Consider the following 72,089-nt stretch of genomic DNA (forward strand, 5'->3'; position numbering starts at 1 on the left):
TTATCAAATTTCCTTTCCTGTTATATGCAAAGAAAAGTTCTAAACTTATGCATTTTATATATTGTTCCATTTTTCTATTTTTTAGCACCTTAAGCTTGCTATTATAGAGTGCCAATAGCCTATATTACAAAATATTTGAATTTCGAGCTTGATTTCCTCATTATTGCATATTCTAAGAACCCAAAGGGATTTTGAGCTCTTTTTCTTCATTTTTGCCCATTAAAAAATCGTCCATAACAACAATCGAATTGAGGGTTTCAATATACAAAAGAATTATAACTCAATTAACACACACACACACACACACATATATATATATTAGTCACTAACCCATGCTATGCACAGGAACTTACCTATTTGTGAGGTAGACTAAAATAATTTTATAAAATCTTAAATTGATAGAGAAACTACACCATTGCATGATTTGCACTTGTATAACTTCAATTTGTGTTACAAATTGATGAAGAAGCCATTACTTGAACGTGCAATGACTTACAAAAAAGATATTAAAACTTCTAAAATACCAAAAAATATTAAAAAAATTCAGATGATTCATTTCTTAAAAATTATAGAAAAAATATATATGACTAAATAATAGAAAAATATAAGAGAAAGATGAGTTACATTCAAAAGAATAATCCATGGCTATAACTATTGAAATGAATCAAAAGATTCAGAGCTTACAAATTATAGATAATATATATATATATATATAAATGTGTGTGTGTGAGAGAGAGAGAGAGACTACACAACAGAAAAATATAAGAGAAAGATGTGTTACTATCAAAAGAATAATCCAGATGTTAAAACTTTTGAATGACTAAAAAATATTAAAGAATCATAAAAATTACTTTCTATACATTTTTGAAACAAAACAAAATGTATATGAATACACAATAGAGAAATATAAAAGAAAAATTGATTACTTTCAAAAGAATAATACATGGTATAGTCATTGAAATCTGCTAAATATGTTCAAATATTGCAAAAACTAACACAAATTTAGATGTTAAAACTTCCAAAATGCCAAAAAAATATGTAATTAAATAATAAGTTATTGAAACAATTCAAAAAATATATGGCTATTCAAAAGGGCAATATAAGAAAAAGAAAAAAGTACACGAACCTATAAAGCAATAAGTTTTAAATTTTAACAGGTCTAAACTTTAAACGATGAAAAAAAAAAATCATATATGTAGTCACAAGCATAGGGTTTGGTAGTTCATATACGAAAATCACTTTTTTTAAAAATACATGAAAAACCATAAAATAATTTGTATTTTTTATTTTTAACAAAGTAGAGAAGAAGAAAATAACAGAAGAAGAACTCATACATCTACTCGATTTAAAAAAAAAAATTGGGGTTTGCACTATCAGAGCTATTTATAAAATTATTAGAGCTATTTAAATTTGCAAAGAAATTCCCAGAATCTAGTGTCAAGGCATAAACCCACCATAAATGAATCATAAGAAAATCATACCTATTTCTTAGTTTTCCCTAAACTTTCAAATACCCTTAAAATACCTAATGGAACCCAATAAAAAATTATTATCTAAAACTTCCTTTCGAATTTGGAATTTATCTATAAATCAAAGGCTCACAAATCAGTGCCTACACAAAAACCTTTAAAAAAAAAAAAAATCCAAATTTACAAAGAGAAGGAAACCACATTAAAATTGCAATAATATAACAACAAAAACCACTATAAAAAATTGAATAGGGAAATTTTAGGTCAACACTCACTTGGATGTTTGGAAATTGGAGAGGGACCTTCCGATTGATACAGGATGGTTTGTTCTTGAAGAGGTATTGTGAGGCAACGTAGAGAGAAGAAGGCTTTTAGAAGAGAGTGTGAGAGAGAAATGGAGAGAGGAGCATATATAGAGAAAAAGATATATGTAATTTGGAGATAAATTATTAATGTTAAAGTTTGAGTTTAAGTTGGACTCATTAGAGAGATAGAGTTTCACTCCTTATTAAGTTTGGACTTTGACTGTTGATGTCAAAGATTAGTCATCCTCAGGTTGAAGTTGATATTGTCCTGAAGTTGATATTGTTAATTAAAAAAAGTTAGATAATTTTGTTCTAAAAAAATGATAATGATGTGGCAAGCTCTAGAGAGGTCAATAAAAAGTCAAAAACTTCGGTTTTATGTATATATATAACCCAGGAACCTCTAAAACAATAGAAATGCTCCTAAAATATCCAATAAAACCAAAAATACCCTCAAAATAACAAAAATTATTAAAATATCCATAAACATACACAATTACCAAAATTATGTGTTCATGCTAGTTTGACTAGTTAAGTCTTTTGTTAAGAGTCTTGTAATTCAATTGGTTATCATCTTTTGGAATTTCTAATGGAAACATTCACGTTTCAAATCTTACTTTTTCCAGCTGCAGCTAGCAAATTATAAAAAATAAAATAAAAAGATCTTAACAACGTCTTTTATTGTTGTATCAAAGGATTGGAGACATTATAATAGGGATAATTGGGTTAAGGACTTCCTCACAAACATTGACAAGACCACTACCATGATGACATAGTTATGGGCCTGAAAGGATGGATTGACTCTATCAAAACAACTGGGCTTTGTAAACTTAATGCGGAAATGGATGCTAAATAAGGAGTAGATCTTCTCATCGAATAATGCAGTATTGATCATGAGTCATAAATCATGATCCTCAGAGCATTCACATCAGTATGTGTATTTTACACATCCATTTTTACACTAAAAATCTACTTTTTCTATTTACACATTCACTTTTACAAAACACCCACATCAATTCATCTATTTTACAAGATATTTCAATAAAATATACATTATACTCTATTTTTTTTTATTATTTCTCTCTACCTATCTCTCTTAAATATGCGCTCTCTCTCTCTCCCTACCCATTTTCTGATTTCTCACTCTTTCACACACTCTCTCTCTCTACAACCATCTCTCTGGCCTTCCTCTTCCAAATCACAAAACCCATCCGCCACAGCTTCGATCCACCAAACGCCACAGCTTCGCATCCGCATTCGATCCACAGCTCCGCATTCGATCCACAGCTCCACTCCGATCCACCAAATGCCATATCTCCGATCTACACTCCACTTCAATCCACCAAATGCCACATCTCCGATCTACGCTCCGCTCCGATCCACCAAACGCCACAGCTCCTAGCTGATCTATGCCACCAAACGCCGCAGCTCCGAACCACCGCTTCGATCCACCACCAAATCTCAGCCGATCTCCGATCCACCACGCTGAAACCGATCTCCGATCTACGCTCCGATCCAATCTCCTAGCTGATCTACGCCACCAAACGCCGCAGTTCTGAACCACCACTCCGATCCACCACCAAATCTCAGCCGATCTTCAATCTCCGTGTTTGTGTATCTTTGTGTTTTTTTTTTTTTTTTTTAAGCAAGTGTATCTTTGTTGATTTGTTTATGTGGACGTGTTTGTGTGTGGATGTGATTGTGTGCATCTTAGGAAAAAGAAGAAGATGAGAAGTTAGTTTATTGAGTTTGTTGAGTTAGAGAAGAGAGAAAAAAAAAAAACGAGCGAACGGAAATTAGTAAAATAATCTTTACACGAGCTACAGTAACCATGTATATTTACACGGTTATTGTAGCTCATGTAAAGAAATACACATTTTTATACAATTTTAGAAGAACTGATGGAGAGCATTTTTGAGCAAAAATGTGTAAAAACTGTGTTTTACATAATTTTACATGATTTTAAAGGCACTGATGCGAATGCTCTCACCCTTGTAGTACTGTAACGTACGACTACAAGATTGTCAAAAAAAAAAAAAAAAATGTACGAATCAAATTACTTTTAGTACAGTTTGAGGCTTACCAACTTGATCATGAATATCGTGAAGGGAACCTTAGCATAGATCTGTTGGGCTAGGGAAGGGTATAGTTGTATGATTGATTTTGTGTTTTATTTAGAATAGTGATGAATGCTAATTATTAGCAAATGTTTGGGGTGTTAACATCTTATCCTAGACTTATTTATACCTAATTTTTGTTTAATCCCATTCATAAAAAAAAAAAAAAAAAAATTAATTGGAGTTACTTGATATCGTAAATTTAATGTATATTAGGATAGTGTTAAAGGAATATATAATAAAACCAATGCATGCTTCCATTTGCAGCAAAGAGAAGAAGGAAATTAAGAAGAGCAGTCTCCAAATCTCTCTTTCAACAGTGGAGGTAATGATGCCAAAAATAATCAGTTGTGTTACTTATCCAAATCCAAAGCTTTGGAGGGTCTTCTAAGATCTGCAAGAAAAACAAAATTGATCAAAATGACCATCGGGGTGTGACCATTAGGGTGTGCCCTATTCCTCCGATGGTCTCGTAAGTGATTTGACTTTTGAGAATAGGAAGAGTATTTTTCTGTTGATATAGGTGACCATTATTAGAAATTGATTGTAGTGTCTTTATTGGGCTAATAATACTAGGTGCTTTCATAACCTTCATTACTGGAGGATAATGGTTAGTTGACCATTTTCCGGCTACCACACATTTAGAGCATGTATTGATTGTCGTCATTCATCATCTATTCAAAATGGACGACTGTTACTTACATATCCATCTTGCTAGCGGTACAAGGTTGTCTATTAAGGTGGATGACCTTATCAAAATTTCTGTACCCATCAGGAGGAATTTCTTCTAATCTATTAACTACATGGCAACTCAAGTGAATATCTATGTGTACTTTTAACTATATGTGTGAATGATCTTATAAATTGTCACATAATCTAATATGGATGCCTCCTCCAAACAAGAGGATTCATTTTTCCTTTCTTCTTTCTATTGAGAGTTGTGTTAAGTTCTCCCAAAAATTGTACTTGTATGATACTTGAATATATTTGACACTAATAAAAAGTGTTCTTTTGGTAGAGTTTTGTACTTATATGATACTTATGTATGAAGGGTTCATGCCATATAATGAACAATAACATAATGTAGTCTCCTTTACAAGGAGTTTCAAATCTCCCTCACCCCATTTATAGTAATATTTTGAATTATATAAAAGAACAACTGAGCTTTTGTATCTTAAAGAAAACAAGTTAAGAGAGAAGAGTTGGTGCACTTATTTGGTGGTGGATTCTTGGTGGAGATAAAGAAAAAATTAATTGAAATTTAAGTACTTCTAAAAAAATAATTATGTTAATAAAATGTTATCACGTAGTGAGCACACAAAAGCAAAAGTTAGGGACTTTTATTAATTAGTTTCAAAGGGATGAGTTTGAATGTGATCCGGTTCCAGTGTCTTTTACTCCTTTTGCAATTTTCTCTTAATAATAATTATTTTATATATAAAATTGGTAAAGAATTAAAAATTAATTTTAGACTTTTTTAATTGCATGAGGTTACCGTACAGCTAGTTATATAAAGGCTGTCAATCTCGTGGGTCTTGTTTGATTTCGTATTTTATTTCCCCTCTTTCTCTCAACCAAAATTCAAAGTCCTAAAGCATGTCTTGCCTACTAATATTTACAGGGGGACACGCCAAAAGTCTAACACGCACCTTCTTTTTATTTATTTATTTTAGAAACAAACAAACACACACGCACACCTAAATAGTATTGTAAATTTTATTACTGAGAGTCAAAGTTATTATAATTAAATCTATGTTTTTATAAATTTGAGAGAGGGAGGTTATTTTCTTTTGATAATTTTTTATTTTTATAATTGTTATGTACAAATAGAAAGTTCATATATGTAGAAATATATTAACTTTAGAATTTATTACTCTTACTAAGCAATAAATATTACATTTATTTTAGAGGGGAATAATTATTCCTTATTTTAGAGAATAATTTTTTTTAATTGAATTTTTTTAGAGAATAACTATTTATAACTTATAGAATAAGTTTTTTTTTTATAAGAAAATTTTTGATTATTTTTTGTAATAAAAAAAACCAAACTATAGAATAATTTTTTTTTTTAAAAAAGAACTACAAAATAACTAAATCACAAGTCTTCTAAAAAAAAATAATATAAGAATAACTATTATATTACAATGTCTTATATTATTTAGTATTATAGTCTACTAAACATGCTCTAAAAAATACTTATGAAGTTTGGGAATGTTTGATATATGTAATAGATCCGATAGTGGAATGTTTATTAATGTGTAATAGCTATGCATATGCATAATCTTTTACAAACTTTCCATATATAACAACTATGAATATTCCTATCAAAAAATAAAAAAAATGCTATGAATATGAATAATTATTCTATACAACATATTGTATTCTCATTTAAAAAAAAAAAAATACTATCCCTATTATAGTCTCCATTCAGTGTATCAAAAGTTTACTTTCTTTTCAGGTTTTATTTATTGTTCACCTTATCTGTATTTAGCCAAAAAAACATAAATAAATAACACCGGTTTTTGGTTAGCAACAAAAATAACAAGCTTTAATCTCAAAATTTTGAGGTAGATTATAAATCTAAACAAATTAATTAGTATCCGCCACATATCTTTTGGTCAGCACACAACTATATTGACAATACGTTATTATATAGTTACGCCAATGGAGTCCCAACCGCGAATTCGCTAGACATTCCGTCATTATTGACCACTGACCATTCCGTTTTACGTAAACGCAAGCAAAACACGCACGCACCAACTGAGTTGAGTTCTGGTCTGGCTGTCTATATTCTCGGAACTTTTTGAATTAAAAACCAAACTCCCAAAATAGCGTAAAGCTTAGCATATATAAATATAAATATAAATATATATATATATATATCTATAGCAGATATCTAGCTGGTGCAAATCATTTCCTTATTAGTTCTGCTTCCGTATTTGTTTCTCACTAATATTCTTTCTCTCCAAGTTTTCTTGGAGAAGGGTTCCTTTTTTCTTGGTTGGTTTCTTCTCTTATTTCTCCTACTACTTTTCATGGCATCCGCCACCGCCAACAGATGGTTAAGGCCTGAGGTACTTTAAAGTTTTTGTGAAAAAACAGAGTGTTTTGTTGTTAATATTTGATGTTGGTTTTGGTTTTTGTTAAAGAAAACTCACATGGTTTATCATCATGTTGTTATGCATGTTTATTGGTATATGGTAATATAAATCTTTGGATCTGTAAGTATGTTACTCTTTGTTCAGAGATCTGGGCTGATTGGTTATTGGTCCACTTCTTTGATGCATGTTTAACAAGAAAAATTAAAGGACTTTTTTTTTTTGATTTTCTTATTGGGGTGACTAGAAAACAAGGCTTTTGTTTAACTAATGATCTTAATTTATTTATTTTATTGAGGCTTTGAAGCTGCTGAAATTGACAATTGTATTTGTACAAGGCTAGTAAATATTGATGGAAGCTACTACTGTTTTTGACTAAACTTTGTTATGAAGCATGTTTGGGCCAAGATGAATTCTCTGATTAATTTGATTTGTTTGATTGGGGTTAATGCTAATACATTGTCATGAAAAACATAATATTTTGTCACCAAAAAATGATTGTTATATAATTAATCATAATATATTTATAGCTTGATTCTTTTACACAAACCTTATTTGGTTGGTAACACAAATAAATAGAATGACAGGACTGAGGGGATAACTAATTGGTTAATTCAAATCGTAACCAGGGCAGTAGAAAAAATCACAAACAAATGAAATTGATTAAACCAAAAAAGGTTCGATTTTCAAGTATATAATCAAGTGGGCAGAGCCTTTTGTGTCTTATATTGCAGAAATCATATGATTAAGGTACATATATTTTGGTTAATTGGAGGGATTAAATTAGAAAAAATGATACAGATCCTTTCATGATGGATGTGTTGTCATTAATTTACTCATTCATCTTTTATTTTTTGGGTCCTTTGATGTGGTTTAGGCAACATAAGGCTTCAACTTGATTGTTAACCTGTCCTTTTTGAAGAAACACAAAAGACATTGATATAATGCCAAAGCATTTTGTTAATGGAAGAATGTGTTACTATGATATAAAGTTGAAGGATTTACTGCTTGTCTTGGCTAATAATTTTAGTCTTGTATGTGCATTCAAAATAGAGGACATACGTGATTATGTCATCTCTCTCTCTTTTTGGTTTTGTTTTTCATGTTCTGTTTTTCCTCACCTTTTTGTGATGAAATTTTGAATCATACTATTCAACACCACAACATGGTATGGCATGCCATTTATTATACAGTATAGTATAGAAAATAAGCAACAACATCACTGATTTGCTAGACTCAGACATACATATGTATCCAATGTGCACAATCATCCAGACTTTGAAAGCAATATGCTATCAACCTCACAGTTTTACCTATTGTAATCTTTGTGTGATATGAGATAATTCAGCGAGAAATTTTATTCTATCTTTCTATTAGTCTTGGGATATATACTGTGTTTGATACAAATTCCTAGCTTCCTAGAACCTAGTCCTAGGTTTCAGTTCAGGGAGTATAAGTCTTATAGTAAGTTAATTAGGCCATTTTTCTGTCTAAACTTCTTATGCTATAAGATTGCCCATTGAACATTTTGCTGAGTTTTTTCACTACCAGTCAAGCCCAGGCTTTTCAGTATAAGCTTCTCTCATTTTTTTTTCCCAATTTTATAGGTGTACCCGCTTTTTGCAACAGTTGGTGTTGCTGTTGGCATTTGTGCCATGCAGCTTGTAAGGAACATCTGCACCAACCCTGAAGTGAGGTAACTCTATTTTATGCTATCCTTGATTCCAAATCTGTTATGATGTTTTCTGGTATTTACACTTAAAAAGTGAACTGCCAATCTGAGTACGAGTCCTGTGAATTTTTGGTAATTGATTGGAAACCCTCACTTCAGCATCTTATAGTGTTATAATTATTCAAGTCTTCTATTTCTGTCCATGTGAATCAATCATTTTATAAGATCTATGCTGATATTAAAACCAAAAATAAGCTTCTGTCTTAATACACAAGTCCTTGTGAATTGCTTGTATCTGATTAGAGGCCCCCCGTAGAACTGTCTTTTATGGTTTTTTTTTTTTTTTGATAATTTAGTTGTCACAACAAGTGGGGAAGGGATTGAACCCTAGTTCTCCTTATAAAGGAGATCAAGCAATGACACTGAGTTACAAGACTTTTGTCAAGTGTCTTATAGTTCTTTGCATCTGCTATTCATCTTGGAAGATAAATTGCACTGCACAAAAAAAATTTCCACAGGAAAGAAAAAAAGAAAAAAGTGTCCACAATAGATTAACATATCCAAATTTGATTATGCTATCAGGGTTACCAAAGAGAACAGAGCTGCAGGAGTGCTTGACAACTTTGAAGAGGGTGAGAAATATTCACAACATGCTGTCAGGAAGTTTGTACGCAATAGATCCCCTCAGGTCATGCCATCCATCAACAAGTTCTTCTCGGATCCAAATATTCCAAACTGAATCAAATGTTGTGATTTGAAGATTGCTAGATATTTGAATTTTGAAAATGGAGGTTGTCTGCTTAAATGATTAATTTGGAGAAAAAGAGATATTATTTATTTTTTTAGAAGAGGCATGAGATAATTGTGTTATACTGGATTCCATCATGTTGATGCATAAGCTCAACCCTTCAGTAATAAAGTCAATATTTACAAATTGGACATCATCTTTCTTGTTCTCCCCCACCCCCCTTTTTCTCTCTGTGTTGCATGTGTTGTGCGGATTAAAAAGAGAGAGAAAAAGAAGAAGATCAAAACAGAAGAAGAGAATTTACAACACGACTCAGACTTAGTTATTTTTGTTCTCTAATAGCAGGCAAAAGTTTGTGAATCTTTTGCAGTCGCTTAATAGTTTTTATGATTGAATAGTTTGTGCATAAAGCATTTTTTATATATTTCGAATCAGTACTTACTGTGCAAAACCATGTTTTATTGTCATTGACAAATAAATATATTTTTTCCAGAATTGGCAGAGATTAAACTTTTGCAATTAAAAAAAAAAAAAGTGAAAATCACATAATTTTTAACAACTACAATTTGACCAGATGAATTTCCAAATATACAAAGAATTTTAAGTTTAACCCTGAACTAAATTTTGCGGTATCAATGCAAAGAGAACTCCAACTGATTCATTAGGATTTGAAATTTGAAAACACACACAGGAGAAAAATTTCTAGCTGAGAACCCCTTTAGGTATTTCTAACCTGTTACTACCTCACCTATGGCTAAGCATTATAGATTGCTCCTAACTTGAGTTTGAGATTATTAACTTGCTGAATTTAATGCCTCAATTCTATAAATCCTTTAGTTCAGAGTTAAGATTGGTCAACATGTCTTCACTAAAAAAAAAAATAGAGGTTAACATGTCACAACTCAAGAGCTTCCATTTCTTACAAACTTAGCACAGTGACTTTTGGATGATTTCCTCAAGAATCTAAGCACCAAATTTGAGAAGGGAGAATCCTTGAGTGACTGAACTGGGGAGTCCTACTTTACAGAACTCCAAAAAAATCAAAAAGTGGACATTAATCTTTTCACTGCATTTTTGATTCAGTTTCTCTATCCACCTACAATAATCTCGCATTTGAAATTCATATATTTGATAATTCTTTACGAGAGCCTAACATATTTGATTTTCCTTACTTTCCTTTGGCTATGGTTGTTTCAATGCTTTACCTACCAGTTCTACTAAGAAACACAATGACCTAGTACAACCTTTACCGCAAGAGGTAATTACAAGTTCATAGGTGATGATTGTGCATTCACCAATGCTGGAATTTTGAGACAGTGGATTTACTAACTCAAAGACATTGGTATTATGGTGCATCACATAGGTATATGTGCAGCTCTTATGGTTTTAATTTACAAAAATTCTCTATCCATTAACAACATGTTTTTTTTTAAACAATAGTGAAATCATTGGTGTCATCAATATGGATTCTGAAAGAATTGGAGACTTGTGCTGATAAATCCATGGAGTTTTGTTGCTTCCTGGCCCTGATCATCTTTCACAGCAAAATCAAGCCTCTCTCAAGTGATATAGATCCTTTGCGTGGCATGTCCTCCTTCTCTTCATTGCCATGCTTGCAATCTCCATGCGGTATCAAGCAAGGACAAATTTATATATTTATATGCTTTTTAACTGCTTCTGTATGATTATGCCTATGTATTTAGCATCACACTATACTCAATGAATAAAATTTTATATGTATTATCTCACTATAATGATAATTCACAAACATCTATGCTTCATGCATCATTTTCTTTTATATGTAGTTGGTGCTTATTTCAACTTTTCTGCAGGCCTATTGCATTACTGCTGCCAGAGAACTAGCTCAAATGGTTGGAGTTCGTAAGACTCATATCACTAGCGCAGCCACTGTTTCAATCAGGAAGAACACTCTTTGACAAATAATTTGAGTATATGCATCAATAGCAGTAAAAGGGTTGTCCTGGAAATATTCATTGTCCTTTGTTCTAAGCACCCTCTCTAACTACACTCAAATCTCTACTTAGCTAAATCTTGATATCCTGATTCAAAGCACAGTCTTCCCTTACGTCCTCATAAAAGTCCTTGTTCATCTCCTTTCCAAACCATAATTTAAGGTCAATGGCAACAAAAAAAATGTATATGTATTTTTTAATTTCGAGAATTATTAGAGATTGCATATCATTTACATAGCTTCTACAATGTGAAAATGTGCAGATCACGGAATTTTTAACAATAATAATTTGCTCAGATAAGTTTCCAAATATGCAAAGCATTCTGATTTCAATCATGAACTAGTTTTTCGGTATCAATGCAAAAGCTCTACCTACAATTACTTAAGGAAAAAAAAAAAAAGGAAAAAAAGAAGAAGAAACACATATGGGAAAAATCTCTATCTGAGATTGCCTCAAAATAGAGTTTGAGATTGTCAAGTTGGCTGATTTAATTGCCTGAATGCTATGGATCCTTTGGTTAAGAATTAAGATTGGCTAACATACCACAGGCAGGAACTTCCATATCTTATATCCTTAACACAGTGACATTGTATCGATAGCATAGCACCTCACTTATCTACTACCAGAATTGTGTTGCTGCACTGAGTATAGTGCAATTACAGGGTTCATGCTTTGTGTTCATAACTTCAGCCCTGCTTTTCACCAATATGTAAGGATCTAGGATGCTGATACCTTGACTTTCTTTCATGTTAGAACTTAGAACTTAGGAGGTTGATTGATAACTTCAGCCCCTCTTTTCGCCAATATGTCAGGATCTTGATGCTGATACGTTGATTTTTTTTTCATGTCAGAACTTAGAAAGTTGAATAAAAAATTTTCCGTTGATAGCTTTGAAAACAATGATTTTCTCTTTTTTGAGGCATTCACAAAAGGCTTGGATCAACAATTATTTAAAGCTTTTGAGCATGGATTTTGAGAATTTTCTCTTTGGGATTGGACTCTCTTAAGATCACAGCGTTGACACATTCATACGTTTGTAGTGGGAGAGTTGTAATATCCTTTTCCCCATCTCTCAACTGAAACAGTGGTAATTTACCAACAATTTTCTTGCTCTAGCACACATTGCCATGCCACATTACAAAGGCAGTATCTGGTAGTCCATAGATTTTTGCCATACCAATTAATTTCTTGTAAACAAGAAAAAATTAGCTTCTCCAATCCAAATGGTAGTACACCAAATTTCATGAGAGAGAAAAAGTTCATTGCAGTTATAGGTTTTGTCAAATTTGCAATTGCATTAACTGTAACTCTCTGGTTAAAATATTAAATTACTTGATGGTGTTGCCAAAGCATACACAGTATCATTCTCTGGAAACAATGCTGTTAGAAACTATATCAATGGTCTCATCGATGATCTACAATTTCTTCAGAATAATGGTTTTGCTTTCATGAATCCCAACGTGTCAATTCACTGTATGACTTTCAAGGGGGCTGCTATTATTTGTTTGCATCATAATCTTGTCCTTCGTTCAAGAAATATCCCAATGGCAGTTACTCTTGGATGATCTCCTCAAGAATTCAGCCACCAACTTTGAGAATGAAGAGGACTTATCCTTGAGCAACTGAGCTGGGGAGTCATACTCTACAATATTGCCTGTAATAAGCAAAATATCAGCACTAACAAGATCAAATCATTCACGGTTGAATCTAATATTAAGTAGTTCTATAGTGCTAATTTATGTTTTTTCGGATTTTAATTCATCTCTGAATATTTTGTACTTAGTGAAATTAAATAGATAGTGGTACTAGCTTCTGCTCTTGTTAGCAATATGCTTATGTTTCAAACAAGGTCAATTTGCGCGTGTGTAATTCTCATCTACTTGTATGCTTGATATCAATAGAGTAACAAACTAAATATTACGTCTTTATCGCCCAGGAAGTAAGTTCTATGAATTTTTAATATGGAGTGTACTTTAAAATTTCTTGGATTTCCTAGATTTACCTTCATCAAGAACTAGAACCAATTCATTGTCAATAACAGTGGGTATACGATGAGCTACAGTAATGACAGTGCATCCCTTTGTCTCTTCTCTTATTGTTTCTTGAATTAGATTATCTGTTGCAGTATCTATAGAAGCAGTAGCCTCATCCAACACTAGAATTGTTTTCTTCTTGAGTAGAACCCTGGCCAGGCAAACAAGCTGCCTCTGTCCAACACTCCAATTTTCTCCATCTTCTGCAACTGCATCATTGCCCACATTCCAAAATGAAAATCCAAGCAATAAAAGAAAAATGAGTTTGTGAAAGAGTGGGAAAAGGAAACAATAAGTTTACTAAAACTTATTTACTAATTTCTATACCTGGTGCACCAAGAAGCCTTTGATCCTGTTTCACTACCTCTGCAAGACGACACTTTCTGATAACCTGACATATCAAGTTTACTAAGTTAGTGAAGGAAACCAAAAAAAAAAAAAAAAAAAAAAAACTTAGCTGACATAAATTTTTAAGGAAATGTAAAAGACCACAAGTGTCAAACCCAAAATCTTGGAAAAACTGAAGTGGGCTTATGCTCAAGCGGGCACGTGTTGATGAGGGTAGGAGTGTGAAGAGTAAAAGCCATTCAACTGTAAAAGAAAAGTTTTCCTAAAAAAAAAATATTGTAAAAGAAAAGTGTGCATTTCTTGTAATAGGCATGGCACGTAATGCCTGAAAACTATTATTATTATTATTGTTATTATTATTACTGTAATGCCTGAAAACTCATACTAAGAATGTTATTTTAAATATGAATCATGTTTATCTAAAAAAAAAAAAAAATTGAATCATGTTAATAGTACTTTTAGGGCAATTGTTAATAATCTATTTTAGGAAAATTTTGACACCACTTTCATGTGAAATTATTTTTTTTCTTTTCTCATAAAAATTTCTAAAAAAATTTCATAAATCAATGTTCTTAGAACATTCGTTAACTTTTTCCTTTAAATACTGGGTAGATGTAAAAATTTAACAAAAACATGATCATAACCAACCCTATAGGAAATTCCACCATTAGAATAAAAAATGTTTTTATTCTCAAAAAAAAAAAAAAAATGTTTGCAGTTGAAACGTATCAATTTTAATTGCAAGAATATGGCTTGTCATGCCCAGAGTACATTACACAAGATTAATCTAGATCAAACTTCACTTATAACACATCCTCTAAACAGAAAGCAACCCTATGAACATACTTATAAATAGCTATTGGACACGAGCCAATGTTCACTTCGCGATATTAGTCTTGATTACTGTGGAATTATTTACCAATCAACCAAATGATATAAAAAAAATATAAAAGATAAAAATTTGCTTAATTAGTATGCAAATATTTCTACACATACGCTGAATAAAAATTTGTGCATAAAATCTGCAAATATATTATTTGGTAAAAGAAAAAAAAAAATTGTAAAAGTATTTCATGGTTTCCTTTTCTAACCGGCAAGATATGAGAGAGCTTAATAGTTAATACGTATAACTTATCAAAAAAAAAAAATGTAATACATATAAAATTTTGCAAGGTCAATTAGAATGAAGGATTCATGAAGCTAAATTATGAATAAAATTATAAAAACCTTCAATTTAATCGGTATGAAATATATGTTATTAGTCAAGAATTCCTTGCCTTGATCATGAGTATAGCAGCAGGCATGAAACACGAAGGTAGAGAGATCAAGACTGTCAAAAGTTGGAAGATAGAAGATGCTATAGTGAACAGTGTGAGTCAAGCCTTACCATTAATTCCAAAGTCTCCGTCACCAACGTTCACGTGGAAGTCCTTCTTGTGGTCAGGTATATGGATGAGCCTTTGCAATCTCCACAATGTGTATGAGGATTTTAAATGTGTCGCATTAGATAAGTGGTAAGGACATACATTTTATGATGAAAAATACAAGCTATAATTGTAAAGATTAACAGATATACCATACCGAATTACATGATTTTTTTACAGCTTATTTTAGTACACAACATTTTCTTTTCATATAAGTTCTTCAAGCAATTTGATACTAAACTTAGCAATAAGCACTTCATGATTGAGTTTCAATATCTCCAACCATATAATTTTCGTGGTTCTTCAACTGCCATAGTGAAACTGCATGTAAGGGCTTGGCTATTGGTTTCTTACAAGAAAGAAATTCTTGGGACACCCAATTCATTGTTGGCCTAGACTAAATATGAATAAACATTTGTATTATAATTGGACAAAAGTTATACGAAATAACAAAGCTGAATATCACCCACTAATTTTTTTTTCTCCAAACCAAAAAAAAAAAAAAAAAAGAAAAAAGAAACACCTACTAATCAAAACGCCAAAAGTAAAAAAATATTCAAATTAACATCAAAATAATAACAACAATTTTTGAACAATAAAAATATGTAAATCAATCATTCTTCTCAATTATCATTTAATCTTGAATCCTATATACGAAGAGAAATTTATAAAACGAAAAGAAGTATTAAAACAAATAAAGTAATAAGGTTAGAAATTAATAGAAAAATTAATATGTGTGTGGTCAAGAGAGAGAGAGAGAGAGAGAGAGAGAGAGATAGGTACCTCTAGTATTGAAGAGCAAAAATAAAAAATGTAATGGTGAAAAGTATAAGAGGGACAAAGAGAACATATTTATATCTAAAAATATGAAATAAGGGAAAAAATAAAAAGTAGTCCTTTTTGTACGCAAGAAACATTAGTGTTTTTTTTTTTTTTTTTTTTTTGAGAAGGACGTAACATTATTGTTATTTCATTTATTATGTGCATTTATGGACCTAGGGGCCTTAGGTTATCATTTCTGCAATATCTGAACTTACTAATTTTTTGGATTTTTTTTATGTTACTAGCGTGTTTAAATGGTTTAATACACGTGAAAGATCTTGTATATTGTCATGTAATGTGATAAGGGTGATTCCTGCAAACAAGAGAAGTCATTTTTCATTTTTTCTTCCCACTGAGAGTTGTGTGTTAAGTTCACCAATAACTTGTACTAATACGATACTCGAATATATTTCACGCTAACAAAAAGTTTTCTTTGGTGGAGTTTTGGGCTAAATCACTACTTATGTGTGGTTGGTTTGTGCCATATAATGAACAATAATTGAGTTTTTGATAAAACATTTGTAGCTCAGTGGCATAATGTAGTCTCCTTTATGAGAAGAATTAAGCTTCGAATCTCCCTCACCTCATTTATAGTAACAATTGAATTATAAAAAAGAACAATTGAGCTTTTTTTTTTTTTGAGGGAGTAGAACAATTGAGCTTTTGTATTTTAGAGAAGACAAGTTATATATATATATATATAAAAGATAGAAATTTTACTCTAACCTAATCTAAGTGTATATGTGTATGATACTCCTTCCTGAAACCTTGACCTTTGCCCTCACACCTCACAAGCACCTATACTTATGGAGTGATCATTGCACTAAGGGTATGCGGTGGTTAAAGAAGACAAGTTAAAAGAGAAGAATTGGTGCACTTATTTGGTGGTGGTTTCTTGGTGGACAGTTGACAAGGAACAAAAAGAAAAAATTAATTGAAATTTAAAATAAAATTTTAATTAATTTAAAAACTAATAATTATGTTAATATTATGTTATCGCGTGTCTAGTGAGCACACAAAAGTAAAAGTTAGGGACTTTTATTAGTTTCAAAGGGATGAGTTTGAATTTGATCCAGTTATAGTGTATTCTTCACAATTTTCTAGCAATAATTATTTTATACTCTTATAAATTTGGCAAATAATTAAAAATTAATTGAGACTTTTTAATTTCATTGGTTAAATGGGTGATCAACACACCAAAACTTACACCAAGTTAAGCTATGTTCTAAGTTTAATAACTATGCTATACAAATACTTTGTTTAGAAAAAACAAAAAAGCTCTTTAAAAAAAAAAAAAAAAAACTTTGTTTAGCCCAATCACGAGGCTGCAAAAATAAAGTAAATTTCTCTTTTGTCTCTCTCTCTTTCTTATATATAATACATCTATAACTATAAGTAATTCCACTAAATACTCTGGAGGAGACTTTAAACTCTCATTCTATTCATAAAGGATATTAAGTAATTCCACTAAATACTAAAATAACCTTTTGACTTATATTTTCGCGGTTAGTTTGAATTATGTTTTCTATCTCACACACACATACACACATAAATTAATTGTTACAACTTATAACTGGGGGAGGAGACTTCAAACTCTGTTCGTAAAGGAGATTGAGTAATTCCATTAAACTATAAACCTTTTGACTTATATTCTCACTGTTAGTTTGAATTATATTTTCTTATATTATGTTTGCCCTTTGCATGGTATAAATCGGCTGCATTTGTTATTATATCCTTTCCCCCAAATTCTTCTAAAAAAATAATATCCTTTCCCCCAAATTATATCAATACAGTATATAATCAATTTTTTTTTTTTTAAAGAAGTAATAATCACAATGGTATCTTCAATACAATGCAGACACCAAAAGTGACAACTGAAACAAAAGTTGGTGAAGCCCAATAGAGAAAGGCCACTGCTGAGCTAGAATACAGGTATTTTTTCAGCCAGCTTCTCTCAGTTTCCCTGAGATGTAGGAGCTTCTTTAAGAATGAGGGTTCCCATGAATGCAGTTTCAAAATTCTCATGCTCTTCAAAGTCTCTACAGTCACTTTGATTCTTGAATCCTTTGCTTCCATGATCTTGGAGTGAAGTCTTTTTTGCATCTTAACCAAAGGCGTGTTGCATAGCAACACCAAAAGTGTGGCAAAAAGAGCAGCAAAGGAGGGGGCAGCACCTAGATTCCTGTAGAGGACGATCAAGGCCAGAATGACCTGGACTGGAAGCAGCCAAACTCCATGAATGTGCCAGCAGAAGTCTCCAATTCTTTCAGCATCCACATTGATTAAATTTATAATTTTACCATTGCTTAAACCAACATACTTAGTGGATATAGATTTCCTGTAAATTAATACCATTAGAGCTGCCCTTAATTGTATGCCAATTCGCTGAGCACCAAAATACCATTGTCTTTGAGTTAGTGACTCCACTGTCTTTGCAAAGAAGAAAATGAGTGCAAGAATCAGACCATAGTGGGTGCCTGAATCATCTTCCTTTCCCAGCAGGAAATTCACAAAGTTTGTGATTAGGAGGGGACCGGTATTGGATGCAATTGTGTTAACTCCTACAGGGAAGAAAAAGAACAAAAGTATATTAAATAGGGGGAGGAGAAAATAAAACAATTATTAGACTACAAGGACAGAGTGGTACCTGCCAAAGCTGCATTCATGAACAAGGGTTTCCATATGGCACAGGCTATGGCCTTTGGCAATGACGATGCTTTTCTGAGCGATTCTTCCAGCAACAAGGAAGCATTTTCTGCTGTTTCTGATTGAGGAATTGGAGGAATATGAGGTAATTCAAGCTTTTGAACTCGACCTCTTTTAAAAATAGGGTCTAACCATTGGAAGGTAAGTTGGCTCCAAATTCCAGCATTTGTGAATGCACCATCATCACCAAGGGAAGTTTCATTTTCCTTTTGCAGTAAAGGCTCTACTATGTCACTGTGTTTCCTAGTACAACTAGTAGGAAAAGCATTGAAACAAAGAAGTATTGCAAAAGGAAAGGAAGCAAAATCAACTATATTAGGTTCTGGAAAAGGACTTGGAAAATCTATGGATTTCAAATGTGTGATAGTGTAAATGGTGAGAGATACTAAATCAACGATGAAGGAAAAGACCCACCAGAGGATAAGGATCAATGGCCACCTTTTGTTTCCATTAAGAGTTCTATTCTTTGATAAGACTGCTACTAAAGTTGCTAAAGCCCAAGTCATGAACAAGAGGACAGATTTAATAGTGATAATCCTATGATTCCAATATTCATACAAACCAAAATCAAGGTACACTATTGAGATGATGACATTGGATAGAACAGTGATCATTGTAAAAACTCGACACCCTCTAACTGGTCCATGCTCATTTATATCACCCTCTCTCCTTTGTCTCCAAAAGTTTTGCAAAACCCATTTCAGAAACGCTATGGCAAATGTTAAGATGAGAATCTCCAATGAGATATCAATGATGACTGACTCCATATTCTACAAGAGTCCCAGTTCAAGTTAGTCTTCACTAATCACATACCAAAGACCAAAAGGTGAAATACATAGCGAAGAACTAAGAACAAAAAGTGAGTCTGCAATCAGCAAGACCTGCATATATAAACACCTGCATATCAATGCCATGATAATGTAATACAATGTCAAGAAAAGCAACCGAATTGAAATTGAAATATTTGTAAGTAAAACAGTAGCACATTCAGAGGATATGGATTTAAAGAACAAGTAGCAGTAGGGACGTTTATAAGAGGAGCAACCTTCGAAAATGTGAAAGGACACAAGTGGCTCTTTTATGGGTAGGGACAAGGAGTGTTGAAAGTGTTGTACACAACACTGCTACTGGTCTGAGATTCTTATAAATAAATAAACAACAATCACTAAACAGATAAACTATCTCTGTCACTTCTTCTTTCTCAAAAAAAAAAAAAAAAAAAAAAATCTGTCACTTTTGCACACTAAGAATCACTATGAGTAAAGGTCAAATGGAGACCAGAATCTTAATAACAGTCATATCTATTTTCCTAAATTCAAGCTGTCACTTTTGCACACTAAGAAAGTAAGAATGTTCATGTATGTCCTCATTCCAACCTCATGCAACTCCTTTTATTTATTTATTTTTCAGTTTTGTAAGATTTCACTATGACAATATAGAGCAAATATATGTATATAATAAACTATATATTTCAAATACTCTTTTACAGCTTATAAATGGAAAAATAATAGTGACATGAATCATGTTTACTCACCAATTACAACATATTGCCTCAATAAATTGTGAAATTTACTGTATTCCTAACATTGTTCTTTATTTCTTTCCTACGTTATTACTTATTTTTTCCTTTCTTAGCTGACATAAATTTTTAAGGAAATGTAAAAGACCACAAGTGTCAAACCCAAAATCTTGGAAAAACTGAAGTGGGCTTATGCTCAAGCGGGCACGTGTTGATGAGGGTAGGAGTGTGAAGAGTAAAAGCCATTCAACTGTAAAAGAAAAGTTTTCCTAAAAAAAAAATATTGTAAAAGAAAAGTGTGCATTTCTTGTAATAGGCATGGCACGTAATGCCTGAAAACTATTATTATTATTATTGTTATTATTATTACTGTAATGCCTGAAAACTCATACTAAGAATGTTATTTTAAATATGAATCATGTTTATCTAAAAAAAAAAAAAAAATTGAATCATGTTAATAGTACTTTTAGGGCAATTGTTAATAATCTATTTTAGGAAAATTTTGACACCACTTTCATGTGAAATTATTTTTTTTCTTTTCTCATAAAAATTTCTAAAAAAATTTCATAAATCAATGTTCTTAGAACATTCGTTAACTTTTTCCTTTAAATACTGGGTAGATGTAAAAATTTAACAAAAACATGATCATAACCAACCCTATAGGAAATTCCACCATTAGAATAAAAAATGTTTTTATTCTAAAAAAAAAAAAAAAAAATGTTTGCAGTTGAAACGTATCAATTTTAATTGCAAGAATATGGCTTGTCATGCCCAGAGTACATTACACAAGATTAATCTAGATCAAACTTCACTTATAACACATCCTCTAAACAGAAAGCAACCCTATGAACATACTTATAAATAGCTATTGGACACGAGCCAATGTTCACTTCGCGATATTAGTCTTGATTACTGTGGAATTATTTACCAATCAACCAAATGATATAAAAAAAATATAAAAGATAAAAATTTGCTTAATTAGTATGCAAATATTTCTACACATACGCTGAATAAAAATTTGTGCATAAAATCTGCAAATATATTATTTGGTAAAAGAAAAAAAAAAATTGTAAAAGTATTTCATGGTTTCCTTTTCTAACCGGCAAGATATGAGAGAGCTTAATAGTTAATACGTATAACTTATCAAAAAAAAAAAAATGTAATACATATAAAATTTTGCAAGGTCAATTAGAATGAAGGATTCATGAAGCTAAATTATGAATAAAATTATAAAAACCTTCAATTTAATCGGTATGAAATATATGTTATTAGTCAAGAATTCCTTGCCTTGATCATGAGTATAGCAGCAGGCATGAAACACGAAGGTAGAGAGATCAAGACTGTCAAAAGTTGGAAGATAGAAGATGCTATAGTGAACAGTGTGAGTCAAGCCTTACCATTAATTCCAAAGTCTCCGTCACCAACGTTCACGTGGAAGTCCTTCTTGTGGTCAGGTATATGGATGAGCCTTTGCAATCTCCACAATGTGTATGAGGATTTTAAATGTGTCGCATTAGATAAGTGGTAAGGACATACATTTTATGATGAAAAATACAAGCTATAATTGTAAAGATTAACAGATATACCATACCGAATTACATGATTTTTTTACAGCTTATTTTAGTACACAACATTTTCTTTTCATATAAGTTCTTCAAGCAATTTGATACTAAACTTAGCAATAAGCACTTCATGATTGAGTTTCAATATCTCCAACCATATAATTTTCGTGGTTCTTCAACTGCCATAGTGAAACTGCATGTAAGGGCTTGGCTATTGGTTTCTTACAAGAAAGAAATTCTTGGGACACCCAATTCATTGTTGGCCTAGACTAAATATGAATAAACATTTGTATTATAATTGGACAAAAGTTATACGAAATAACAAAGCTGAATATCACCCACTAATTTTTTTTTCTCCAAACCAAAAAAAAAGAAAAAAAAAAGAAAAAAGAAACACCTACTAATCAAAACGCCAAAAGTAAAAAAATATTCAAATTAACATCAAAATAATAACAACAATTTTTGAACAATAAAAATATGTAAATCAATCATTCTTCTCAATTATCATTTAATCTTGAATCCTATATACGAAGAGAAATTTATAAAACGAAAAGAAGTATTAAAACAAATAAAGTAATAAGGTTAGAAATTAATAGAAAAATTAATATGTGTGTGGTCAAGAGAGAGAGAGAGAGAGAGAGAGAGAGAGATAGGTACCTCTAGTATTGAAGAGCAAAAATAAAAAATGTAATGGTGAAAAGTATAAGAGGGACAAAGAGAACATATTTATATCTAAAAATATGAAATAAGGGAAAAAAATAAAAAGTAGTCCTTTTTGTACGCAAGAAACATTAGTGTTTTTTTTTTTTTTTTTTTTTTTTAGTAGTCCTTTTTGTACGCAAGAAACATTAGTGTTTTTTTTTTTTTTTTTTTTTTTGAGAAGGACGTAACATTATTGTTATTTCATTTATTATGTGCATTTATGGACCTAGGGGCCTTAGGTTATCATTTCTGCAATATCTGAACTTACTAATTTTTTGGATTTTTTTTATGTTACTAGCGTGTTTAAATGGTTTAATACACGTGAAAGATCTTGTATATTGTCATGTAATGTGATAAGGGTGATTCCTGCAAACAAGAGAAGTCATTTTTCATTTTTTCTTCCCACTGAGAGTTGTGTGTTAAGTTCACCAATAACTTGTACTAATACGATACTCGAATATATTTCACGCTAACAAAAAGTTTTCTTTGGTGGAGTTTTGGGCTAAATCACTACTTATGTGTGGTTGGTTTGTGCCATATAATGAACAATAATTGAGTTTTTGATAAAACATTTGTAGCTCAGTGGCATAATGTAGTCTCCTTTATGAGAAGAATTAAGCTTCGAATCTCCCTCACCTCATTTATAGTAACAATTGAATTATAAAAAAGAACAATTGAGCTTTTTTTTTTTTTGAGGGAGTAGAACAATTGAGCTTTTGTATTTTAGAGAAGACAAGTTATATATATATATATATATAAAAGATAGAAATTTTACTCTAACCTAATCTAAGTGTATATGTGTATGATACTCCTTCCTGAAACCTTGACCTTTGCCCTCACACCTCACAAGCACCTATACTTATGGAGTGATCATTGCACTAAGGGTATGCGGTGGTTAAAGAAGACAAGTTAAAAGAGAAGAATTGGTGCACTTATTTGGTGGTGGTTTCTTGGTGGACAGTTGACAAGGAACAAAAAGAAAAAATTAATTGAAATTTAAAATAAAATTTTAATTAATTTAAAAACTAATAATTATGTTAATATTATGTTATCGCGTGTCTAGTGAGCACACAAAAGTAAAAGTTAGGGACTTTTATTAGTTTCAAAGGGATGAGTTTGAATTTGATCCAGTTATAGTGTATTCTTCACAATTTTCTAGCAATAATTATTTTATACTCTTATAAATTTGGCAAATAATTAAAAATTAATTGAGACTTTTTAATTTCATTGGTTAAATGGGTGATCAACACACCAAAACTTACACCAAGTTAAGCTATGTTCTAAGTTTAATAACTATGCTATACAAATACTTTGTTTAGAAAAAACAAAAAAGCTCTTTAAAAAAAAAAAAAAAAAACTTTGTTTAGCCCAATCACGAGGCTGCAAAAATAAAGTAAATTTCTCTTTTTGTCTCTCTCTCTTTCTTATATATAATACATCTATAACTATAAGTAATTCCACTAAATACTCTGGAGGAGACTTTAAACTCTCATTCTATTCATAAAGGATATTAAGTAATTCCACTAAATACTAAAATAACCTTTTGACTTATATTTTCGCGGTTAGTTTGAATTATGTTTTCTATCTCACACACACATACACACATAAATTAATTGTTACAACTTATAACTGGGGGAGGAGACTTCAAACTCTGTTCGTAAAGGAGATTGAGTAATTCCATTAAACTATAAACCTTTTGACTTATATTCTCACTGTTAGTTTGAATTATATTTTCTTATATTATGTTTGCCCTTTGCATGGTATAAATCGGCTGCATTTGTTATTATATCCTTTCCCCCAAATTCTTCTAAAAAAATAATATCCTTTCCCCCAAATTATATCAATACAGTATATAATCAATTTTTTTTTTTTTTAAAGAAGTAATAATCACAATGTAACTCTCTGGTTAAAATATTAAATTACTTGATGGTGTTGCCAAAGCATACACAGTATCATTCTCTGGAAACAATGCTGTTAGAAACTATATCAATGGTCTCATCGGTGATCTACAATTTCTTCAGAATAATGGTTTTGCTTTCATGAATCCCAACGTGTCAATTCACTGTATGACTTTCAAGGGGGCTGCTATTATTGGTTTGCATCATAATCTTGTCCTTCGTTCAAGATATATCCCAATGGCAGTTACTCTTGGATGATCTCCTCAAGAATTCAGCCACCAACTTTGAGAATGAAGAGGACTTATCCTTGAGCAACTGAGCTGGGGAGTCATACTCTACAATATTGCCTGTATTAAGCAAAATATCAGCACTAACAAGATCAAATCATTCACGGTTGAATCTAATATTAAGTAGTTCTATAGTGCTAATTTATGTTTTTTCGGATTTTAATTCATCTCTGAATATTTTGTACTTAGTGAAATTAAATAGATAGTGGTACTAGCTTCTGCTCTTGTTAGCAATATGCTTATGTTTCAAACAAGGTCAATTTGCGCGTGTGTAATTCTCATCTACTTGTATGCTTGATATCAATAAGTAACAAACTAAATATTACGTCTTTATCGCCCAGGAAGTAAGTTCTATGAATTTTTAATATGGAGTGTACTTTAAAATTTCTTGGATTTCCTAGATTTACCTTCATCAAGAACTAGAACCAATTCATTGTCAATAACAGTGGGTATACGATGAGCTACAGTAATGACAGTGCATCCCTTTGTCTCTTCTCTTATTGTTTCTTGAATTAGATTATCTGTTGCAGTATCTATAGAAGCAGTAGCCTCATCCAACACTAGAATTGTTTTCTTCTTGAGTAGAACCCTGGCCAGGCAAACAAGCTGCCTCTGTCCAACACTCCAATTTTCTCCATCTTCTGCAACTGCATCATTGCCCACATTCCAAAATGAAAATCCAAGCAATAAAAGAAAAATGAGTTTGTGAAAGAGTGGGAAAAGGAAACAGTAAGTTTACCAAAACTTATTTACTAATTTCTATACCTGGTGCATCAAGAAGCCTTTGATCCTGTTTCACTACCTCTGCAAGACGACACTTTCTGATAACCTGACATATCAAGCTAAGTTAGTGAAGGAAACCAAAAAAAAAAAAAAAAAAAAAAAAAATGAAAGGGGGAAGCTTCAGTGATTCTTTCAAAAAAGTATTTTTGAATTTGAGCACCAACCTCCCAAATTTCTTGATCCGAATGCTGTTGCAAAGGATCCAGATTACTTCTCACAGTTCCCTGAAACAATGTTGGGTCTTGTGGTATTATACCCAACCTAGACCTTAAATCCTGTAAACCTATTTTACAAATATCAACTCCATCGATCAGAATCCTTCCTCCTGAAGGCTCCACCACCCTAAAGAGCGCTTGAATTAATGTTGACTTTCCACTTCCTGTCCTCCCCACAACTCCAATTTTCTTCTCTCCCGGGAAGGTGCAAGTGATCCCTTTTAGAACCATTGGAAGTGCAGGATTATACTGGACATGAAGGTTTTCAAGCTCTATCCTTCCATCTGTTGGCCATTCAGGCTTTGGCCTATGATCTTCAATCACTAGGGGTGCTTCACTTGGTATATTTGTAAATTGGAGAATTCTCTCAACTGATATCATTTTGTTCTCAACATTGCACAGATTCCATATCACCCATGCTTGAAGAACATTTAGGTTCAAGCCATAGGTAGCTGCCAGTCCTGCTAAGCCTGAGATGGTTCAACCAGTGCATTAGTAAAGCATTGAAATTTAATGGATTTAGCAAAGAACTATAAAGATAACTTGATCATTGACAAAAGGATAAGAACAGGATATGTTGGGCACTTTAGAATGGATGGTATCAGGTATCAATAGTAGGCAGAAGCATACTTAATATATGTACATTTCCACACATTATCATTCAAGGGTTTTAATCTCGAGTAGAAATAAATGTTTGTCTTTCTTTGTTTGACATGTATTTAGTTGCCAATTGCTACACTTGTTCTGTTAGTTTATAAATAAGAAGAGGGGCAGGGAAACTTACTGGGGTCAATAGCTGATCTAGCCAGGCTCACCAAGATTATCAGAACAAGGAAGAAGACAAGATTAAAAAGAAAGTTGATCCGAACACACAACCATTCCATTGTGGCAGAATTGTGAAAGGTTATACGAGAATAATCATCAATCAGGCTCAGAGTTCTTGTCACAAAGCGCTCTTCCTGATTGAAACAATGAATAGTTGCTGCCCCAGAAACTGATTCTGAAAAGTGGTGCAAGATTGGAGCCTTTCGAATCCCAACCATTCGGGCTAGTTCTCTAGCAGTGGTAATGTAATAATCCTACAGAAAGGTTAAATGAACATCACAGTTTAGTGATGCACCATTGTAAGAAACATGAAATTTTTTTAAAGATTAAAAGAAAATGATGCATGCAGCATATATGTTTAAGAGTATAGTTAGATAAAACATGTTTAACCTTTTTTAATTAAGAATTACGTGAAGTGTGATACTGCTGTACATTTTCTTTTGAAACATATATAGCTTATATTGTAGTGAAGCTGTCAAAATTTCAAATTAAAATTTAAAACAGGATTTGTTTTGCCTGATACCACATAGAGATGGCTATAATTGCAAGGAAGAGAACGAAGACTAGCCAAGAGACCTGGGACATTAGGATGATGATACTAAACAGCTGAATAAGGGCAAAAGCCAATCCAGCTAATCTGTAGGGAATGTCTGTGTCTACGGTGCTTTGATCTGTAGAAGACTGCAATAGTGAAAAGAAAAAAGGGGAAGTTATTCTGGAGTTTTCATACAAACTTCAAACAAAACAATATATTTTTTACTTTGAAATAAACAAAAACATACCCTACTAAGGATTCGACTTGAAGGTGTGGAGTCTAAAAAAGAAATGGGTGCTCGGAAAACTGATGTGATCATTCCACAGAAGAGATGCTGAGCAGTCTCAACAGCAATAGTAGATAGCAAAACTGCCCTTCCCAATACGAAGATTGAGCTCCCACCAGACATCAAAATGAATATCCCTATCATATGCTTTCTACTGACTCTTCCTTCTACCTCTGTTGCCCACGCAATCCAGTAATTGCTGCCCATTTGTAGTCCTTGGAAGAGAACTTGACAGAGAAGGGTAACTGGAACTAGAGCTCCTTTATATGCAGAAGTAACAAAGGTCGAGTAAACACTCCATTTTACTCTACCAGTTTCTGTTTCTTCTTCTTCTTCTTCTTCAGTTCTTGCTTTAAGTTTTCCATTGTTGATGGGACCTTCAAAATTTTCTTCTGCGACTTCTATATGATTTATCTCATGGGGTCTAGTAGTTAAAGTATTATCATCTTGGAGAAGGTTAACTTGGTTTAGTGATTTTCTATGAGCAGCCATTTGTCTAACAAGTTCACCATTCGAATCTGCCATCAGATCTTCATACCTTCCTGACTGAACTATCCTTCCAGCTTTCATCACCTATCAAAATATGCATTTAAAACCAAGTGATCAGAAGCTTGAGAGGACAATGATCGTAGTTTCATAGAGGGGTTGGACAAGGATTTCAATAACTTACCAAAACAAGGTCGGAAGCATCTAAAAATTCCACTTGATGAGTAGCATAGATGACAGTCTTTTGTGACAATAGTTGCATGAGACACTTCTGAAAAAAAGCTTCTATATTTAATTGAAATCCACGAATGGTGCATGCATAACAAACAAGAAGTTAAGACACAACGAAAAAAATGTAACTTGCCTTGAACAAATAGGTTCCAGTATGTGCATCAACAGCACTGAAAGGGTCGTCCAAGAAATAAACATCGGCATCACTGTAGACAGCTCTTGCCAGTTGGATTCTTTGCTTTTGTCCTCCACTCAAGTTCACCCCCTCTCTCCAACTACACTCAAATCTCTGTCTTGCCAAATCTTGATATCCTGATTCAAAGCACAGGCTTCTAGTACATCCTCATAATATGCCTTGTTCATTTCCTTGCCAAACAACACATTCTCTCTAATCGTACCTGTTTAAATCCAAGCAGTTTGGGGCACGTAGGCCTTCCTTCCATAAACTGTTATTCCTCCCCAGAAATCCTGGGAATTTCACCAAGTATACTAGAGAGAAGACTTGATTTTCCTGACCCAACTGGACCACAAACTGCAACCTTGTAACCTTTCATTATCTTCATCTTCTCCAAAATTTTGATTGTAGGTCTCCTTAATTTTTCTTCACTTGTTTCCCAAGCATATTCCCCTATATCAATCTCAATTGCGATATTCAAAGCATTTGAAGTATGATCATGTATTAGCTTCTTTTGATCTTCTTCACCAATGAAATCTTGGATACGCTCAACTGAGACCTTTGTTTGAGCAATCATTGAAATGAGCTCTGGTAGGTTGTAGATAGGTTCTTGTAAAATTCGAAAAGTGGCCAAGGCTGAGAGGACTGTACCTGCTGTTAATGGTATCTTCAATACAATGCAGACACCAAAAGTGACAACTGAAACAAAAGTTGGTGAAGCCCAATAGAGAAAGGCCACTGCTGAGCTAGAATACAGGTATTTTTTCAGCCAGCTTCTCTCAGTTTCCCTGAGATGTAGGAGCTTCTTTAAGAATGAGGGTTCCCAGAATGCAGTTTCAAAATTCTCATGCTCTTCAAAGTCTCTACAGTCACTTTGATTCTTGAATCCTTTGCTTCCATGATCTTGGAGTGAAGTCTTTTTTGCATCTTAACCAAAGGCGTGTTGCATAGCAACACCAAAAGTGTGGCAAAAAGAGCAGCAAAGGAGGGGGCAGCACCTAGATTCCTGTAGAGGAGATCAAGGCCAGAATGACCTGGACTGGAAGCAGCCAAACTCCATGAATGTGCCAGCAGAAGTCTCCAATTCTTTCAGCATCCACATTGATTAAATTTATAATTTTACCATTGCTTAAACCAACATACTTAGTGGATATAGATTTCTTGTAAATTAATACCATTAGAGCTGCCCTTAATTGTATGCCAATTCGCTGAGCACCAAAATACCATTGTCTTTGAGTTAGTGACTCCACTGTCTTTGCAAAGAAGAAAATGAGTGCAAGAATCAGACCATAGTGGGTGCCTGAATCATCTTCCTTTCCCAGCAGGAAATTCACAAAGTTTGTGATTAGGAGGGGACCGGTATGGATGCAATTGTGTTAACTCCTACAGGAGAAGAAAAAAGAAAAAGAACAAAAGTATATTAAATAGGGGGAGGAGAAAATAAAACAATTATTAGACTACAAGGACAGAGTGGTACCTGCCAAAGCTGCATTCATGAACAAGGGTTTCCATATGGCACAGGCTATGGCCTTTGGCAATGACGATGCTTTTCTGAGCGATTCTTCCAGCAACAAGGAAGCATTTTCTGCTGTTTCTGATTGAGGAATTGGAGGAATATGAGGTAATTCAAGCTTTTGAACTCGACCTCTTTTAAAAATAGGGTTTAACCATTGGAAGGTAAGTTGGCTCCAAATTCCAGCATTTGTGAATGCACCATCATCACCAAGGGAAGTTTCATTTTCCTTTTGCAGTAAAGGCTCTACTATGTCACTGTGTTTCCTAGTACAACTAGTAGGAAAAGCATTGAAACAAAGAAGTATTGCAAAGGAAAGGAAGCAAAATCAACTATATTAGGTTCTGGAAAAGGACTTGGAAAATCTATGGATTTCAAATGTGTGATAGTGTAAATGGTGAGAGATACTAATCAACGATGAAGGAAAAGACCCACCAGAGGGTAAGGATCAATGGCCACCTTTTGTTTCCACAAGAGTTCTATTCTTTGATAAGACTGCTACTAAAGTTGCTAAAGCCCAAGTCATGAACAAGAGGACAGATTTAATAGTGATAATCCTATGATTCCAATATTCATACAAACCAAAATCAAGGTACACTATTGAGATGATGACATTGGATAGAACAGTGATCATTGTAAAAACTCACACCCTCTAACTGGTCCATGCTCATTTATATCACCCTCTCTCCTTTGTCTCCAAAGTTTTGCAAAACCCATTCAGAAACGCTATGGCAAATGTTAAGATGAGAATCTCCAAGGAGATATCAATGATGACTGACTCCATATTCTACAAGAGTCCCAGTTCATTTAGTCTTCACTAATCACAACCAAGACCAAAAGTGAAATACTGGCAAGAACTAAGAACAAAAAGTGAGTCTCAATCAGCAAGACCTGCATATATAAACACCTGCATATCAATGCCATGATAATGTATACAATGTCAAGAAAAGCAACCGAATTGAAATTGAAATATTTGTAAGTAAAACAGTAGCACATTCAGAGGATATGGATTTAAAGAACAAGTAGCAGTAGGGACGTTTATAAGAGGAGCAACCTTCGAAAATGTGAAAGGACACAAGTGGCTCTTTTAAGGAAGGGAAAGGAGTGTTGTACACAAACTGCTACGGTCTGAGATTCTTATAAATAAATAAACAACAATCACTAAACAGATAAACTATCTCAGTCACTTCTTCTTTCTCAAAAAAAAAAAAAAAAAAAAAAATCTGTCACTTTAATCCTAAGAATCACTATGATAAAGGTCAAATGGAGACCAGAATCTTAATAACAGTCATATCTATTTTCTAAATTCAAGCTGTCACTTTTGCACCTAAGAAAGTAAGAATGTTCATGTATGTCCTCATTCCAACCTCATGCAACTCCTTTTATTTATTTATTTTTCAGTTTTGTAAGATTTCACTATGACACTATAGAGCAAATATATGTATATAATAACCTATATATTTCAAATACTCTTTTACTACTTATAAATGGAAAAATAATATTGACATGAATCATGTTTACTCACCAATTACCACATATTGCCTCAATAAATTGTGAAATTTACTGTATTCCTGACATTGTTCTTTATTTCTTTCCTACGTTATTACTTATTTTTTCCTTTCTTAGCTGAAGTAAATTTTTAAGGAATGTAAAGACCACAAGTGTCAAACCCAAAATCTAGGAAAACCTGAAGTGTGCTCATGCTCAAGCGGACACGTGTTGAATGAGGGTAGGAGTGTGGAGAGTAAAAGCCATTCAACTCTAAAAGAAAAGTTTTTCTTAAAAAAAAAAATTGTAAAAGAAAAGTGTGCATTTCTTGTAATAGGCATAGCACGGTTTTTTTTTTTTTTGGTGTGTGTGTGTAAATTATTATTATTATTATTGTAATGCATGAAAACTCATACTAAGAATGTTATTTTAAATATGAATCATGTTTATCTAAAAAAAAAAAAAAGAATCATGTTAATAGTGCTCTTAGGGTAATTGTTAATAATCTATTTTAGGAAAATTTTGACACCACTTTCATGTGAAATTATTTTTTTTCTTTTCTCATAAAAATTTCTAAAAAAATTTCATAAATCAATGTTCTTAGGACATTTGTTAACTTTTCCCTTTAAATGCTGGGTAGAAGTAAAAATTTAACAAAAACATGATCATAACCAACCCTATGGGAAATTCCACCATTAGAATAAAAAATGTTTTTATTCTCAAAAAAAAAAAAAAAAAATGTTTACAGTTGAAACATATCAATTTTAATTGCAAGAATATGGCTTGTCATGCCCAAAGTACATTACACAAGATTAATCTAGATCAAACTTCACTTATAAGAGCATTTACATCCCAAAATTCTATCTCATCCTATTTTACCATCTCAAAAATCTACTTTATTAATTATATCATATTACAATACTCTCAGCATCCTAACTTTTATTTTACAATATAACATATTAAAATAATATTTCTACATAATAAAATAATATATCCCAAAATCCAAATAAAAACAAAAACCCAAAACCCAAAAACCTGGTGAGAGAGAGAGTGAGAAAGAGAGAGAGAGAGAGAGAGAGCGAGAGAGGAATTGATAAAGTAAGTGAATAAAATATTAGTTTTTATTTATTTTTATTTATTTTTTATTGAGCTATGCAATTCTACATTTAGAATTGTACTGTAGTACTATTGCAAATTTTTTTAGCAATAGTTGGTTTTTACAAGTCCAGATGTGTGGGGGGTTTTGGGCTTTTATGCTAAATTTTCCCTACATATGGCATATGCCATTCCCAATGTGAATGCTCTAAGGCCACATCCTCTAAATAGAAAGCAACCCTATGAAGACATACTAATATATAGCTATTGGACACGAGCTAATGTTCACTTCGTGATAGTAGTCTTGATTACTGCTGAAATTATTTACCAATCAACCAAATGATATAAAAAAAAAATATAAAAGATAAAAATTTGCTTAATTAGTGATGGGACTAACGAACACACCTTCCTTGGATCATCTCATCAAATATACTCGTCCACCTTGGCAGGACATGGACGAACACGGGATAACCATTAATAAGAGCATTCAATGCTGCGGACAGTTACCAATCAGTGGGCAGACCATTGGAACCTCATCAAAACCTATATTCATGAGCCCTGAGACGTTACAAAAGGGCACTAAAGCCATAATTAAGGCCCCAACGGCTAGGAACCGTGAAACCATATATATATATATATATATACACACTGATCAGAGACAAACCAGGTACAAAAAAAACTCATCTAAAATATTCATTGGTACTCTGATATTCTGAACTCTTTTATTATTCTTTAAAAACTCTTATATACTAACTTTGACATTGAAGACGTGGTGGCAGGCACCACACCGGTGACCACCTTAAGGTAGCCATTGTTCTACATTTGCAGAGATAGCTGATGAGGACCCGGTTCCATTTGGATGAACTTACAAGACTGACGATTTGCACTTCATCAGTATGGCGCTGTTTGTGGGAAATACATTTTCGCACTTAGGTTCGAAAGCGTAGTTTCCAATCAATTCCTAAGCTCAGATGGAGTCTAACCAGGATTTTGTAGCATTAGCCCTACAAATCCAGGCACTTATAGCTAGCGTCGAAGAGCTAACTAGACAAAACCAGGAGATGAGGCTATGATTTCAACAAGAGAAGAACCGGTCTAGGATTAATTAAGAAGACGAGGAAGATAGTCAAAGAAGGAGTGATCGTCGAAGGCCAGCCACCCCAGATGAACCAAGCTTAGATCTTATTTGGGAAATGAAAAAAGAGATGGACGAGTTAAGGAACGCCATTGATGTGCATGAAATATATACAATAAAGTACTCACATATCTACATATTTGGCCTTACTTTTATGTTATTTTGTGACTGATTATATAATATCTTTGTGTTGCAGGTAACAAGGGCTTTACATGCAGAGTGGGACTAGGCCAATTGAATCAAGCCAATTTATATCCAGCCAGGCATGAATATTAAATTTAAGTCCAATTGGAGTAAAGAATCAAAGGAAATTTGCACCAAATCCAAGTCCAATTCGGATTAGGATTCCAGCCTGCACATCAGTTAGTATTTTCAGCATAAATTTCGGCTCAGATGTCCAATTGAGATGATTCAAGTTGGGCTGGAAAGTTAACTTAAAGGGCTACAACTTTGTAGTTTACCAGAAGCCCTAATTCTGACGTTAAGTGGGCCTAAATAGTCGGTTAAGTAAAGCCTAAAAGTCTGGGATTTTCTTCAAACGGGAATTCAACTTGTAATAGGATTCCTTGACCTATTTAAAGGTTTTTTAGGGCAAAATTCGGGGAGGCTAGTGCTAGGGCTGTGATGCAAAACAGAAAATTGGAGCAAGAGGCAGTGCCGCATGTGGCTTCTCTGTAGCTTTTCTCCATGATAGCATTGTGACTATTTCTTTCTCTATTTTATTTGTCTAGTTTAATGTTTAATATTTTATTCTTTTGTTTATTTCAATTACCATGAGTAGCTAAATTTATAATTAGGGTTGAGGATGAAACCTTGTTAAGGATTACTAGTAATATTTATGTGATTTAATTTTTCCCACAATAGTTGTTATTTAATGATTTAAATTGTTCTTGCTTCATATCAATTGACTAAGATGGAATTCTAGATATGAGTTCAATCATGTTTTTCTCATGATTTAGGATTTGTCTTAATTAATTGAATGCTTGGTTTATTAATTCTTGATTATAAAATTGGATATCGTTTGTGATTTGTCTGTCAATGGATACAAGTTATGATTTGATTTTTAGAATTGGATATATCTTGTGATTTGTTTGGCTACGGATACAATTGATGATTTGGTTTTATACTTAAGAAGCGAAGAAGAACATGCCTTTGATTTTTAAAATAAGGATTTTAATGAGGATATTTTCCATGATAACAAGATTGATTTCTAGATTATCATGTAGTGAGTTGGGAAAAATTAATGATCATAAATATATACTGATATGACTTACAAGGTGGATTCCAAAACCTTAATTCCTTTTCCTTGATTGTTTACATTTTTTTATTGCTTTATATCTTTTGCTTAGTTTAACTATTTGCTTAATTTTATTATTTGCTTAGTTTATTTAATTTCAAAACAACCAATTTTTATTAAACTAGATTAGGATTAATTTGGTTAAGGTTTAATTAATTTTCCTACGTTCATTCAAGTCCCTGTGGGTTCGACCTCGTTCTTGTCAAACTATACTTCGGTACGGTTCGTACACTTGCGAGTATTTTAAAATTTCACAACAGCCATCAAAGGGAAAATCGATTGAAACTTGAATAGAATGGTCAGGATGACGGATTCACCCTTTACAGTGGCAGTTCTAGAATGCCTAATGCTGTCAAAATTTCACCTGCCTCAACTTGAACCGTTTGATGGACTTAAAGGTCCCCTAGACCACCTCCACACATTCAAGATGACACGGGTCTCCAACAACCCCTTGATGAAATATTGTGTCGCTCTTTCCCCACCACTCTTAAAGGAGCTGTGAGAGAATGGTTCACAAAGTTACCAACATTGTCCATCGATAGCTTCGAGCAGCTAAGCAGTTCTTTTCTACATCACTTCGTTGGAGGACAGCACCCGAAGAGGCCAGTAAACCATTTACTCACCATCAAGCAAGGAAAGAAGGAAACCTTGAGGTTGTACGTGAAGCGTTTCACTTGGGAAACTTTAGAGGTAGACGAAGTTGATGACAAGGTGTATCTAACAACCTTTAAAGCTGGATTGAAGTCCAGGGAGTTCGTGCTCTCACTCACGAAAAATCCTCCAAAAACAATGGTGGAAATGCTCTTGAAGGCACATAAACACATGAATACTGAGGACGCCTTAGCTACGATAAGAGGTGTTGTGAAATTTTAAAATACTCGCAAGTGTACGAACCGTACCGAAGTATAGTTTGACAAGAACGAGGTTGAACCCACAGGGACTTGAATGAACGTAGGAAAATTAATTAAATCTTAATCAAATTAATCCTAATCTAGTTTAATAAAAATTGGTTGTTTTGAAATTAAATAAACTAAGCAAATAATAAAATTAAGCAAATAGTTAAACTAAGCAAGATATATAAAACAATAAAAAGATGTAAACAATCAATGGAAAGGAATTAAGGTTTTGGAATCCGCCTTGCAAGTCATATCAACATATATTTATGATCATTAATTTTTTCCACCTCACTACATGATAATCTAGAAATCAATCTTGCTATCATGGAAAATATTCTCGTTAAAATCCTTATTTTAAAAATCAAAGGCATGTTCTTCTTCGCTTCTTAAGTATAAAACCAAATCATCAATTGTATCTGTAGCCAAACAAATCACAAGATATATCCAATTCTAAAAATCAAATCATAACTTGTATCCATTGACAGACAAATCACAAACGATATCCAATTTTATAATCAAGAATTAATAAACCAAGCATTCAATTAATTAAGACAAATCCTAAATCATGAGAAAAAACATGATTGACCTCATATCTAGAATCCCATCTTAGTCAATTGATATGAAGCAAGAACAATTTAAATCATTAAAGAACAACTATTGTGGGAAAAATCAAATCACATAAATATTATTGATAATCCTTAACAAGGTTTCATCCTCAACCCTAATTATAAATTTAGCTACTCATGGTAATTGAAATAAAACAAAAGAATAAAATACTAAACATTAAACTAGACAAATAAAATAGAGAAAGAAATAGTTACAATGCTATCATGGAGAAAAGCTACAGAGAAGCCACATGCGGCACTGCCTCTTGCTCCAATTTTCTGTTTTGCATCTCAGCCCTAGCACTAGCCTCCCTGAATTTTGCCCTAAAAAGCCTTTAAATAGGTGAAGGAATCCTATTACAAGTTGAATTCCCGTTTGGAGAAAATCCCAGATTTTTAGGCTTCACTTAACCGACTATTTTGGCCCATTTAACTTCAGAATTCGGGCTCCTGTTAAACTACAAAGTTGTAGCCCTTTAAGTTAACTTTCCAACCCAACTTGAATCATCTCGATTGGACACCTGAGCCGAAAGTTATACCAAAAATACTAACTGATGTGCAGGCTGGAATCCTAATCCGAATTGGACTTGGATTTGGTGCAAATTTCCTTTGATTCCTTACTCCAATTGGACTTAAATTTAATATTCATGCCTGGCTGGATGTAATTTGGCTTGATTCAATTAGCCTAGCCCCACTTTGCATGTAAAGCCCTTGTTATCTGCAACACAAATATATTATATAATCAGTTACAAAATAACATAAAAGTAAGGCCAAATATGTAGATATTTGAGTACTTTATCGTATATATTTCATGCACATCAAGAGACGAAGAGAAAACCAGCGAGAAGGGAAGGAAAGAAGACGACCGTAGAGGACGAAAAAGGGAGCACTCGGATCGTTAGACTAATGACGAGGGTAAAAAGAAAGACGAAAAAGCCTCTTGGATGGTAAAATTCACTCCCTTAGTTATGCCTGTTGACAATATTTTAGCGTAGATTAAAGATGAGCATTACCTCAAATGGCCCAGGCCATTACATTCGTCACCTAATGTGTGTTATAAGAAGAAGTATTGCCGTTTCCACAAGGATCACGACCATCACACAGAGGATTGTAGAGACCTGAAGGAGCAGATAGAGGAGCTCATACAAAAAGGAAAATTGCAGAAATTTATGAAGTAGGCCTAGGGCTGATGACAAGGACAAGCATGAAGCCTTACCAAGGGACGAGGACTATACGTCCCAACATCCACCAAGCGTGATTGGGGAGATAAAGACGATCATGGGCAGGCCATCCACAGAAGGGTCGTTTAAGTCCCTTAAGAAGTCATATCAGAGGTAGGTGAACAGCGTCCACAAGAAGCCCCCGATGCAACAAAGACGAACGGACAGGGACATGTTTTTCTCTGAAGAAGATGCCAGAAGGGTGAAGTAACCTCATGATGACCCCTTGGTCATAATGTTAACGATAGAAGGGTTCAACACCCAGAGAATCCTCGTGGATAATGGCAGCTCCATGGACATCATCTACCTCTCTGCTTTTCAGATGTTAAAGTTAGATCCAGGAAGGCTGCACCCATTTGACTCTCCTCTCGTTAGCTTCAATGGAGACAGAGTGTATCTTAAAGGCATAATGACTCTGACGGTCATAGTGGGAACTTACCCAAGGCAATTGACTCGTCAATTGGACTTCTTAGTAGTAGATTATCCCTCATCTTATAATGTGATTATTGGGAGGCCCACACTCAACCGCTGGAAGGCAGCTACATCCACCTATTGCCTGAAGGTAAAATTCCTAACAGAAAATGGTGTAGGCGAGGTAAAAGGAGATCAAGTACTGGCCAGAGAATGTTATCAAGTCGTATTAGTTGCAAAAGAAAATTATACATGGATGATTGAGGAGAAGGAATAAGATAAAGTAGAACCCCTGGAGACAGTGGAGTTGGTTAAAGGAGAACTAGCAAGAATAACCAAAATAGGGATGACATTGAGCTTAGAGATGAAGACAAGACTCGTCCAGTTCCTTAAAGAGAACCTGGATGTCTTCGCATGGAGTCATGAGGACATGCCAGGTATATGCCCAAAGGTCATCTAACATAGGGTGAATGTGGACCTCGAGAAGAAGCCCGTCCAGCAGAGACGACGAGTCTTTGCTCCAAAACAGAATCAAGCAATTACAGACGAGGTCAACAAGCTATTATCAGCAGGCTTTATTCAAGAGGTCTACTACCTAGATTGGCTCGCGAATGTCGTCCTAGTGAAAAAAGGGAATGAAAAATGGAGAATGTGCGTGGACTTCACGAACCTCAACAAAGCTTGTCTAAAGGACAGTTTCCCTCTACTAAGGATAGATCAATTGGTTGATTTCATGGATGCATTCTCGGGTACAATCAAATAAAGATGGCCAAAGAACTGCTTTCATCACGAGCCAAGGGCTCTATTGTTATAAGGTAATGCCCTTCGGGCTGAAAAATGCAGGAGCAACCTACCAGAGGTTAGTAAATAAAATGTTCAGCAAGTAGATCGGGAGAAACATGGAAGTATATATGGATGACATGCTCGTCAAGAGTAAAGTAGAGCTTGCTCATCTGGACGATCTCAGAGAGACGTTCACCACACTCAGGCAGTACCAGATGAAGTTGAACCCCAGTAAATGTGCCTTTGGAGTAGCCTCGGGGAAGTTCTTGGAGTTCATGGTGTCCTAAAGGGGAATAGAAGCAAACCCAGAGAAGGTGCGAGCCATACTCAACATGACGTCGCCAAAGACTATCAAAGAAGTCTAAAAGCTCACAGGAAGGATAGTGGCATTCAACAAGTTTGTCTCTAGAGAGACAAACAAATGCTTACCCTTCTTTAAGGCATTGAAACGAGCTTTTGCTTGGACAGATGAATGTTAGGTAGCTTTTCAAGAACTTAAGTGCTACCTGAGCAATCCATGCCTCCTAAGTCCGTCTAAGGAGGAAGAAAACCTGTATTTGTATCTTGCAGTATCAGCTACAGCCGTGAGTGAAACCCTGATTTGAGAAGAAGATAGGAAATAGCTCCCAATCTACTACGTCAACCAAGCTTTCCAAGGGGAAGAAGCCAAGTACCCAAGGATTGAGAAGATCGCATTCGCATTAATAGTAGCTTTGCGTAAACTGTGACCTTATTTTTAGGCAAACTCCATCCTGGTAATGACGGACCAATCCATTAAGAAGTCCATGAACAAGCTTGAGGCAGCAGGGAGAATGGTCCAGTGGGTGATCGAGCTTAGCTAGTTTGACATTGAGTAGCACCCCAGGACAGCTATTAAAGTGCAGACATTGGCGGACTCCATCGCTGATTTCACCATCCCAGACAAGGATAGCCTCCCTAACGAAACAGAACAATGGATGATACAAACTGATGGTTTGTCAGCCTAAAAGAGGGGAGGAGTACGGGTCATCATCATTACACTAGATAAAGAAATGATTAAATACGGGGTCCAGCTAAAATTTTTGGCCACCAATTACGAAGCCGAGTATGAGGGAATATTAATGGGGCTAAGGGTCGAAAAAGCACTAAGAGCTAAAAACTTGCTCATCCAGAGTGATTCTAAGCTGGTAATAGGGTAGATAAAGGAGGAATATGAAGCAAAGGAGGAGAGAATGCAAAAGAACCTCAGGCTGACAAAGTACTTAACACAGGAATTTGATAGGGTGGAATTTGTGGAGATCCCCAAAAGCCAGAATAGGTAGCGGACGAGATTGTGAAGCAAGCATCGTCAGAAGAAAGACCAATGAACATGGGCCTAGAGATGGAAGTCCAGAAACACCCCAGCATTGAAGAAGTCTCTACCTTTGTAATCTAGAGCACAAGCAGCTGGATGTCCCCCCTCCAAGACGGACGCCTTCCGCAGGACATTAAGGAGGCCAAGAAGGTCAGAAAGGGAGCAGCCAGATTCACGATCTTGAATGATACCTTGTATAAGAGAGGCTTCTCCATGCCCTACTTGAAGTGCGTCAACGAAGAAGAAGCCAAGTATACTATGGAAGAGATCCCTGAAGGGATTTGTGGAGACCATGCAGGCCCTAGATCCTTGGTAAGCGAAGTTATCTAAATAAGTTACTTTTGGCCTACTATGCAGGTGGACGCAAGGGAGCTCGTCAAGAAGTGCGACAAATGCCAAAAGTTTGGGAATATCTAGCGCCTTTCAGCTCAGAGACTGAGACGATAGCTTCCTCTTGGCCATTTACATAATGGGGAATTGACATCGTCAGCCCATTGCCTTAAGGTAAGGGACAGGTAAAGTTTCTACTAGTCGCTATCGACTACTTCACAAAATGGGTTGCAGTAGAGGCATTGTCGACCATCATTGAGGCAAAAATCTAGAGTTTCATATGGAAGAATATAATTTGCAGGATTGAGATTCCACGGATGATCATATCAAATAATGGGCGGCAATTCGACAGTCAAGGCTTTAGGAATTTTTGTTTAAGTCTAGGGATCAAGAACCAGTTTTCATCCCCAGGACATCCACAAGTAAATAGACAAACGGAGGTGACTAATCAAACACTACTCAAGATCATCAAAGCCAGGTTGGACAACGCTAAGAGAGCTTGGCTTGAGGAATTGTCCAATGTCTTGTGAACTTACAAGACTACAGCAAGAACCCCAACAGGAGAAACCCTCTTCAGGCTCACTTACGGCACCGTAGCAGTAATCCTAGTTGAGGTGGGAATAACCAGCATCAGATGAGAGATGTTCAACGAGAAGAGCAATGACGATTAACTAAAGGTTAACCTAGACTGCTTGGACGAGGTTAGAGATGGAGCTTCTAACAGAATGACGAAGTACCAGCAGAAGATGGCCGAGTACTACAACAAGAGAGTTGAAGCTCAGACCACTTGACATAGGGGACCTTGTCCTGTGCAAAGTCACCCTGACAACCAAAGACCCTGCCCAGGGGAAACTCGGTCCAACCTAGGAAGGACGCTACCGGGTTGTCTATTACTCCAGACAAAGTAGTTATCACCTAAAGACCTTAGACGGGCAGAGACTGCCACGACCATGGAACATTGAGCACTTAAAGAAGTACCACCAATAGACGTAATAACCAATTGTATTCATTTTTGAAAGCAATGAAAGAACTATTTAGCTAATGACTTAATACAAGCAAACCTAGTAGCTTAAAAGCCAAAAAATTGGTTAAGTAACAAGATTCTGCCTAGACGGATGTAAGTTACTGACGAATCCAAAGAATGTCAAAATCCTTTAAATGGGTGTAAGTCACACAAAATTGGCTAAGTAACAAGATTTCGCCTAGACGGATGTAAGTTACTGACGAAGCCAAAAATGACAAGATTCCTGAAATGGTTATAAGTCACAAAAATGGGCTAGGTAACAAAATTCTACCTAGACGGATGTAAGTTACTGACGAAGCAATACCACTCCAATGAGTGTAAGCCTAACAAATAATACAAGCTATTGACGAAGAAGAAACAACCAAAGGAATAAAGCAGACAGAGATCGTGCAAAGACAAGAATGAAAACAAGTAAGTATAAAAAGTATTGATATATTGAAGGCCTAAAAACTATGGGCAACCAACATTGTTTCAACATGATAAGTAAAAGCCCATAAACACTGAGCAAAAACATTGTTCTTAAGTTAGAATGAAAATATTGTTCTGAAATTAAAATTAAAAAGCCCAAAACACACCGGTCATTAAAAAAAAGGGCAGTAAAACAGGTTCAGGCGTCTATAGCTGTGTCGTCATCGGCCGGAGGCAAAGAAGTGTCCTCAGGAGTAGCACCTTCAGGAGCCATGGACTGAGAAGCTTCATCAGCAGCCATCTCCTTGTCCACTTCTTCAAGGTCTAAGCTTTCAAAGTCCACTTCGACGGGATGCTTGGCAAGATACCGCCTCAGGGGCTAGAAACCTTTGAACTACTAGCTGAAAAGGATAGTGTTATACACCTTTGTCGTCTGGAAAGCCTCCACGAACTTTGTAGCAATTGTCTTGATTTTTTCCCTCGTGGCCAGAAGCTGCTCGTCCTTCTCCAAAGTTAGTGCTTTTCTGCCCTCAGATCGTCGGAGAGGCCCTTAACTCTTTCCTTGATGGTATTAGCCTTGCCCATAGCGATGATCAGATCCTTTTTCAGTTTGGAGTTCTCTTACTCTAAAGCGTCCACCTTGGACATTGCAGACTTGACCTTGGTCTCCTGAGTAAGATACTCCGAGGTAATGTGAAGGCTTTCCCCCAACACCTGGAAAAAGGAACTAGACCTCAGAACAATGCAAAAAACCCCCCCCCCCCCCTTCTCTTCTATTTAAACGTGTTCATGTGATGAACCATGAGCTTGTGGAGATGACGACCCACAACCTCATTAGGAGATGTGCTTGAGAATACCTTCATCTCCTCGGTAGTAAAGATCTCTTGTGCTCATGCCAGCGCGACCCGAGCATCGTCCCCGACACTGGACGATCGAGAGTCAGCCTTATCCTTTAATTTATCCTCGGTACGCTACCTCTTACTCAGGGAAGGAATAATCTCTTCAACCGAGGTAGCCGGGGATGCTGTCCTTGTCGTCTCAGTGCCAGGAGTAGCTGGGGTAGTTGGAGTGATGGAGGTCCCTTTATCCATCACTCGCATAGCTCTGGCCCTAAGATTGGAGAGGGACTTGTTCTTCTTAGCCCTCATTCATGCGTACATCCTTGGTTGAACTTCGTTTTCATCCCTACAAAAGGAGAATACTTGTTAAAAACACTTAGCACAAAAAAAGAAAAAAAGAAAACAACAACAGTGACGAGCCAAATGAACACTTACTCTTTTTCTCCTCGATTTCTATATTTCGCAAGAAGTAGAGGGGTCTGGGCCAAGGCAGTGCAAAGCCAAAGTGTGAGGGTCGACCAAATCATCAAAGTCGTCAATAGACTTCGCTTACTCAATACTAGCCTCAACACGTTGCTTGTACCTGCTTTTAAGCTTAGGCCGTTTCTTAATTGCACGTGACAATGAACAGATAGAGTTAGTGACGATATAATGAACACGAAAAGAATGAAGATTGAAGAACTGGTAGAAATAACGACGCACCTAGGTTCGTGGTTCTCCACTGACGGAGTAACCTAGGGACATCACCCCAAACCTCGTTAGAGGGAGTCTCCTAGTCATCCCCGGACACAAAAAAGAATCTGGACTTCCAGTATCTGAATGACGAAGGTAAGTCCTGGACGATCCTAGTCTTCCTCTCCTAAGGCACTAGTTCGTAATACCCATGTTCTTTGGATTCCTTTAAACGATACAAATAGAAAAGTTCGTCCACCCTAATCATATCTCCATCAGTAGCAGCCAGCCATATCTCCATACAATTAATTACTATCCTCCACGAATTGGGCATAAGCTACCCAGGAGCGATGTCGAAATGGCCTAGAAGCTCCATAATAAATGGGTGGATGGGGAATCTAAGCTCGTTTAGGAAAGCAGCCTCATAGAAGCATACCTCCTCGGGTGAGAAGTGGAAAGCTCGTTCCTCCTCATTAGGAAGACGAACCCTATCCCTATCAGGGAATTGGAATCTACCCTTGAATCTGGAGAGTGTCTCATTGTTCAGACCACATACCTCCCCAAGGGCATGGAAAGCCCTTATCTCACGAGGGATGGAGATGGCAGTATCTCCTTCCACAGGGTCGTTACTAGACGACAACTTGGTCTCTAACTCACTTGATCTCACCTCAGACATTACTCCTCGCCCCCTCACTAAACCCTCAAACCAAGCAATTAATTGACGGAGCAAGGGTAGCAAATCAGCCAATGCAATGCTTAAACTACTACCCTCAAAGACAAAATTTTCAAGGTACGGAAAAACACCTAAAGATCCCCCCAAACGCGCAAAAAGAAATGAAATTGAGGGGCAAGCTATCTTAACCTTAGAGCTACTAACCATGGAAACCTAGAAAACAGAAAGGGAGGACAATCCTAAAAAGCCCCAAAACAAAACAACAACAAAAAGAAAAAAGAAAAAAGAAAAAAGAAAAAAGGAAAAAGAAAAAGGGGAACAAAATCAGAAAATCAAGCACCATTTATCCATACCATAGAAAAGTGAAGGGAAAGGAGAAACGTACCTTAAAAGCAAAGCAACCACAGAGTGCAAAAGCTCAGCCACAAAACGCAACGGCTCAAAGAAAAATCGCAAGAAAAGGTCAGAGTAGAAGAAGCACAGAGCAATGATTGGGAGTTGGAGAAAGTGAAGGGAGAAATGAAAGGAAGAGAAGTTTAAAAACCAAGGCACAAAAATTGAAATTCAGTAGGAAAGCCAAGAGTCACACAATTAGGGCATTAACTCCACTGGTTAGAACACGTCACATGGCCACAATGTGTGTGATGCCACCACCTCGCATTAAATGTGGAGCGAAATCCCAAGAGCCATGTTTGATAAAAAAACCTTTCATCTTTTGATGGTTGTCATGACACACCACGACGACCACAGAACTCGGGGGTGTAGCTAATGGGATTGACAAACTTACCTCCCTTGGACGATCTCATCAAATATACTTGTCCACCTTGGCAGGACACAGAAGAACACAAGATAACCATTAATAAGAGCATTCAATGCCGTAGACAGTTACCAATTAGCGGGCAGACCTTTGGAGCCTCATTAAAACCCATATTCATGAGCCCTAAGGCATTACAAAAGGGCACTAAAGCCATAATTAAGACCCCAATGGCTAGGAACCATGAAACCATATATATACACACTGATTAGAGACAAACTAGGTAAAAAAAAAAAAAAACTCATCTAAAAGGTATTCATTGATACTTTGATATTCTGAACTCTCTTATTATTCTCTAAAAACTCCTATATACTGACTTTGGCATCAGAGACGTGGTGATAGGCACCACACCGGTGACCACCTTAAGGGAGCTATTGTTCTACATTTGCAGAGATAGCTGACGAGGACTCGGTTCCATTTGGATGAACTTACAAGATTGACGATTTGCACTTCATCAATTAGTATGCAAATATTTCTACACATATGCTGAATAAAAATTTGTGCATAAAATCTGCAAATACATTATTTGGTAAAAGAAAAAAAAAATTGTAAAAGTATTTCATGGTTTGCTTTTCTAACCGGCAAGATATGAGAGTGCTTAATAGTTAATACATATAACTTATCCAAAAAAAAAAAAAATAGTAATACATATAAAATTTTGATGATGTGGCTATTAATCTTCGATCACCTTGACATTTTGTAAGTATGAAAAATATATGAAGATAATGTAATTTAATGGTAGATTTGCCAAAATTCATATCAAATTAAGAAATATAGGGTTGGGTTTAAGTTACACCTGATGTAACTAAAAAAATGTTACACCACCCAATAACTTATTATTGTATTCATATTTTGGAAATCCAATCGTTGGATTACATGTTCTATATGTTCTTAATATGCATGCCAATTTTCATGCCAATCAGATGTAATTTACCATTTGTTCTATAAACCAATCTTTTATGCATTATTTTAAACTACAAAAATTTGAATTTAAACAATTGATTGATGACATGCCTATTAATCTTTGATCACTTTGAAATTTTTTAACCATGAAAAATGTATGAAGATAATGTAATCTAGCAGTAAATTTGTCAAAATTCACATTTAATTAAGAAATATAGTGTTGGGTTCAAGTTACACCTAGCATAACTCTAAAAATTGTTACACCACCTAATAATTTATTATTGAATTCATATTTTGAAAATCCAACCGTTGGATTACATGTTCTATATAGTCTTAACATGCATGCCAATTTTCATGTCAATCGGTTGTAATTTACCATTTGATCTATAAACTCATATTTTATGCATTATTTTAAACTACTAAAACTTGAATTTAGACAATTGATTGATGACATGACTATTAATCTTTTATCACCTTGAAATTTTGTAAGTATGAAATATATATAAAGATAATGTAATCTGATGGTAGATTTATCAAAATTCTCATTGAATTAAGAAATATGGGGTTAGGTTCGAGGTACACTTGATGTAACTCTCAAATATGTTACACCATTCAAAAACTTATTATTGAATTCATATTTTGAAAATCCATCCGTTAGATTACATGTTCTATATGGTCTTAACATATACGCTAATTTTCATGCCAATCGAATGTAATTTACCATTTGATCTATAAACTCATCTTTTATACATTATTTAAAACTACTAAAACTTGAATCTAGACAATTGATTGATGACATGACTATTAATCTTTGATTACCTTGAAATTTTGTAAGCATGAAAAATATATGAAGATAATGTAATCTTACGGTAGATTTGTCAAAATTCACATCGAATTAAGAAATATAGGGTTGGGTTTAAGTTACACTTGACGTAATTTTAAAATTGTTACACCACCCAATAACTTATTATTGAATTTATATTTTGAAAATCCAACTGTTGGATTTCATGCTCTATATGTTCTTCACATGCATGCAAATTTTCATGCCAATCAAATATAATTTACAGTTTGATCTATAAACTCATCTTTTATGCATTATTTTAAACTATAAAAGCTTCAATTTAAACATATGATTGATGACATGACAATTAATATTTGATCACCTTGAAATTTTATAAGTATGAAAAATATATGAAGATAATGTAATCTAACGGTGAATTTGTCAAAATTCACATCGAATTAAGAAATATAGAGTTTGGGTTCAAGATACACATGATGTAACTTTAAAAAATGATACATCAGCCAATAACTTATTATTGAATTTATATTTTGAAAATCCAACCATTGAATTACATGTTTTAAATGTTCTTAACATGCATGCCAATTTTCATGCCAATCGGATGTAATTTACCATTTGATCTATAAACTCATCTTTTATGCATTATTTTAATTGGAAGAAATTTTTATTCACTTTTGAGAGAGAGAGAGAGAGAGAGAGAGAGAGAGAGAGAGAGAGAGAGAGAGAGAGTGCAAAAGGCTAAAATTCTTGAATTTTAGGCTACCATTTTGAAGTTGAAAGTGCTATTATTTTTTTATGGGTACAATTGTTTAGAAAATAAGGACAGACCTTTCTTATATAAGATGTATATAAATTTTTTTTTTTAGACTGTAAACAAATGTTTCATCTAAAGAATACAAAGTGCTATATGTTTATAAGTTTCTTTTTATTTTTCTTTGAATAGAATAACTTTTATCTCAAAAAAAAAAAGAATATTTTAATGATTTTTTGCAAAGGTCAATCGTGACCCTTGCAGATAATTTAGTATTAGTAAGGGTATATTTTTAACCTACACAAAAAATAAACTTTTTGCAAGGAATTTTTATTGTCCCTCGGAAATAATTTGGTGGAAACATTTCCCTCCAAAAATTTTGACATTTTAATGATTATTTGTGAAGGTCAATCCTAGCCCTCGCAAATAATTTAGTATTAGTGACGGCCTTTTTTTAACCGTAACAAATAATACACTTTTTGCGAGAGATTTTTAATTGTCCCTCACAAATAATATGGAGGGAAAATTTTCCTCCAAAATATTAATATTTGTGACGGTTATAATACATAATTGCAACAGCTTTTCTTGTTGGTCACAAATATTTCACATTTTACCAAATATTTGCGAAGGCTTTATTTTGCCATTACAAATAAGATTTTTTGAAAGGGCTTTTTGGGTCCGTCAAAAATTCTTGGCCGCTAATAGGCATTTTTTTTTGGGTAGTGTCAAGACTGTCAAAGGTTGGAAGATAGAAGATGCTACAGTGAATAGTGTGAGTCAAGCCTTACCATCAATTCCAAAGCCTCCGTCACCAACGTTCACGTGGAAGTCCTTATTGTGGTCAAGTATATGGATGAGCCTTTGCAATCTCCACAATGTGTATGAGGATTTTAGATGTGTCGCATTAGATAAGTGGTAAGGACATACATTTTATGATGAAAAATACAAGCTATAATTGTAAAGATTAACAGATATACCATACCGAATTACATGATTTTTTTACAGCTTATTTTAGTACACAACATTTTCTTTTCATATAAGTTCTTCAAGCAATTGACACTAAACTTAGCAATAAGCACTTCATGATTGAGTATCAATATCTCCAACCATAAAATTTTCTTCGTTCTTCAACTGCCATAGTGAAACCGCATGTAAGGGCTTGGCTATTGGTTTCTTACGAGAAAGAAATTCTTGGGACACCCAATTCATTGTTGGCCGAGACTTTGGTTTGGTGCATAAGCATGCAAATGCTATAGTTGCAACAAAGAAAATATCCCGTGCAACTATTCGATTTGGAGGTGGCAGGCGCTGGTCTAATATTTCATTTAACATCATGTTTCGAGAAGATGATGATGACGATGACGATGATAATGTAGTCAAGAGTTCTCCTGGATGTATTCCCATTAATATTTCTAATGCCACCACACCAAAACTATAGACATCACATTTTTCAGTAAACATCATAGTATACGCCAATTCTGCATAGGAAGAAATAAAAGAAAAAAAATGCTATTAAAAATGTAATATCTTTGTTCTTTCTTTTGTTTTATATATTTTTTTATAAGTTTTCTTCATGGAAAGGTTGGTCAAAACTTGTCATTGCACAAAAATTACATGGTGGAAGTGATTGCTTGATACCGTGCATGATTCAGTTCTTTTAACAAAAAATAAGGTAACCAAACTAGCATGATTATTTGAAATGCCTCACATAGCTAACCTTTTAAAATAATATGTTGGAAAATGGGAGAGATATAAGATATAGTATGAAAAAACAATTCACCTGGAGCAATATAACCATAAGTCCCAGCAACTAAAGTTTGATTGGAGGAGTTAGGATCAAGAAGTCTAGCTGTACCAAAATCAGAGACAAATGCCTGCTCCAACTTAGAGTTCAATAAAATGTTATTGCTACTTATATCTCGATGAACAATTATTGGGATACAATCATGATGCATGTAAGATATGGCATGTGCTATGTCTTTGATGATGTTCACCCTCTTTGTCCAATCCAATTCCACAGCTTCAACATCATTATTTAGCACACAAAATAAGCTTCCCCTTTCCATGTATTCATAGATCAAAACCATGCATCGTTTATGCAAACAGTAACCATGAAGTTTCACAATGTTCCGATGTCGAATTTCTGTCAACATTTTAACCTCGTTCCTGAAACTCTTGTCAACAGTTGGGTCCTCAGCCTCTAAGCGATTAAGTTTTTTCAAGGCAACCACTTTGCCGCTAGGCAACTGTGCTTTGTAAACACTGCCATAACCACCAGTTCCAATACAATATCTAATGTCAAAGTCCTCTGTGGCTTGAATGATGTCTTCAAATGCAATATTGCCATCATAATTCCATATTGAGAACAAGTTTCCATTTTTTGTTCCCTTTAACTCAGCGTGTGTTTTCATTGGAAGTACAAGATTCTTGACCCGACATTGAGAGTGGAGAAAATACCCAAAAAGCTGTAAAAGGGTAAAAAATGAAAAAGAAATAAAGAAAACGATGAGGGGAACCAATTTTTTTTTTTTGAAGCTCGGGTGTTCATCTTTCTCTCTACCACCTTCGGACACCGGTATTTTGCCAAAAATGGTGGGTTGGTGCAACCTAGCATCTTCCATGCGAGACACAATATTTTCAAGAGCAAGAGGTGGAGTCGAAGGGGAAATTAAAGATGGAGATGGGCATTGAGCAAAACCTTTGATGTCACTACACAAATCATTGTTGCCGATAAATACTTCAAATCCATAATTTTTGAAAATAATTGGGACTCGACCCTCCAATGAATTATATGACAGGTTAAATTCACGCATCCTAATTAAAGAAATGGGAACATTGCCTGTGAGGTTATTGTAGCTGAGATCAATCTTAATTGGGGCATAAAGGTCCTTGACCCAAGAGGGAACACTTCCATTTAAATAGTTATGGCTTAAAGACAAGAATTTTATCAAAAAGCAATTAGCTAGTTCTGTGGGGATGGGACCACTGATCATATTCCAATTAAGGTTCAAAGTTTCCAACTTTGTTAAGTGACCTATTGACAAAGGGATTTGGCCAACAAGGTTGTTGTTATTGAGGTACAAGTATCTCAAATTCTTCATATTTCCTATTTGCAAGGGAATGGAACCATTAATTTTGTTGAAATCAAGAAATAAAAAGACCAATCTAGTTAGATGGCCTAGATATGAAGGGATCATACCTATAAGCATGTTATTATCGAGGAACAAGCCATTCAAATTCTTCATGTTGCCAATTTTTTGGGGAATGAAACCGTTGATTTGATTTGAACTAAGAGATAGAGAGACTAAATTGGTCAGATGACCTAGTGATGAAGGGATCGGACCAGTGAGCTTGTTTTGTCTTAGGTCCAAATTTAACAGATTCTTTAGCAGTCCAATTTCTGACACTATAGAACCGTTAATCTCATTGAAGGACAAATTCAGATCGGAAAGATTGGTTAAAAGGCCAAGAGTTGAAGGGATCGGTCCAGTGAATTTGTTATGACTCAGATTTAATTCAAGAAGATTCTTGAAATTTCCGAATTCTCTGGGGATGGAACCAGTAATTCCATTGAAAGAAATGTCAAATTTCACTAATTTGGCGAGGTTTGCAAGTGAAAGAGGCAACTGACCTGTAAGATAATTGTGGGACAGATTAAGGTGGGTGAGCTTCGAAAGGGAACCTATCTCAAATGGGATGCTCCCCAGAATTTGATTATTACCAAGGCTAAGACGGACTAAATTTGGAAAGGAAGAGAAGTTAAATTTCCTAAACTTATCTCCAAGATAGATCTTACCAGCTATGTCAATCTCTGTGATGCTTCCACCAAAGTTGCATTTAATTCCTGGCCAGTCGCAATGACTTGAGGTATAGTTGGAAGAGCCACTCCACCACCCACTCTCCATCAGGGCTTGCACTTCTTGTTTTAGCGAGGAAGATTTAAATGTTGCCACAGAACCAGCTGCAATAACTATAGTTGGGACATTCATGAAGATACAAAGAACTACTATCAGAATGGAAATAGAGACAGAGGGAGCCATGTTGAAGTTTTTGGTTGATGAATGCAAGGGAAAATGGTCGATATATTGTTATATTTATGATTCAACACACTTCAATAACTTAGACACAGCTAGAAAATGAGTTGTGAGTTGTGAGTAAATGAATTTTCTTTTGACTTTATAATGATGCAAACGTGAATGTGGAAATGTTGCCTTGTTGAACCCAATTGAAGCGCAGAAAAGTTCCTTGCAATCAAAACGATGGCTTTCACATTTTGGATGTCTTGGAAATTTCTATGAAGCTTGCACTTCCAAATTCCAAGTCAGGAGTCGTTACCAACAATCTTAATGTGAACACTGTTAAAAGTTCCACATGAGGTACACACGGTCCCTCGGCCTTTAAGTGCTCGTAGTCACGAATAAAAACAAATCCACTCTAAGAATGAATATTCCATCTTGCTTCTTCACTTCTCTTTCTCGACTTAACTTTCAAGTGTGAAAGCTCAAATAGTGCAAAACACTAATAATTGTTTAGAGCCCCAATTTTAAACTAGTGACTAAATTGCTTTTATTATACTTAATTAAGTGCAGCATAAGAGTAAATGAAACGGAATAAACTAAAACTACTCTCTAGTGCATAAACATAAACAATAAACAATAAATGTAAAGCACAAATAGTAAGGAAAGAGAGATGTAAACACAAGATAACATCAAGATGTGTTATCGAAAAGGAAACCGAAGCGTAATCTACTCACTGTACTTGAACTTTCTAAATTTAAGCTCCTAACAGATTTCACCGAGTCTTATCTTCACTAGTTATCTGAATCCCGCAATTAGCTCCAAATTGCATCCGCCAATCAATGATTTCTTCCAATACTTCCCACATGCACCAAAATTTCTTTCAAAACTCAGATTGAATGAGGTAAGCGTTTAGGCTAAGAACCTCTCAAAGATTTGTAATTGGAGAGGTAGGAGTAGAGGAAGACTAAGAGGAATTATGTAGAAAATTGTGGGTTTACAATCTCTAACTCTCAAGTGCATTTCTAGGATTTTCTTGCTGAAAGTCTCCTTATAATTTCGTGAGTAATGTAGGCTTATATAGTGTGGGTAAAGAAGTGAGGAAAGCACATTTAAAAAACAACCAAACAGAGAGTTTTGTGGGTCACTCACGACTTGGTCCAATTGTGAAATGTCTCCTGGCACTTAACTATTCAGCTTCTAGCATATGCTTCTCACGTGGCATTTCGAGGTTGTCCACTCGCAAGCTAGTTGCGAACTTCACTGTTCGTCACAAATCTTCACCAAACTCTCACACTCAACCCTTACATTAAATCCCACAAACATACAGAGAAAAGATTGACAAAAATACAATAAAATTTGACACGGAATTAAAGCCAACAAAACATAGTTGAAAATCACAACTTTACAAAGTATATCTAAATAGGCAAATGGTTGGATTTGCTTGAGTCCATTTTAGCTTGGGTCAATTCAAGTTAGCCTCCATTTTAGCATTTTTCTTAAGAAATGCTATCTACACAATATTTTTACATTACTTTTACAATAAATCCTAAACGGTAGGTTGTTACTGGTTGTTATTGGTGGGCAAAAAAGAAAATTCAATTGTAGGTTTAAATTAAAATTTATAACAATTTACTGCTTATAATTTGTTGTTAAAATATTGTGAATATAACACTTCTCATAATTATTAGATATTACATGTTAAAGTTAGTTTCTACTATTTGAAACTCGTGATATTAATCAACATTACAAGTAAATTAGAAAATATGCTTCAAAGGGAACCAAGGCCACAATAACAATTATTCAACAAATAATAATAATAAAAGGTCACAATAACAATTGATGTTGCCAGGAGTAGGGATATTGTTAGAATTATGTGGTTGGATAATTAAATTTATAATTTTCCAATAGTTTGAGCTTTTGAGGGCAATTGATAATTTAACATAGTATCAATATAAAAAGTCTTGAGTTTAAAATCCTACATGTTGGGGCTCACTTATTAAAAGCTCCACAATCACAAACAAGTTAACAAATAGAGTTTCTCTGTCGCTAGCGAAAGTTGGGTTCTCCCACTTCTCCTAGGCTGTAGAAGGTGCCGTCCCTCATTGTAGGAGTCTTGGTTCCTTAGAGTAACAAGTTTACTCTAAGGCTTTGGTGGTTTCTTCTTTTGTGGGTTTTTGGGAAACACACTATTGCTTTTTTCTTTTCTTTGAATGGAAGACCTCACTCGGCAATGGACGGGTTTGTCTCTCTCAAATCGAGAGGGACCAAAGTTTCGTCTAAACAATGACCTAGCTACTCCAGAGTTCTTCCTTGCAGCAAAATTTTTTACAAAGAGAGCCCTCAATCCTGATGCTATTGCTGCCACCTTCAAGCCACTTTGGAGGGCCAAGAATGGTTTTAAGGTCAAAAACCTTGGAAATCACTTTGTCCTCTTCACTTTCGATAACAAAAATACCATAGAAAATATTTTGGCCAATGAGCCATGGAGTTTCGATAAGCATCTTGTAGGGTTGCAACAGTATGATGGTGTGAGTGTTGTTAAAAATATGACCTTTAATCTCACCCCGTTTTGGGTCCAAGTCCACGGAATTCCAGTCAGATTCATGAACAAAGCAGTTGCAGAGGGGATTTGCGAAACTGTGGGACAAGTCTGTTGCTCTACAAAAACACCAACGGAGGAATGTGGGAGTTTTATGCGTGTTAGAGTTCTTGTAGATGTCTCCCAACCTTTGTGCCGTGGAAGGGTGCTTACTATGGATGATAATAGAGAATTTTGGGTTTCTTTCAAATATGAAAGACTCCCTAACCTTTGTTACTGGTGTGGCTGTCTCACCCACTCTGACAGGGACTGCGAACGGTGGATAGACAGTGAAGGTACACTGGATGATTCAGAAAAGGGGTATGGGGCATGGTTGAGAGCTCCCCCATTTACTGGTTCACGACGGGGAGTTGTTTCAGTTCCGGGGTTGTATGAAAAAAAGGAGGGCAACAACTTTGGCAGGAATATTCCGGCGAACGAGACCACGGCGCCGGTGACAGGAGATACACCGCTGCACAGTGAGCCCATGCATCCTCACAAGGAAAGTACCAGCGATGAAATTGCCTCAAATTCAATAATGAGAGATACTTTCCATACTGAGAAGCAAACGGTCCACTCCACATCAACCATCCTGGATTTGGTGCAACAGTTAAGTCCACAAGATCTTTTTGAAAAGCAAATAGAAGATATTGATCGTGAGTTAGGGAAATTCGAATTACCTAATGTGGCTGACCATGAAAAAAATCTGCCAGGTAATACTTCCACTCATTTAAGTCCAATTACTACTCCTATTTCCATGCACACTAATCACTCGCAGATACCTAAGCCAACACCGTCAACTCCTATTATGATGGATGAGAATTTAAAGCACAATAATTCTCCAGAAGATACGGCCCCACTTTCCACTTGGAAACGTATTCCCAGAGTTGACAAATCAGTGAGTAATAACCAGACAGCATTGGTGGGTCTGAAACGTACTGGCAGTTACATGAGTCACTCTGAATTACCAAACAAAAAATTTGTGGTTTCTCAGAATGATGCAGACAAAATCCAGATATTGGCGGAGGCTGGTTCCCAGCCCTGCCAGAAGCAATGAGTTTGTTAGTATGGAACTGTCGCGGGCTTGGGAACCTGCGTACAGAAGATTAGCTTGCAGAATTGGTGCGGGCAAAAGATCCCTCTGTTCTGTTTATAGCCGAAACATGGACAGATAAAGCAAGGCTAGAGATAGTACAAAGAAGAATTCAGCTCAAGAATCTTTTTGAAGTTCCACGTAGAAATAAAGCAAGTGGTTTAGCTATTTTTTGGAAGGAAGATTTTAACCTGGAAATTGAGACCTTTTCCAACTATCATATTGATACTACAATCAACAAGAACAAGGATGATGAGTGGAGGTTTACTGGTTTCTATGGGGAGCCAGATACACAACTAAGACATGAAGCTTCGGCAAAGCTCTGCAGCCTAAGACAGCATGGGACTGCTCCATGGTTATGTGCGGGCGATTTCAATGAAATCACTCGTCAATCTGAAAAACAAGGAGGAAGGTCTAGGCCACACAACCAAATGCAAGCCTTTCGAGACGTTTTGGATGAATGCGGCTTCATGGACTTGGGTTTTGAAGGATTTCCCTTTACGTGGCATAAACACATGGATGGTTACACAATCTGGGAGCGCCTAGACCGTTTAGTAGCCACCAATGACTGGGTCTCTATGTTCCCTGGCACTAAAGTGTTTCACTTGGATGTCACAACTTCAGACCACAAACCTTTATGGATTGCTCCTGAAGGTATGAACTGCTGCCTCCAAAAACCCTTCCGTTTTGAGCAAATGTGGTTGACAGACAATGGATGCACTGAAACGGTTGAAGCTATTTGGTGTGAATCATCTATGAAGCCGTGGGATACAAAGGTGATAAAGAAGATAGATAAGTGTGGGATTGAGTTGGCCCAGTGGAGCAAACAACATTTTGGCAATGTTCGAAAGGAGTTAGAGAAAAAAAGAAAAGAACTCCGGGAGGCAGAAAGAAGGGCACTTCGAACTGGGGATTCAAGGCATATGAGGGGTCTGGAAAAAGAGGTGAATCTGTTGCTGGATAAGGAAGCTAAAATGTGGGCCCAAAGGTCCAAGGTTATGTGGCTCAAGGACGGTGATCGCAATACTAAGTTCTTCCATAGTAGAGCTTCCCAACGCCGTCGCCGAAACTACATTACAAAAATCCATGATAACTCTGGTAGATTGTGTACACGGCCTTCCCAAGTGATTGACATCATTACAAATTTCTATCAACAGCTCTTTACCACGTGTGGCCCTGGTAGTTTTGAGGAAGTTATTGACACCATACCTCGAGTTGTATCTCCTCAGATGAATGCCACGCTTAGTGCAGATTTTACAATCACTGAAGTGGAAGTGGCAATGCGGCAAATGGCACCCTTAAAAGCCCCCGGCCCGGATGGTATGCCCCCCTTATTTTATCAAAACTATTGGTCTCTGATTGGCTCTGATGTTTCTACCTCTATATTGCATTATCTTAATACTGGAGTTTTACCTCCAGCTTTAGGCCACTCTTTCACTACTTTAATCCCCAAAGTGAAAAACCCAGAGTATGTGACAGAATTTCGCCCTATAAGTTTATGCAATGTTCTTTATAGAATTTTTTCAAAGGTGCTCACTAACCGTTTGAAAATTATTATGCCTCAGATTATTTCTGAACACCAAAGTGCTTTTATATCTGATCGTTTGATTTCAGATAATATTTTGGTGGCCTTTGAGACTTTGCATTATTTGAGAAATCACAATAAAGGAAAATCTGGGTATATGGCTCTAAAGCTCGACATGAGGAAGGCTTATGACAGGGTGGAATGGATATGGAGAAGGTATTGGAAAAGATGGGTTTCCAAGAAAGATGGATCAAGCTTATGATGGCTTGCATCACCACAGCCTCATATTCTATTTTGATCAATGGAGAACCACAGGGTCATATCACCCCTACAAGAGGTCTAAGACAAGGCGACCCCCTCTCCCCTTATTTATTCCTCATGTGTACGGAAGGTTTGCATGGTTTGATAAATGATAGCCTAATTTTTTGCAGGGCAAAGGAGAGTGATTGTCAAGCTCTCTTGGACATCCTAGCCAAATATGAACTTGCATCTGGACAACAGATTAATAGAGCAAAGACCAATCTATTTTTTAGCAAGTCCACTCCGGAAGATATGCAAACAACCATAAAGAATTTGCTTGGAGTAGCAGTGATTAAACAATATGAGAAGTATTTGGGACTTCCCTCGCTTGTGGGGCGAAACAAAAAAGAAAGCTTTGCTCATATTAAACAACAGGTGTGGAAGCGGTTGCAAGGATGGGAAGCAAAATTACTTTCTCAAGCCGGAAGGGAAATCTTAATTAAAGCTGTAGCACAAGCCCTCCCCACTTATACTATGTCTTGTTTCAAGTTACCGGTTACACTTTGCCATGATCTTGAATCTATGATATGCAAATTTTTTTGGGGTCAAAGGGGTGAGAGTAGAAAAATTCACTGGGTAAAATGGTTTGATTTATGTAAACCTAAATCTCAGGGAGGCATGGGATTTAAGGACCTCTCAAATTTTAATGATGCACTCTTGGCTAAACAAACATGGAGGCTACTCCATGATACTAACTCGCTGTTTTACAGGGTGTTTAAAGCCAAGTTCTTCCCTAATTCATCAGTCATGGAAGCCACAACTCCGGCTAATGCTTCCTATGCTTGGAGGAGTTTAATGTATGGAAGGGAAGTCATCAAGAGAGGTGGAGTTTGGAGAATCGGGTTGGGGAAATCAATCCATATTTGGGGTGATAATTGGCTGCCTACAAGGAATAGAGCGAAGATTTTTTCTCCTATGGGGCCAGGGAGTGACACAGCCATGGTTTGTGAGCTCATAGATCCAGTGAACAGGACTTGGAAAGCTGAAGTAATTGACAAAATATTTCTTGAATGTGAGGCAGCAGTTATAAAGAACATACCACTGTGTAAGACCATTCAAGATGATGTTCTAATCTGGCCTTTCAATCCAGACGGGGAATATTCGGTTAAGTCCGGATATAGGTTCTTGCAGGAGGAAGCTTTGAGATGTCATGCCGGTCAGTCTGAACCTGATGCTTTGCAGCCCCTATGGAACAAGATTTGGGGCCTCAAAGTGCCTAATAAAATCAAACACTTAGTATGGAAGGCATGCAAAAATTCCCTTCCTACTAAGGTGAATCTGGTGCGACGTAAAGTGGTCACTGATGTGCTGTGTGATAGGTGCAAGCAGGCGCCTGAAGATGTTGTCCATGCACTTTATGGCTGCCCGACCCTTGATGACTTATGGAAGCACACAAAATGGAAAAATGGTGCACTTAACCATTTCACAGCGTTCCTTGATCTCTTTGATTTTATTCTTGCAGGTGGCAGCGACGTGGAGCTATTTGCGGCAATTACTTGGAATCTTTGGAATCGCTGAAATAACTTGAGGCTGGGAAAACCAACAATCTCTCTTGATAAGGTGCTGGAGCACTCTCGGGAGCAGCCATTAGAGTCCCACTTCAGCACCTCAATCATTAACAATCGCAGACAACAGCCAGCCACAGCGTGGACTGCACCAGACCAGCATTGGGCTAAAGTGAATTTCGATGGTGCCACGTTTGCCGGAGACAACAAAGCAGGACTAGGAGTTGTAGTCCGGAATGACGCAGGCATTGTTATGGCATCCCTAACACAGCTAATTCCCTTACCAACTTCAGTTATCGAAGTAGAAGTAATGGCAGCAAGGAGGGCTTTGGAACTTGCTTTGGACTGTGGCTTTCAGCGCATAGTCTTGGAAGGAGACTCTGAGGTTCTATACAAAGCTTTGCAGCAGGGGAATAGAAGCCTAGCACACTATGGCCACCTCATAACAGATATACAGTTTCTTATTTCACACTTCAACGCTTTTAAACTATCTGTTGTGCGTAGACATTGTAATAAGCTTGCTCATGCTTTAGCACGTCGAGCAATAATCCCACCTTCTATGTCCGTCTGGATGGAAAATGTACCACCAGACTTATTACATGTACTCCAGGCTGATTTCAATAGCCTTCTTTAATAATATGCACCGACTTCTTTCTCAAAAAAAAAAAAATGGGAGTTATGTAGCTCTAGCTTTTAGGGCCATCGGTAACTTAACAAATATTAAGCTACAAGTGAAAAACTGAAAAAGATTAGTCCAGTATAAATGCATCTTGGAATTTTTTTTTTTTTTTGGTTGGATTTTCCTCCTAATGCAATTGAGGTGAAACATTTCTACATTGCACTGTCCTTGGATGACTATTTCTGCAGCAACGCGTAGTACATTTTGTTAAAATATTTATGTGAGAATAGTGAGGCTAGTAGTTTTTTTTGGTAAGTAATGTAGTTAGTTAATGTTAGAATTCCTACATTGGATAATTACACTCTAGTTAGTGGACATATAATATAATTAGATCAAAATCTATAGATTTAGACTTTTAGGTTTAGTGTTTTCCTTATATATATTAGAGAATATAGTTGAAAATTGAAAATCGATTGAGAATTAAAAATCTGATAAGTGACCGAGTAGATTAATTGGTGCTCTCATTCTCATATGGCAAAAACTTCATGTTGCCACGTCAACGTGCAGGAAGAAGTCATGATCCTCTGCTTTTTCAGTGTAGACTAGCGACTTATCAAGGAAGAGGACCATCCATGGAAATGCAATGAGGACCAAATCAAGTCAAGATACTGTTACTGTCAAATAAATTTTCCGCGTCTGTATTTTTCTCTGAAAGATTTTTGTATTATTCATAGACCCACTATTGAATGGGTCTTTTTGCATAGATTGACTCCCGTCAATACAGGTTTAAAATATACTAGTCTCATTACATGCGCTTTGCGTGAGGCCTTTTTTTTTTTTTTTTTTTTAATTTTTAATTTTTTATAGTGTTATAATTTTTCATTTATTCCAATTTGAGGATTATACATTTTTTCATTAATATTACGCATTTAAAACTACTAATACGGCCAGGAGTGTCATGAGACTAGTTTCAAAAAATGAACAAATATTACATGTTTATTTTGTAGCAAAAAAAAAATTAAAAAAAACCTTGTGTAAATTTTATTTTGAGAATTTAATTTATAAGTGGATAAAGCAATTTGAAAATTAACAAAAAGAATTAGGATAGCAATTGCACTTGATCTCAATCCGAATGAAACCATTAAAATAATTTCCACCTAGACCTAATTCAAGAAGTTTCTTTATATTTCCCAATACTATGGGAATGGAACCACCGAGATGATTAGAAGAAATGTCAAATCAATATATATATAAAAGCAGAGACCTCATGTGAGAGTGCATGAAGTCCCGCCACGTGGCACTCTAATATTGCATTTAACTTTTTTTACCTTTTTTCATTAAGTTTTTTTTACTGTTATCCAATAAATCATAATAACTTATTTTTACTATTATATAAATTTAACATTTTTAATCTCTTTTTATTAAGTTTTTTTTTTACTGTTACTCAATAGATCATAGTAACTTATTGCATTTAACATTTTTTACCTTTTTCATTAAGTTTTTTTTACTATTATCTAATAAATCATAGTAACCTATTTTTACTATTTTATAAATTTAGCATTTTTTTACCTCATTTTATTAATTTTTTTTTTTTTTTACTGTTATCCAATAGATCATAGTAACTCATTTTTACTATTATATTGATATGGGTTGTTCTTGACAATTAGACCAATTAGACCAAAAGTTATTCACTATAAAATTGATTACCTTTTAAAAGTAGACCAAACCTTATGAAAAACTCAAGTCCAATTCTTACCTTATATATTATGACCCAAGTTTGACCATTCCCACGTGTAAATCAAAGCAAAAACTCTTACCCTCTTACAAATTCTCTTCTTCCTCCCCCACGTATAGATGATATTTCTAAAAAATCTCATTCTCATGAAATATCTCTTCATTTTTCCCTAATTTCAATTCAATATGCTTTTGTCTATTAATAATATTCTATGCAATTTATGCAGACAAATTCTCTGTCATCGAACAGTGCAACAAAAATATATATAAATCTTGAGATCCCTGAAGTTGTTGAAATAATTGGTAAGTGCATATTTCTAAAATTTATAATAACAAAAAAGTCTAATAAAGAGCATATACTATCTCACAAAATGCCATTAACTTAATATTTTCTTTAAAAAAATTCAATGATAGGAATGGTAAAAAACATGATCCTATACAAGAAATACCAAAAATACATGCAAAACAATTTTCATAGAAGGATTTATCTTTAAATAATATGAAGACAATAGTAAAGATAAAATGCATTGAATGAGATCCTTCGAAAAAGGTTTATTAATTATTTCAAATTATACTCATCATTTATGTATAAAAATAATAATAGATCATATTATTTACATTAAAAAAAATACATATTAATTTCAAAGTTCATTGCAAGATTTGAACTGCTAGGGTATTGCAATAATAAGTAACATTGATACAGCAATGAGTTGGTATTACATTTTGTGCGTACTTTGTGAAAGGAATGTCAAATTACAATCAAAATCATTTTGGTGTGCAAAATGTAAAACAAAAATAAATCTTTCTATCCCAAAGTTAGAGGTACTCACATTAACTACATACTCTCCAAATATTTATAATATATTTATCTCACTATAACTACTATATATATACAATTGTAAACTACTTTAGATACAAGATTCAAATTGAAGTTTTTAATGCAACTAACAAAACAAAGTTTGTGATATTTGATCGAGATGCCGAGAAATCCTAAATAAATCTACAAGATCGAGATCTTGCTGAAAAATAAACTAAGGTACAACTTATTTAAATTATTATAAAAATATTGATATTGGAGATGGAATATCCCGTTATTTGAAAAAAAAAATAGGAAAAAAAATGGATTTCTCTACTTCATTTGAATGAACTCAATCTAAAATATGGTTTTGAAAACTATATAGTTGCTAAGATTTTTGATGCGCCTTCAAATGATAAAAAGGTATGGAAGAAAAAAAAACACAATTCAACATGCTATGTTAATTCTTTTTCCTGCACTATTAGCATGTTAATTCTTTTTCCTGCACTATTCCAAAATTAACAAAAATAAAAAATTTACAAAAAACTGTCACATCATTGAAATTTAATATAAATGCAAATACCTATGAAAATCTTAGTGACAAAGTCTAAACTTTGTAAGATCTAATCAAGAATCTCTCGATGCCAATTCATTAGTAATTAACACAAATGATTCAACAAAAGGATAAAATGATGAAAGCTCAAAAATTGAACAAATATGGACGGACTAAATTTCAAATGTTGAAGATGGAGAAACTGATAATGACAACAAGCGTCACCATACCACAATAACAAAGCATTGAAGAAAAAAAATTCATAATAAAGCTTTTTATTACATCACATAATAAAAATCAATAATATAGAATAAATTAATATGCTTTTATCAACTTTTATTATACAATATTACTCAAAGTTGTTTTCATTATTGCTCATTACTTGAACAAAATAATTATAATAGATATATGTATGCAATTTATAATTGTTACTTTTATCATGTGAGAGTGCATGAGGTCCCGCCACGTGGCACTCTAATATTGCATTTAACTTTTTTTACCTTTTTTCATTAAGTTTTTTTTACTGTTACCCAATAAATCATAATAACTTATTTTTACTATTATATAAATTTAACATTTTTAATCTCTTTTTATTAAGTTTTTTTTTTTTACTGTTACTCAATAGATCATAGTAACTTATTGCATTTAACATTTTTTACCTTTTTCATTAAGTTTTTTTTACTATTATCTAATAAATCATAGTAACCTATTTTTACTATTTTATAAATTTAGCATTTTTTTACCTCTTTTTATTAATTTTTTTTTTACTGTTATCCAATAGATCATAGTAACTCATTTTTACTATTATATTGATATGGGTTGTTCTTGACAATTAGACCAATTAGACCAAAAGTTATTCACTATAAAATTGATTACCTTTTAAAAGTAGACCAAACCTTATGAAAAACTCAGGTCCAATTCTTACCTTATATATTATGACCCAAGTTTGACCATTCCCACGTGTAAATCAAAGCAAAAACTCTTACCCTCTTACAAATTCTCTTCTTCCTCCCCCACGTATAGATGATATTTCTAGAAAATCTCATTCTCATGAAATATCTCTTCATTTTTCCCTAATTTCAATTCAATATGCTTTTGTCTATTAATAATATTCTATGCAATTTATGCAGACAAATTCTCTGTCATCGAACAGTGCAACAAAAATATATATAAATCTTGAGATCCCTCAAGTTGTTGAAATAATTGGTAAGTGCATATTTCTAAAATTTATAATAACAAAAAAGTCTAATAAAGAGCATATACTATCTCACAAAATGCCATTAACTTAATATTTTCTTTAAAAAAATTCAATGATAGGAATGGTAAAAAACATGATCCTATACAAGAAATACCAAAAATACATGCAAAACAATTTTCATAGAAGGATTTATCTTTAAATAATATGAAGACAATAGTAAAGATAAAATGCATTGAATGAGATCCTTCGAAAAAGGTTTATTAATTATTTCAAATTATACTCATCATTCATGTATAAAAATAATAATAGATCATATTATTTACATTAAAAAAAATACATATTAATTTCAAAGTTCATTGCAAGATTTGAAATGCTAGGGTATTGCAATAATAAGTAACATTGATACAGCAATGAGTTGGTATTACATTTTGTGCGTACTTTGTGAAAGGAATGTCAAATTACAATCAAAATCATTTTGGTGTGCAAAATGTAAAACAAAAATAAATCTTTCTATCCCAAAGTTAGAGGTACTCACATTAACTACATACTCTCCAAATATTTATAATATATTTATCTCACTATAACTACTATATATATACAATTGTAAACTACTTTAGATACAAGATTCAAATTGAAGTTTTTAATGCAACTAACAAAACAAAGTTTGTGATATTTGATCGAGATGCCGAGAAATCCTAAATAAATCTACAAGATCGAGATCTTGCTGAAAAATAAACTAAGGTACAACTTATTTAAATTATTATAAAAATATTGATATTGGAGATGGAATATCACGTTATTTGAAAAAAAAAATAGGAAAAAAAATGGATTTCTCTACTTCATTTGAATGAACTCAATCTAAAATATGGTTTTGAAAACTATATAGTTGCTAAGATTTTTGATGCGCCTTCAAATGATAAAAAGGTATGGAAGAAAAAAAAACACAATTCAACATGCTATGTTAATTCTTTTTCCTGCACTATTAGCATGTTAATTCTTTTTCCTGCACTATTCCAAAATTAACAAAAATAAAAAATTTACAAAAAACTGTCACATCATTGAAATTTAATATAAATGCAAATACCTATGAAAATCTTAGTGACAAAGTCTAAACTTTGTAAGATCTAATCAAGAATCTCTCGGTGCCAATTCATTAGTAATTAACACAAATGATTCAACAAAAGGATAAAATGATGAAAGCTCAAAAATTGAACAAATATGGACGGACTAAATTTCAAATGTTGAAGATGGAGAAACTGATAATGACAACAAGCGTCACCATACCACAATAACAAAGCATTGAAGAAAAAAAATTCATAATAAAGCTTTTTGTTACATCACATAATAAAAATCAATAATATAGAATAAATTAATATGCTTTTATCAACTTTTATTATACAATATTACTCAAAGTTGTTTTCATTATTGCTCATTACTTGAACAAAATAATTATAATAGATATATGTATGCAATTTATAATTGTTACTTTTTATGATGAACTCATTACTAACAAAATTTTATAATAAATATGCTATAATATATGCATAATATTTTCCAAAAACAAATTTACATAAAACATTATAGCATTATCCGTTCATCGCACGGGAAACTTACTAGTGTCAGTAATTGAGTGAGGTTTGCAAGTGAAAGAGATAACGCACCAGTTAAATTATTTGTATCTAGATCCAGTTCAAGAAGATTCTTTAAATTTCCCAATGAAAGAGGTAACTCACCTGTGAGATAATTATGGGATAGATCAAGGTGGGTGAGCTTCGAAAGGGTGCCTATCTCAACTGGGATGCTCCCCCGAAGCCCATAATAAGAAACATTAAGACGGACTAAATTTGGGAAAGAAGAGAAGTTGAGTTTACTGAACTCATCTCCCTCATCTCCCAGATGGAACACCGAATCGACCCTAGCCATGTCAATCTCTATGGCGCTTCTACCATCATTGCATTTGATTCCAAACCACACGCAATGATTTAAGGACGTATCGGTAGACTCACCACTCCACCACCCATTCTCCAAGAGAGCCTTCCCTTCAAGCGCTGATGAATTATATGCTGCCATAGAGCCAGTTGCAATATCCATAGTTGTGGAGTGCATCAAGATATAAAGAATCCATAATGCTACTATCAGAATGGAAACGGAAACAGATGGAGCCATGTTTGAGTGTATGATTGGTTGATGAGTGCGATGCAAAGGGTGGTTGATTGTTAGAGTATCCACATTGGTGGAGTCATAAATTTAGCAATATGGCTCCACAAAAAATCTACTTTATCTATCTTACCTTCTCACTTTACAAAACATCCAACATTAGTAGTTTTATTTTAGTTTTCAACATAATAAAATAATATAAATAACACAATAAAATAATATATCCACTACTAACGAGTAGCATATAAATGGTCGTCCGTACTTGCAAACCGTCTATAATAATGACGAGTAAGAGTATGGATGAGTGTAAGTGCATTAATTCCAAATTGCATTCAATGATTAAGTGATAAATAAGTGTGAAACTGTTACTACCATCCAGTAATGTGTATTTAAATGACCATTACGGACAATAAAAGGCTGGGATTAAGTGGTCATCATTGAGCCATAACTCTTCCAGCTGTAGTACAACGTTACACAAATCATTTATTCACACAAAGGCTATATAAAGCTAATAAAGCTAGGTAAATGATTCATACAAACACATATACACACAGATTGCTCTACAGATTACTTATTTTCTAAAGAGCCTAAGCTAATTGAGGCATCGGAGGGTCCTTAGCAAGCCCCAAACCAGTGCCATTATCCACTTAATGTTTTCTCTTGCACAGGATCTCCAGGTAGTCCATCGTACTTACAAGGAATATATCAACAAGGTGAAATCTTGCTTTATCAGTTTGACACTGTCTGTGGGAATCGACCATAAGCCGTCGAATTCACTGTTGATTTAGTTCCATAGAACCAATGGACCCAACCACTATTGCACCACTAGATCTGGTGGTAATGGCTTAACAAATTCAAGCACAGATAGCTAATGTGCAAGAATTGATGAAACAAAATAAAGACTTGAAACGGAAAGCACGTCCAAAGGGCATGAGTATGTCACAGTCTCGGCGTAATCACAACAACAATGATGATGAAGCCTATAGCCTAGGAAATATTAGAAGAGAGATTTCAGAACACACTGCGCGCAGTCAACTTGTGGCAGTGATCAAATGATGAAGAACATGAGGAAGGAGTTAGACGAAGTCAAAAATGCCATGAAGGGTAAGAAAGTAGTAAACCTTGATGGCATGATCAAAAGGACGAACTCACCCTTCACTACCAGTGTTTTGGAGTGCCCCTTGCCTCCCAAATTTCGTCTCCCTTAGTTGGAAGTTTATAATGGCACTAAGGATCCCTTGGATCACATAAGCCTCCAGCAGACCCCAGATGAATTCATTTGCAGGACATTTCTAGCAACCCCTAGGGGAGCAGCAAGGGTGTGGTTTAGTAAGCTACCCGCGGCATCTATTGAAAATTTTGACTGTTGAGCAACTCCTTTGTCCGTTATTTCATTAGGGGCCAACGCCATAAGAGGCCCACCTTCTATCTATTAATTGTGAAGTAGCAAGAAAGGGAAACCCTAAGAGAGTATGTAAAGCGTTTCAACAAAGCAGTACTGGAAATTGATGAAGTAGATGATCAGGTGATAATGACGACCTTCCAAGCAGGGTTGAACAATCTTGACCTTGTCTTCTTTTTAGGGAAGATTCCTCCAACTTCAATGACATATCTGTTGTTCAAAGAAAATACATGAATGGAGAAGATGCACTGACTGCAAAGGGATTGATGGGTAAGTGAAAAAAGGAAGAAAGTGCTGAGTCCCAGGGCAAGAAGAGGGATCACAAAGATAATCTCATAGAAGCCAAGGCCAGCAAAAGTGGTCTAGAGACATCATCAAAGAAAAAGTTGAATTTCACTCCTTTGTTGATGCCCGTGGACAAAATCCTCATGTAGATAAAGGATGACCTTGCACTGAAATGGCCTAAACCATTAAGCCCGTTCTCAAAATGGAGAGATACAAAGAAATACTGCCGCTTCCACAAGGATCGTGGTCATTATATCGATGAGTGTTGAGATTTGAAAGAACAAATAGAGAAGTTGATCCAGAGGGGAAAACTTCAAAAGTTTGTCAAGAAAGATTAACAGGTCCGCCAGCGGATGGAAGAGAAGTCTATCGATGACCATAACGAAAAAGATTGGGACAATCCCAAGCAGATCGTGGGAGAAATAAGGATGATCACTGAAGAACTGATTGTTGGGGGATTATACAAGTCCCTGAGAAAGGTAGTCAAAAGGTAAGTAAACAATGTTCATATCAAACACCAAATAGCAAAACATCATTGTACCGAGAATGAAAACATTGTTTTTTCAGAGTGAGATGTGAACGGATCAAGCAACCACACGGTGACCCTCTTATCATTATGCTAACCATTGAAGAGTACAACACCCGAAGAGTGTTGGTGGACAACAGAAGCTTGGCAGATGTAATGTACATGACGGCTTTCCAACAAATGAAGTTGGATCCAAAATGCCTCAGACCCTTTGGATCCTTGTTGGTCAGTTTCAGTGGAGACTGTGTTTATCCAAAGGGCATCATTTCATTGCAGATTATAGCAGAGACTTACCCCGCTCAGGTGATAAGGAAGGTAGACTGATCGTCAATTGCCCTTCATCTTATTATGTGATTCTTGGATGACCAACCCTTAACCGCCTTAAGGCTACAACTTCCACATAATACTTGAAAGTAAAATTCCCAACCCTCCATGGGATTGGAGAAATCTGTGAGACCAACTTTTAGCCGGTGAATATTACTAAGCAGTCCTGGCATCTAGAGAGAATCACACCTGGATGGTAGGGGAGGAACCACCCAAGACCATGGAGGAAGTGAAAAACATAGAGCTGGTGGAAGGAGACCTATCCAAAACTACCAAGGTAGGAAGGGAGCTTCAACAATCCTTAAAAGATAAGCTAGTGAAGTTTTTGAAAAAGAACTTGGATGTCTTTGCATGGAGCCATGAAGATATGCCAAGGATTGACGAACAAGTAATAGAGTGTTGAGGGTCATTTTTTTTTGAAATAGGCAGAAGGCAGCCTAACTCAGAAATACAGGTAGCAGAGAAGCGACAGACTAAGTAAAACCATTAGGCCCAAGTGGCAGGAATAATGGATCACAGGCCCTTAATATAAACGAATGGGTCTTGAGGAAGTAAGTGGGCCTAAAAGGCTTGGAAAGAGAGAAAACAACACCCATGGGTAGTATGTGGTATGGAAAAGTGAGAATGGGCCGCGACAGGCCCAAAGCAATGTAAACAAAGAAAGTAGGGGATAATGACAAGCCCATGAACCCCAAGGATGAGAATGAGGAAATTGGGCTAGGGAAGCCCAATTAAGTTAGTAAAAGCCTATGGGATGCAGAGCTAGTAAATGGACCGAGGAAGTCCAAAGGAAGTAAATGGGCCGGAAAGGCCCAAGGGAAAAGAAAGGGACACTAGAGCCCATAAGTGAGAACACCAGTGGCTATATTGAGCCACTGGGGGAAAGAAAGGAACGGCAGGCCTGAAAAGAGGCCCAGCAGGAACAAATTGCCGCGGTAGGAAATGCCGAGTGACGTGGTAGGAAGCCAAGGCAATTAAAGAATTGGGTTGAAGAGAACGCAAAGCCCAGTACTCGGTAAAGCCCAGACCCTATGAGAGCGGGAAATCAGAGTAGCAACTCGTGAAAAGCTAGAAACGAACGGCAGGCAATACAGGCAAAGTCTCCAATCCACGGCAGATGCATGAACAGCAGGCAAATTTCAGACATATGCACGCGCAAGGCCCATGCATCACCAGCTTGTACTCAGCCAATACGGGATATGGTGGGGTCATGGGTCAGAGGTAAAAGGGAATGGTTTGGAGGTGGGGAGAGGGGAAGACCTATTTTGAGGTTCCTGCTCAAGCTCTTTTGGGGGATACGTCCTGCTGGGATGACATACCACCCAAAATATGCAAGGCTGAGTTGGAACCAATAGGTGCATGCCATGAGGGATAGAGAGAGAGAAACATTACCACGGCGGGAAGAGGTGCCACGGCAGACTAACAAACAAAATAGTTGTCTTTATCTGTAACAAGGGAACTCGCAGACGGAATAGTGATGGTCGGCAAGTACGCCCACACCAGACAAAGGTGGTTAAGGGGTAGAATAGTAAAATCTGGTCACGGTAGGCACTATAAGAAGGAAGTCTCTGCCATGTACAGAAACAACAACAACGAGGGCAATACAACACAACGTAAAGAAAAAGACTCTGAGACATACTTAGGAAAACAAGGGAAGCACAATACTAAAAACTACAATTGTGGAAATCACTAAGGAAATACTAAAAAGGAGAGAAAGACAGAGAGCAAAGAGCAAGTGTTAGTGGCATGCACCGATAGGTCCCTTCCCTTCTCTCCCTCTCAAATCCCTACTCTCTTCTATAATTGTCCTGGGCATTGTCCATTCAAGTCCGCCTCCCTCAAACCCATTAATTTCCATAGTAGGAATTCTTTTCCTTGGAGGTTAATCGTGTTGAGAAGAGGCGTTCTTCCTCCTTGACCCTGCTCCCGCGGGCCGAACTGGACTTATTTCCTTTATTTGTTGATTAATCTTTATTACCATTTGCCCTTACTATTTTATTTGTCAAAAATTGTTAATATTATTGTGATTGTGGATCATTTGGTCATTCACTATCAAAAGAACTATCTGGTCATTCCAGAATACATTGTTCAGTTTTTATCAATTATGTCTGTCTGCCACAAGCTTCTCTAAAACAGCTCTGCCTGCCACAAGCACTCTCTTGGCAAGCGAGGCCTAGTTTGTGCACAAGCCGGCCAAGTTGAGTTTCAGTTGGACCGGTCTCGACTCCCACAACCCAGAACACTTGGGCCTACAACCACAAAGTGGCAGCCCAGCCCAACACGGTAAAAAGGGCCCCAACATAGAGCATAGTCTCAATGTCGACCCAACAAAGAAGCCCGTTCAACAGAAGAGACAAGTACTTGCCCCAGAGCGAAACAAAGCAGTTATGGAAGAGGTGGAAAAGCTTTTAGCCGCCGAATTTATTTGAGAGGTTTACTACCCCGAATGGCTTACCAATGTTGTCATGGTAAAAAAGTCCAATGGAAAGTTGAGAATGTGTATAGACTTCACAGACTTAAACAATGCATGCCCTAAAGATAGTTTTCCCCTTCCCAGAATTGACCAGCTTGTTGATTCAACAACTGGTCATGAATTGCTAACTTTCATAGATGCTTTATCAGGTTATAACCAGATCCTAATGAAGAAGGAAGATCAGGAGAAAACTGCGTTTGTCACTAGCCAGGGCCTATATTGCTATAAAGTCATGCCGTTCATCACTAGAACCTCATAATGCAATTGCGTCCTTGTTGGATTACTAATAGTGGAATTGCTGCGAAGTTTGCAATTTTTTTTTCTTCTTTTTTTTAAAGAATCTGAATAGTGTAATCGGCAAATGGTTTAATTGCCACGATTTATTTCTGACAATTTATCAAAGGTTCCATATGAGGTCCTTAGATTAGTGGAATTAGTAATTGATGTAATGGTTATGATTTGTTTCTAACACTTCATTAAAGGTTTCATATGAGTTCCTTAATTAGATTAATTAGTGGAATCAGTAAATGGTGTAATAGCCATGATTTACTTCTAAAACTTTATAAAACGTTAGGTCCTTAATTAGATTAGTGGAAACAGAAAATGGTGCATAGCACTACAATTTAATAAAGGTTCCAACTTTTAGCACTAAACGGATAACTTCAAATGATTATTATTATTACTAATTGATAATTTTGTATCTTCTCCCTTAATGGGATGCCAAAATACTAATTAACTTTGTATATTAGTCTTAAGTTATTATAAGATAAGTCAAATATTCTCTAGTATATAAACTCTACATTAGGCTCATTGTAAAAAGTATTGCTTATATTAATACCATATGTAGTCATTAAGGATTTTCTTATTGTTGACGAAGGTCATTAGACCGAACTATGTAAACCTTTATATATGCTATATCTTTCATACTTTTGCTTATCATTCAATTATCTCACACAATCACACAACTTTAAGACGTGGAGTCTGTGTCATAAAGTGCAAAAATGATGCCATACCTGTAAATCTCAGTTACGCTTCCTCCATCATTGCATGTAATATACCAACCCACTTACAATGACTAGGTAAGAAACATTAGCCTTCGCTTCTAGATAGTGACACAGATCCAGCTTCAATAACCTTATTTGTGGAATTGTACAAGCCCATTTACTATATGCTTGGGCGGCGATTCAATTAAGGACCTGTAAAGGAAGGGGAAAAACCCATGCAAATGCAATGAGGACCAAACTCACCTAGCCCCAATCATGGGTTAGCTACTTAGCTCATATAAACTTCAAGTCAAGATCCTATTACAATCAAAGAAATATTGCTCTCTGGAAGATTTTTGGATTTTTCATCGTGTCATCATCTCCCTATCAAAGCAAACTAATTTTCCATTGCATGGGTCCCTTTGCATAGATCGACTCCAGTCAATACGGCCATCAGTTCTTGCATTTTTGTGGTTATTGGCAATTACGTGTGGAATAAGTTGGTTTTTTTGAACAGTGGTTTAAAATAAGTGGAAAAGAAGAAGGAATTGTTAATTTTTGCTTGAAGTTTATAATAGCTAACCCAAGTTTGGGGCAAGGTGTGATTGGTCAAAAGCGAAGAAGATTGAATTGATTAAGAATGTCAAAAATTATATAATCAAGGTTGTTGGATACACTATTCAAGCTTTAATTGAAGTTAAATATAATGGTGACTCCATAAACTACAATTCCAAGATTTAATTGATTTATTCAAAACCATATTGTTTTGAGGTAATGTGACATTTAACGGTTGCCTCATTCATGAATAGGG

At 35.0% G+C, this 72,089-nt stretch overlaps 3 protein-coding genes, 1 long non-coding RNA gene and 1 pseudogene across 4 annotated transcripts; 1 reads left to right on the forward strand and 4 right to left on the reverse strand.

Moving 5' to 3' along the window:
* Positions 1 to 6,754: 6,754 nt before the first annotated feature.
* On the forward strand, positions 6,755 to 9,605 carry LOC111985483 (uncharacterized). The gene is made up of 3 exons (XM_024017127.2): positions 6,755 to 6,965; positions 8,597 to 8,685; positions 9,244 to 9,605. Exons 1-3 carry the CDS (start codon positions 6,927 to 6,929, stop codon positions 9,398 to 9,400), a joined length of 285 nt encoding a protein of 94 aa, XP_023872895.1. The 5' UTR covers positions 6,755 to 6,926; the 3' UTR covers positions 9,401 to 9,605.
* Positions 9,606 to 12,547: 2,942 nt separating this feature from the next.
* LOC136068403 (uncharacterized) lies at positions 12,548 to 13,832 on the reverse strand. The gene is made up of 2 exons (XR_010629766.1): positions 13,385 to 13,832; positions 12,548 to 13,036 (listed from the first exon to the last, which is right to left on the reverse strand). It is a non-coding gene; the product is annotated as an uncharacterized LOC136068403 (long non-coding RNA).
* Positions 13,833 to 17,839: 4,007 nt separating this feature from the next.
* On the reverse strand, positions 17,840 to 19,482 carry LOC136068398 (ABC transporter C family member 3-like). Its single transcript, XM_065775502.1, has 2 exons — positions 18,657 to 19,482; positions 17,840 to 18,570 (listed from the first exon to the last, which is right to left on the reverse strand). The coding sequence occupies exons 1-2, from the start codon at positions 19,480 to 19,482 to the stop codon at positions 17,840 to 17,842; spliced, it is 1,557 nt and encodes a 518-aa protein (XP_065631574.1).
* A 5,089-nt stretch (positions 19,483 to 24,571) lies between these two features.
* On the reverse strand, positions 24,572 to 30,516 carry LOC112005690 (putative ABC transporter C family member 15; annotated as a pseudogene).
* A 17,772-nt stretch (positions 30,517 to 48,288) lies between these two features.
* On the reverse strand, positions 48,289 to 51,282 carry LOC112005646 (probable leucine-rich repeat receptor-like protein kinase At1g35710). Its single transcript, XM_065775503.1, has 2 exons — positions 48,989 to 51,282; positions 48,289 to 48,686 (listed from the first exon to the last, which is right to left on the reverse strand). Exons 1-2 carry the CDS (start codon positions 51,246 to 51,248, stop codon positions 48,289 to 48,291), a joined length of 2,658 nt encoding a protein of 885 aa, XP_065631575.1. The 5' UTR covers positions 51,249 to 51,282.
* Positions 51,283 to 72,089: the final 20,807 nt, after the last annotated feature.

Source organism: Quercus suber, unplaced genomic scaffold, assembly GCF_002906115.3.
Source record: "Quercus suber isolate HL8 unplaced genomic scaffold, Cork oak 2.0 scaffold_113, whole genome shotgun sequence".
NCBI classification, from domain to species: domain Eukaryota; kingdom Viridiplantae; phylum Streptophyta; class Magnoliopsida; order Fagales; family Fagaceae; genus Quercus; species Quercus suber.

Excerpts from the sequence above, each read along its gene's own strand:
- LOC111985483 (XM_024017127.2), top strand. The coding sequence starts at position 6,927 with ATGGCATCCGCCACCGCCAACAGATGGTTAAGGCCTGAG. Across the intron at positions 6,966-8,596 it reads ACAGATGGTTAAGGCCTGAG|GTGTACCCGCTTTTTGCAAC; the intron begins GTACTTTAAAGT and ends CCAATTTTATAG. Across the intron at positions 8,686-9,243 it reads TGCACCAACCCTGAAGTGAG|GGTTACCAAAGAGAACAGAG; the intron begins GTAACTCTATTT and ends TTATGCTATCAG.
- LOC136068398 (XM_065775502.1), bottom strand. The coding sequence starts at position 19,482 with ATGGAGTCAGTCATCATTGATATCTCATTGGAGATTCTCATCTTAACA. Across the intron at positions 18,571-18,656 it reads CATGAATGCAGCTTTGGCAG|GAGTTAACACAATTGCATCC; the intron begins GTACCACTCTGT and ends TCTTCCCTGTAG.
- LOC112005646 (XM_065775503.1), bottom strand. The coding sequence starts at position 51,248 with ATGGCTCCCTCTGTCTCTATTTCCATTCTGATAGTAGTTCTTTGTATC. Across the intron at positions 48,687-48,988 it reads TTATGGTTATATTGCTCCAG|AATTGGCGTATACTATGATG; the intron begins GTGAATTGTTTT and ends CTTCCTATGCAG.